This window comes from Sciurus vulgaris (assembly GCF_902686455.1).
Source record: "Sciurus vulgaris genome assembly, chromosome: 2".
NCBI classification, from domain to species: Eukaryota; Metazoa; Chordata; class Mammalia; order Rodentia; family Sciuridae; genus Sciurus; species Sciurus vulgaris.
The window spans coordinates 22,871,430-22,943,518 of record NC_136462.1 but is presented as its reverse complement, the minus strand read 5'-3'; positions in this window follow the sequence as shown (position 1 = coordinate 22,943,518).

Sequence of the window (72,089 nt, the reverse complement as noted above, 5' to 3'; positions counted from 1 at the left end):
GCTTCTTTATAAAGAACTTCTGAGAGTTCTAGGTTTTAAATTAGAAAATGTCTAATTAGAATAATAGCATAGTATTCAGAAGTATGGTGCAGATGGCCAGTTTTTTGTGAGATATTTTAAATATTTGTTATTTTTTTTCTTACTTCTGGTTTATTTTTTCAACACTCACATTTATTCTTTTTATTCAAAATTATATATGTATGATGTGTACATATGTATACAAACATATACAGAGATTTTATTTTTATTTAAATGAATAATAGTCATATCAAACAAACTCTTCTTTCTTTTTTCTTGCTGCTTCTTTCATTTTTCTTTCCTCCTTCATTCATTCAAACCCTTATCCCCTTACCTCTTACTTTCAGGAACAGTAATTACCTTTCTTATTCTCGTACTTATGTAGTGCTAAAAATATCAAAAAGTCTAAATAGCTATTGTATACATATACATCTCCATAAAAGCATCTTTGAAATTGTGATAAAATAGGACCCTGTTACATACACTTTAATACATGTTGTGTTTAGCTACCAGAACATTTTACATAGGTGTATTTCCTTTGATTTTGTAGTGAAGAAAGTCTTATTGATTTTGGTCATTTTCTGATTTCTTGCTAGTTGCCCATACTCTCCTCCACATGCTCATCCTAATTTTCTCCACATGTCCCATTCCAATTAGGATAGAGGCAAAAAGGACATTGCATATTGTAAGTACACAATTAAACCTCAAAATGACGGCAGGACTCAAGTTTTAGGTGAGACTGAGACACAGTATCTCTGGGATACGGGGAGTAGCTTGGGAATGGCATTTGTAAAGATCTGTGATTCAGTTTGGGTCCATATTCCCAAGCAAAGGATGTTGAAGCCTAAAGACCTGAAACAGATCTACACCAGTGTTTCTCATACTTTGTAAAAACAAGATTCACTTGAGAAATTCATCAAGAAAAATAACGCCCTTGGAGTCTGGTTGAGTGAATTGGGTGTGACTGAGGAATGTGCATTTTTAAGAAGCAGCCCAGGTAGGGGCTGTTTATAGGTGATCCTCAACCAGATCTTGAAAGGATTCTCCTTTGACAGACGAGGAAAGAGAGGTCCCGGGACTCTTGAACTTGCCCAAGGTCAAACAACCAAACTTAGAGACAAAAATGGGACTAGAAACTATTTTTCCTCCTTGAGATGGATTAGTGATGCTTAATGTATCTCTACGTGTCTTATTTTCATAATCCTTTGGTAAAGCCTTTCAAAAATGTTCTGCCTGACTTCTTTCCTGCAAATCTTCATTTGTAAAGAACATTCCATCAAATGAGAGATAAGACTTTTAAAGTTAGAATGGTTCTTGGGAGATTGAGACTGAATCTTATTAAATAAGTGATCTCAAAGTGAGGTCACTTTTCAGGTAATCAAGAAAAAGATTTCAGAAAGTGACTTGCCTGTACATCAGAATATTTTGGTCAAAAGAATGTTAAGTCTTATCCCACTTGCTGCTTGGTTATTTTCACTTAGAATTTCAGGAAAATAACTGTTGATATCTGTGAAATTGAGTTTCAATCTTCTCATTTGAACGTGGCTTCGTGCAGGTAGAAGAAATTTATTTGGAGAAATGGCATGTGGGTTAGAATTATTAAATTTTTGGAATCATGTTATGTATTCATGGCTCATTATGAAATATTTTAATATTCCCTTGTGCTTAAAGGATGAATAATATCACCCATACAAGTTAACAAAGCTTAATGTTTAACATAAAATACTTTAAGACCTCATGGGGAATCTAGTTTACAATTAAAACGTCCTGGGCAGTGAGTCCCTCATTAAAAACACAAAGTAAAACTTAACTCACACCATTAAAGTATCTTCATTCATTACTACAAACACGCACCATCTGGGGTTGTTTCGTGCCTCCAAATTTCTTATTAGCAGGGGAGAGATAGGGATTGACTTCCTCCAGAAATCAGTATGTCTTACATAATGCAAATGCACACTGCTGATTGCAAGCAGTCCTTAATTACTAATGGGAGCCTCTGACCAAGTGCTACTGCTGGAACATGTCCTTCAGTGGTGCTTTAAAAATGACTCAAATCACAAATTCCTACTGAGGTTTACTTTCCTTAATGATGTTGCATTTTATGATTAGAAAAGATAAAGTTTAATTATTAACATTTAAAAATAAATCCCCATTTTCCTCAAATCACAATAATAGTGCCACCTTCCTGGGTGCCAACTTTTATGTACTGGAAACTACCTAGCATGATCTCTTCCTATTCTCCACAGCTTTTGTAGTTAGGTACTCATATTTTAGATAGATTGATGGCTTAGAGAGGTGAATACCTTGCAAATGCAAAATGCATAGTATATCATGGGTGTGGCATGCTTCTCAGGGAGACATTACACAGTAAAGATTTTATGAGGTTGCTTTTTTAGGGTCATAACCACTTGTTATAGAAAGGATGTATACAGTGATTTCAACTGCACTAAAATACTTTGATCTCTTAAAGCAGAGACTGTGGTCTACCTATGTAGTTTCCAGTCAATCTAGTGTGGTACATGAACCAGCAGCATCTACATCACTTGAGTACTTGTTTAAATATAAAATCTCAGGGACCCTCCAAGAGTTATTGCATCTGAAACTGAATCTTAACTAGATTTTCATGTGACCTATATAAGATTTGAGCGTCAGTGGTGGGCATGATCCTTAATGCCTTTTACTAGTAGTACTGTGGCCCATGTGAAAGAGGAAGACTTAGTATCCCCTATGCACTATATATCTGAGAACAGCAGCCTTGTCTTACAAATTATGTGGCTCTCAGAGCAATTAGCATTATATCTTTTCCCTAGTAATTGCTTACCATGCTCTTTAAAAAAGTGATTTTACTTTTGAATATTTTAAAGACCATTTCTACATTTTTTGTCAATGGACAAATATAAATTGTAAGTACACAATTATATTATGTCTGTACATTTGAATAAATAGGGATTTAACTAGGCTTTGCAGTTTTCTTTGTTTGGGAAAACCCTTTACCAGTCAGCCTATCCAGAGATTCTGGGCCAGACCTCAGACATGGTCCAAGGGCAGGGTTGCCGATGGAGTCCTTGGGTAGGTTGACCTGGTGCCTAGATCTAACAGTTTGTACTTGAATCCTGAATCCATTAGGGTTGGCTCAGTTGAGTGAGTCTGTGGTGATTGGTCTGGAGCATGGATCAATGGGATGAGTCTGGAGCTTGAGTCCATTGGGGCTGGCTTAGAGCCTGGGTCTATAGGGGTATTCTTAGAGCTTCAGTCCCCACAGTACAACCTGGCATTGAGTCTATTGGGGTGGGCTTGGAGCTAGAGTCATAGGTGTTGGCCTGGTCTATGGAGACACTAGGGATGGACAGGAATCTGGGGCTATGAAGATGGACACGGGGCCTGTGTCTGCTAGTGCTGGCCCAGAGGATGAATGTGCACATATTGAACTAGAGGGTAGGTCTATGAGGGCTAGGCTGGCTCTGAGGTTCTCAAGGGTCAGCCTGGGACCTAGGTACCTAGATTTGGTGGGTGTCAAGTCCAACTCTGGAGACTATCAACACATACCCAGACCCTGAATATTCTGGTGTAGGCTGTACCCTAGATCTGCCAGAGCATAGGACTGCTGGCATTGGGCAGGCCTAGAGGCTGTATACACAGGTTCTTACCTGGTGTTCGAGGTCAGTGTATAAACTTGAATCTGGAGCAGAATGGAAGCTACGACTGTAGGGGCTGGTTTGGTGCTAGGTTGTCCTGAATCTTGTGTCCATAGGGACAGACGTGATGACTAGGGATGCAGAAACTAGCTTGGTGCTGAGGCAGGGCTGAAGTTTCAGTCTGTATGCACATTGCTGACACTGAGTTGAGTACAAAGTCCAGGACCTCTGGGGCTGATCTGGCACTGGGACCTGGGACCATAAGCCTAGACCTGCAAACTGCTAAGTGGGGCAAGCTTGGAGGCTGAGTACAATGGGAAGGTTTAGAGCTTGCGGCTTTAGGATCCTGCCTGGAGCTGGGGGGCTTGGAGACTCACTTTGCTGGTGTTAGGTTGGGGCCTGGGGCTATTGGCCTAAAGTTTATATCCATAGGGACTGTCCTAGAGGCAGGTGCTGGATTGAGAGCTAGGGCTGTGCACTTGGTTCTGAGGTTGGCCTGTAGCCTATGGCTGAGGGGTCCAGCCTGGTGCTTGGGGTAGTCCACAGCTTGAGGCCTCTGAACTGTTCTGGCATTGGGGCAGGTCTGGATTATCAGCCTGAGTACTAGCCTGGAGTCTATGGTCATATGGGCTGGATTTACTGGGTCATGCTCAGTTTAAGGGCACAAAGCAGAGTATAACGTTGTGTGTCAACCTCATTACCCTGCCTTTTGAATAATTTCTAACAACTATAAGAAAAGCGTTTGGGTTTTCTATCTAATTCCTCACCCACACATTTACTGTAGAAGGGAACAGTTTACAAAGTTGACATGGATAGAATTGACAGAATTCTCCATTTGGTCATGTACTGCATCCCAGAAGAGTACTGAGATTTTCAATAAAAATAAACAAAATTATCTTTTAAAGTCATGAGAAATATAGTACCCCAATATCCAGCCAAATGAATAGGTCTGGAAAATTCTCTTGCAAACATCTGACTGACATTTGTACCCTGAGAGTATTCCAGTGGTGCACTATAGAAAGACAGCAAGCAAGACTAGTGGGAGTGAGGTGTCCTGGAAAAGGCCAATGCCTGGGCTTCTGTGAACATGGAGTGGGCACTGGGTGGCAGGCGTGTTCAGATGTAGCAATCAACCTCTAGATACGTACTTATATTCCTGAGGCTCAAAACTCCTACGACTTGGAGTTGGCAACTAAGGAAGTTAGAAGAGAAGAGGTAAATGGGAATGTGGGAGAGGGAAGGAACAGGATGACTAAACCTAATCTGATGCTTTAAAACTGCATTGCCATAGAGTTAGGATTCTTAAAATTGATATGCTAATTTATGTATAGAAGATATAAATTCTTGTTTGGTGTTAATGAGTACTATTTTTAATAGGCCTGAAAGGCAAAGTGCACAAAAAGTAGAGGAGACATCAGAGATACATATTTTTCACTTCTCAGTTACTTAAGAGATAGGTTGGGAAGAATGAGGGGTGTATTTAATGTTTTTAGCAGTTTTGGAGCCTACATTTTATACTTTGGAAATCAACTTTCCTCAATTTGAACTTTTCTCTCTTATTTCTTCCTACTTATTCTAAAACTGAGAAAGGAGATATAGAAATGTTTGGAATGCACCTTTTATCAAAACACATAAAGAAAATCAAATCATTCTGATTCTTGTTTTGACTTCCCCTGTGTTTTAAAGATCATCAAAAGTAAGAGCATGGCAACTCAAATTCCAGAAACTGAGTTGGATAATCTTTTGAACTTACCTGGCCTCGAATTCTCCCTTAATAATTCTCTAAATAATGTCCTGACCAGCAGAATAGTTGTGGCAAAGAGGGTAGACTTTGCAAGCAGATAAAATCATATTTAATCTCTGCACTTCCCAGGTGTGAATCTTAGGAAAGTGTCAAACCTCTACAGGTTCATTTTCTCAAACACACAGGAGTATTGGTAGCACCTATCTTTTTGAGCTAGCAATCTGATTAAATAAAAACACTTACCACAGTGTTTTACACACAGCACATGAACAACCCTTATTATGATATCCATGTCACCCACCACTCAGATACATTCCTAGAACCAAGGACATTCGAACAAAGAGACCTTTAGGAATTAACTATTGTTTCAGGGTACCTAAAAAAAAACAGCACAATTTTATATACACAAAAATTCTGAAAACAGAAGGGCAAATAATTGGATTGATGGGAAAGAAGACCGATATCTCATTTAAGTCTTACCCTGCTCCTGATTTATAAGGGAAAATTCAAGGTGATTCAATGATTATTGCTTTTTGGCTCAACTCATGCAGGATCAATATGGACCACACTGACAAAATTTCTTCTTTGGCTATTTTTTATACAGAGCTCCGAATGAGCTATCCCTGAGACATAGTTTTCAAGAATGATTATATGTGAGTTTTAGATATGGGGCCTTGTTTGTATGATGTGTTGTTAGCCACACCATAAGTGGTTACTTAATGTGCAATAAACAACTATGGCTTATATACTATTCGGATTTTTTTAAAAATCTGTGAGCTTTACATAAATGGGAAGATGATGTTTGCTCCATTCACTAATCATCAGTGGCTACAGGATTTAGCAGACCTGGAAGTTAGAATTACACAGGTATAAATTATCCGTGGAAATTACCCTGCATCTAGTTCTCAGCTATTAAAATTTAATAGAATTATGTTGGAATAATTGATAAATCTGTTGGCAAGTATCCTAGAAAGGGAGTGAATTTTCAGAATCTGATTTACATATTTGTATTCTGCAAATATGTACATACTACATGACAGGGGACTTTTAAATCTGTATATCCTTCCCTTTTCAATCATCCCAAGGATCTTAAGAGATATTATTATGTAGATTAAAAGAAAACCGAGACTCAGAATTATTCAGTGAGCAAGTGACACAATTAGGATTGGAATTTGGTTTATCTTTAAATCCTCCACTTTTCCTTGTTGCTTTATGTTCCCCAAGCATTCGGATATGGGAAATTGGCTTTGAATAATTGGGGGCAGTTTCTTCCTACGTGATGGCACCGTATTTATTGAGTTGCTAAGTCTTCTACCTTGTTGATTTGTTGGAAAAAGCTGTGTTGGGTTAAGGACTCAGAAGTTAATTTCAGGCTGGGTAAAGTTACCCTGAGACAACATCAAATGACATGTTTCTTGTGAATTTGTTTGTAATTAGAGGAATAATTTTCTAGAAGTCACTTAACATATAGTGAGTTCCTACTATGTGCTCTGGATTGTTCTGAACAGAGGAAAGAGTAATCAATAAAATTTGTAACATTCCCTGCTTTTGGAATGATTTTCCTGTGTTTTTTAAAATCACCAAACACTTCTTAGACTACAGTTTGAAAGCCATTTTCCCTGGCTGTAGATTCTTGATGCTTTTAGTGCTTGCTATAAGGAAACTTTTATTAGGCAACTTTAAATCTAGCTTGTTTACCACTCACTAATTACTGAATCAGGAAGTACCACAGTAAGAGCTTCAGGCATTAAAGCAAGAGTAAACAGAATTTTATCTTGTTAGATTGTTAAGAGAAATACATCTTTTCTTCCTCTTCATTTTTAAAACATATGCCATTATTAAATGAGCATCTCAAATTTTATCTGCTAACATTTCCTGAGATTGCTTGCTTTTGTGGTTCAATTTGTTACAGCAGCCACTTTGCCAGCTTTTCCTCCTTTCCCCATTCTTCAGTTTATTTTTCAGATGATTTTTTTATATGAGCTAAAATAACTATCACCCTAAGAGTCCCTTAACATGATCCAGTAATCAGAGTAGAGACCCAGAGTTTCGTCCTAAATTCACTATTTACTACATCTATAACATAGGATGAGCTATGTAAATTTTCTGGGGTCAAGGTCCTAATATTGTTAGTGTTTTCTTTGAAAATTAAAGAGAAAATAATTAAGGAGAGTTTTTTTTCATACTCTAAAACCTGGCATGTTAAAATTAGTTTAATTATATATTATGATTTACACAGAAAGTGTCCCCAAAAGTCTTATATGTGAGATAAGGCAAAAATATTCAGAGATGAAATGATTATATTATGAGAGTTAAAACCTAATCTGTGGATTAACCTACCGATACATATTATCTGGTTGGTAATTAGAGGCTGGGGTAGGGTTTGACTGGAGAAGGTAGGTCCCTGGGGGCATGCCTTTGGGGTTTATATTTTGTCCCTGGTGAAGAGAGGTTTCTTTACTTCTGATGCCATGCCCACTATCACATTCTTCTGCCATCATGTTCTGCCTCACCTTGTGCCCAGAGCTAGGGTGTGGCCAACCATGGACCAAATCTCTGAAAACATGAGCAAAAATAAACTTTCCCTCCTCCATGTTGTTCTTGTCAAGTCTTTTGGTCACAGAAATGCAAAGCTGATTAAACAGAAATTGGTCTGAGAAACAGGGCTGTTGCTGTGACTAACTTGACTATGTAGTTCAGAAGTATTTGAAACTGGTTTGGGGAGAGGAGTAATTCTAAAAAGTTTAGAAATTCTGCAATGTGGAAAAGCTTTAGAACGTTCTAAGTGGATCTTAATGGGTGAATTTTGGTAGAACTCAAAAGACCAGAATGCTGATAGGACTGTGGACCATAAAGACTGGGCTTATGAGGTTCCAGAAGAGGAGGACCCTCTTGGAGAAATTGGCCTGGAAGTCAATCATGTTGTAGTCTTGAAAAGAAGTTGTCCACATTTTGCCCATGTCCTGAGTCTTTGAGTAAGACTGAATTTAAAGGTTATGTACATATTAATCTGATGGAGGACATTTTAAGATTGCACAGCACTCAGATGGTGGCATGGATACTGCTGGTTCCTTAAAATCAAGTTTACTGTAATAATCAGGAGCAGAAAGATTTGAAAAGTTGCAGTTTGGACCGAAAAGAATGAATAAATCTGGGGCTAAGAAATTTGTGGCTGTTAAGAAGATTACAGAAACTCAAGATATGCTAAGTATGTCAGGTGAAGTGGTACACATCTGTAATCCCAGTGGCTTGGGAGGCTGAGGCAGGAGGATCACAAGTGCAAAGCCAGCTTCTGGAAAAGTGAGGTGCTAAGCAACTCAGTGAGACTTTGTCTCTAAATAAAATACAAAATAAGGCTGTGGCTCTGGCTCAGTGGTCAAGTGCCCCAGAATTCAATATCCATACAAAAAAAAAAAAAAAAAAGAAAAAAGAAGAAGAAAGAAAGAAAAAGAAAAGAAAAGAAATGTTAAGTACTCTACCCAGAAACAATAGGAAAGATGACTTGAGAGTATCTTGGGAATTAACAAGACCACACATCTCAGGCTCAAGGGTGCAAATATAAAAATTCCTTCGAGGCAAGATCATTGGTGTGTCTTACTTGCCCATTGGTTAAGGAAGTTGTTTCACCATGCTCAGTTATCCAGGCACTCAGAGGCTATTGCAGTCATGGTTCCAAGAGGTTTGGCTGTTGCTTCAGATAGTGGCAGACCTTGGTGTCATCCATGTGGTGCTGGTTCCATAGGAATGTAGAATGTTGGAGCTAGGGGTATTGGAGGCTTCCTTTGAGATTTCAAAGAAAGGACATGGAGAACAGCAAAAATGTAGCAGGTCAGAATCATTGCAGGCTTCCCTAAAAAGGTGATGCATAAGGATGTGAAAAGAAAGCCAAAGCTGCATTGGAGATCCCTGAGATTGAAGTATATCAGTACTGTGGAACATCTGATGAGGAAAGCTATAGAAATTGAAAAGAGACAAACCAATGGACTATAACCATCAAAACCAGAATAATGGAGCTACGGAAGCACTTTGGAAGGTCATCAAAATGCCATGTGCTCCAGATACTGAACATAGAGCTAGAGGACTTAATTGCCAGGTTGGATTTTGGTTTTTGCTTTGGTCCATCCTTTCTTTCTATGCTGCTCTTTCTCGGTTTTGGAATGAAAATGTTCACTCTATGCCATTAGATATTGGATATATGTAACTTGGTTTTGATTTTAACAGGAGCTCATGCAGAGAGTTTGTCTTGAGTTTTAGAGGAGACTTTGGACATGAACTTTTGGGTAATGCTGCAGTTGCTAAAAATGGACTACATATATTTTTTCACTGTGAAATGGCATGAACTTTTTGGAGCGAGGGTAGAATGTTATGATTTAGATATGAGGTGCCTCACTAAAACTCACATGTTAGACAATGCAATAAGGTTCACAGTGAAATTATTTGATTATGAGAATGATGAACCAATCAGAGGATTCACTGATGTGAATTACGGTAACTGTAGGCTGTGATAGGGTGTGGCTGGAGGAGGTAGGTCATTGGGGGTGTGACTTTGGGGTTTATATTTTATTCCTGATGAATAGAGCTCTCTCTGCTTCTTGGTGCCATTCCTGAGCTGCTTTCCTCTGCCATACTCTTCTGCCATGATATTCTGTTCTCCACAGGCCCAGAGATATGGAGTTGGCCAACTATGGAATGAGACTCTGAAAATATGAGCAAAAATAAACTTTTCCTGCTCTATTGTGTTGTTCTTGTCAGGTCTATTATGTAACAGTGACACTAAACTAACTAAAACATTATTTATTTAGTATTTATTCAGAAGTATGTATTTTGTCTTCTCAACCATTATCAAATCATTGATGTAACAAATATTGTAACATAACCTTTTAAATCCCCTGCAGTATTAATATGCTGGGCAGTATTGAGTAACTTAGAAGTGAGTGAAGATAATGTAAGGAATTAATTCAAATACTTTAGCTATTTGCACCCATTGATATACATGGTACATTATTCTATCTGGAAGAAGAAGAACAGATGTTAGGATGGGAGAAAGTTATGAGGAGTAAAAAGAAAAATAGCTCTTGTTTGGACCTTGACTAATTTCTGGCTTCTGTGGAGAGAAGGGAGGGAAGGCTGGTCTTTAGGAATAAGTGGAATAGTGTTCGAGTCCAAATGTTAAGTAAGGGCATTGTTAGGGGAGAAGATATTATCTTCACCTTTGTTGGGAATTTAACAACATTTGGTAGTTCTGAAATATCTGGAGATTACATCCCAATAGTAGACACTGGTATTTTCATGACAAGTCGTAGGAATGATGAAGATTGTGTGAGTGGATTTGAGGGGCAATGAACAAACACATATGTGAAGGTATAGATTTGGAAAAATTTGAGAAGCTGAGAGAGCTCCAAGCAGGATAAACCCAAAGAAATCCAAACCAAGAAGACACATCAAGCAAACTTATGAAAAGTGAGGACAAGTGAAACATCTTTAAAAGCAAAAATAAAGCTGGGCGTGGTGGCGTAGGCATGTAATTCCAGCATCTTGGGAGACTGAGACAGGAGAATCATGAGTTCAAACCCAGCCTCAGCAAAAGCGAGGTGCCAAGCAACTAAGTGAGACCCTGTCTCTAAATAAAATACAAAAAAGGTCCTGGGATGTGGTTCAGTGGTTGAGTGCCCCTGGGTTCAATCCCCAGTACAAAAAACAAAACAAAACAAAACCAAACAAAAAAACCAAAAACACAGAAATAAAGAAGTATCTTACCTATAGGAGGAAAAACCAATATGGAAGACAGCAGATTTTTCATCAGAAATCAGATCAGTGTAAAGAAGGAAATAAAAGTAAGAGTAGAAATCAATGAAATTGAAAATAGAAAAATAATAGAGACTATCTGAAAGACCTGCTTCTTCAAAAAGACCAAAAAATAATATTCCATTGTGTATATATACCACAGTTTCTTTATCCATTTATCTGTTGAAGGACATCTAGGTTGGTTCCATAATCTAGCTATTGTGAATTAAACTGCTATAAACATTGATGTGGCTGTTACTGTAATATGCTGATTTTAAGTCCTTTGGGTATAAACTGAGGAATGGGATAACTGGGCCAAATGGTGGGTCCATTCCAAGTTTTCTGAGGATTCTCCACACTTTACAGAGTGGCTGCACCAATTTGCAACTTCACCAGCAATGTAAAAGTGTGCTTTTCCCCCTACATTCATGCCGACATCAATGGAATATTATTCAGCCATAAAGAAGAATAATAGTATGGCATTTGCAGATAAATGGATGGAATTGGAGAGTATCATTCTAAGTGAAATTTGTCAATCTTGAAAAATCAAAGGCCAAATGTTTTCCCTGATAAGTGGATGATGATATATAATGGGGCGGGGGCGGTGGAAAGAAGAATGGGGGAACTTTAGATTATGTAGAAGGAAATGAGAGGGAGGGGGTATTGAAAAATGGTGGAGTGAGACAGACATCATCACCCTATGTACAAGTATGATTACATGAATGGTATGAATCTACATCGGGCAGAGCCATAGAAACAAAAAGTTGTACCCCATTTGTGTACAATGAATCAAAATGCAGTTTGTAAAAATAAAAAAATAAAATGAAATAAATAAAATAACATGCCAGCAAAGTCAACAACAACAAAAAAGACCAATAAAATGGACAAACTTCTAGCAAGACTGACAATGTTAGGGGAAAAATCACAAAGGTTTCAGTAAGTCTTTTTTTTTTTTTTTTTTTTTTTTGCTGTTATGACTAAAAGGTATGATGAGAACAATTTTAGAGAAGGAAAAGTTTATTTGGAGCTCATGATTTCAGAGATCTCAGTCTATAGATGGCAGATTCATTCCTTGGGGCTCAGTGTGAAGCAGCACATGGCAGAAGGGAGTAGTGGAGAAAAGTGGCTCAGGACAAGATGATCAGGAAGCAGAGAAAGCTCTGCTCAGCAAGGTCAAAATATAAACCCCAAAGACACATCCCCAGTGACCCACCTGTACCAGCTATACCCTATCTGCTTACAGTTACCATCCAGTCAACCCCTATCAGGAGATTGATGCATTGATTAGGTTGACTATCAATCATTTTACCTCTAAACTTCCTTGCATTGTCTCACATTTGAGCTTTTGGGGGACACACCATATCTAAGTCATAACAAAAAGTTACTAATATTGGAACAAAACTGGAACATCACTACAGACTTTTCAGACAACAAAAAAATTATTAAAGAAAACTATAAACAACCCTACACTTAAAACATGATGATATGGATTAAATACACCATTCATCAAAAAACACAAACTACAACAGTTTATCCGATATGAATTAGGCAATGTGAGTAGTTCTAGAACTATCAAAGAAATTGAATTTATATTTTGAAAACTTCATAAAGAGAAATCTCTAGGCCCAGAGGGTCTCTCGGAAGAATTTTACAGAAAATTTTAAAAAATATTAATACAATTTATATAATCTTTTCCAGAAAATAGAAGGGGAGAAAAATTTCCCAATTTATTTTATGAAGCTACTCTAATACCAAAAACAAACAATAACCAAAAATCAGACCAATACTCCTCCTGAATACCCATGCAAAAACTTCTTACAAAATATCAGCAAATAAAATTTAGCAACTGATGAGAAGGTATCTATCTACCTATTTATGTTTATCATTTGTATATATCATAACCTATTGTGCTTTATTTCTAGAATTTAAGACTGGTTTAATACTAGAAAATCAATAAACATAATCTATCATGTAAGTAGGCTAGGGAAAAATATATGATTATATGAATTGATGCAGAAAAAAGCATTTCATGTTTGATGTTCATTTATGATAAAATTAGAGGGGAACTTAATCTCAAAATAAAACTAAACAAAACAACAACAACCTATTACTAACATTGTACTTAGTGGTGAAAATATTATTGCTTTCTTCCCCCTAAGATTGGCAAAAAGTCAAAGATATGTACTCTCATCACCAAAGAGGACTGGAAGTTGTGGCAAGTGCAAAAGACATGATAATGAAATAGAAAGCATATCAGCGGTCATCAAGATAAAATTGTCTCTATTTGCAGATGACAGAATTGACTAAATAGGACATCCCAAGGAATCTATTGAAAGATCTGCAGAAGTTTTAAGTGAATTTGGCTAGGTCAAAGAATGCTAGTTTAACATAAAATTATATTACTCTATTTTATATATTCTACATATTCTAGCAATGAATTCATGGACCCCCAAAATAAAAATGCCATGCCAAATCCAATCACTGAAACAAAATTACTTAGATACACTTCTAACAACAACAAAAAATGCACAGGACTTGTTGGATGAAAGCTATACAACTCTGGTAATGTAAATCGAAGAAGTTCTAAACAAATGGAAAGACCAGCCATGTTAATGAAGAAGAAGATTCAACGCCATAAAGATGGCAATTCTCCCCACCTTGATATATAGGTTTAATGCAATTCTTACAGAATCCCATTTTTTTGTATATATAGATAAGATTATTCTCAAACATTTATACCAGTGGCATGACATTGGAATTGCCGAAACAATGTAGAAAGAGAGGAGTAACAGAGGGAATCAGTTCATCCAATTTCCAACCTTATTGCATAATTACAGTAACCAAGACTGTGCTGCATTGGTGGAGAGATAGACATATAGTAATGGAACAATACCCAGAACACAGAACTAGACCATATAAATATGAACAACTGATTTTAATATAGTTGCAAAACAATTTGGTCCATAAGCAACCACCACCACGACAATTTCCTTGACATAGACATCACATCTTACACAAAAATGAACTCAAAATGTGTCACAAACTTAAATGTAAAATGTAAAACCCTGAAATTTTATACAGAAAAACAGCACAAAATCTCAGACTTCAATCAAATGCATGATACACAGAAGGAAAAAATGATAAAGCATTAAACTGGATTTCATCAAAATTGAAAACTGTTGCTCCACCAAAGACCATGTTGAGACATTGAAACGACAAGTTACAGACTGGGAGAAAATATTTGCAAACCACATATCCCACAGAGAACTTGTATAGAGATATGGAATATCCCACCTACATCCCACAGTTAAAAACAAAGAAAAAGACCTATTCAATCAGAAAATGGGAGAAGACTAAAGATGACATACAGAAAGCAAATAAGCAGCTGGAAAGGTATTCAACATCATTAGACATTAAGGAAATTAAAACTAAAGTTACATGAGCTATAACTGCATATCTATCAGTAGTGACCTTAGTGAGATGTTGGGTCACTGACACAGTACTTGTGGGAAAATAGAATAGTACAACCATTAAGAAAAACAGTTTAGTGGTTTCTTTAAAAAAATGTGAATTGACTATTCAATCCAGTTATTGTATTCCAGAGCATTTAATTCATGGAAATGAAAACTTTTATTCCAATAAAATTTGAATGTAAATGTTTAAAGTAGCATTATTCATAATAGTACTGAATGCAAACAACTCAGATGCCCTACAATGATTAAACGATGAGTGAAGGATTTAACAAACTATACTAACACACTATTCAGCAATGAACTATTGATACCTTGCAGCAACCTGGATAAATCACTGGAGAATTACGCCAATGGAAAAAAAAAATCCAATCCTAAAAGGATACATACTGCATGATTCCATTTATTTGATATTCTTGCATTGATGAAATTACAAATATGGAGAAGAGGTTTATGGGAATTAAGGAAGAGGTTCAGTAGCAGAAAATGAGTGTGTTGACAAAAGTACAACAGCAGATGTAGAAATGTAAGTACCCTGGTTGTGGTACTATGCTGCAGTTTTGAAAGGTGTTCTCTTTAGGGCAAACTGATAAAGGGTAAGGGGCATACTATGTATCATATCTCATATCTGCGTGAGCGTCTATAATTATCTGAAAATAAAAAAGGTAAATAGAAACAAATAAAACAATTGTGGCTTAATTTTATAGCTCAAGGTGAAAGTCCAAAATGTTTGGCCACAAGACTATGGGTCAGGATATCTGGATTCTATATTCAGAAGTGTAGACCGAATGACTTTGTACGAAAAACTTCCTTCATGCATTTGATTAATACATGTTTCCTGTGTTTCTTCTGTGAACCAGGTTCTACGGAAGTACTGGGGATTGCTCACTTTGCCAGCCTCGATTTCTTTACTTTTAAAGAGTATTGTACTCTAAGTTCTCTTCTAATTTTATGTCAAAAATTCAAATGTCTTCAAGATGAGGCAGACGCCAAGAGTCATTATCAAGCTTTGATGTTAGTTTCTATTTGTATTCCTACTTGCTTCATAAAACCTTTAATTCAGAGATTGCCTCTATAACTCTGTATTTACCCAATGCCTAGCAAAATAGATTTTCACATAATAGATGCTCGGTTAATTCTTTATTGATGATATAAGTTTTATTGATGATCACTTCATCACAGGGTCAATAATTTAAAACAAGTGTTTCCCAAAGCAATTACCATGCTCAAATGCATACAAAACTTAAATGCTAGCTTTAAAAAATCTCCTCCTATGCTATGTAAACTGCCAGATGTTTTAATTCAATCATGCAATGTTTAAATGTTCTGTACCAGAAGCTCATATGATTCAGCTCAACTGTATTTTAAAATTACACCCATTTATAATTAATCTTATCATAGTTACACAATTATAAAACAAATATCATAAACATTCATATTATAGAAGATAGGACCTTAGAGAGATTATCAAGCTGCAGATGATTGTTTGTTGGTCTGAAAATCAAATATGAGATGCTTAAAGAGGCCTGGAAATGCTTAAGAGCTGTAATTCTCTCAATAAATTTTCTCTACTTTTCAAAGTACAAAGTTTTTCATAGTCCTAGATAGTTATATAAACATATGCTATTGATTTTTTTCTAAAATGACATAATGAGTATTTTAGTGGCCCTCAGACACTAGAATAATTTATAGAACTAATGTGTATTAAGAAGGCAAATACAAGATGGCTTAGTTTGGTCTAGTCTCTATCTGCCCTTTTCATTTAACTCTGAATTTGTTGTTTAACACAATTGTGTTGAACAGTTTAAAAGAGATCTCACATGTCATGTGGGTTAATGTCTGGTTGAGAAAGAACTCTCTAGCCCTCATTCCATGTCAATGAACTCATTCTAGATAATATTTTACAGCTTATTTTTATTTGACATATAATAATTGTACATATTTATGAGGTACAGCGAGATAATTTCATGTGTGTACAATGGTTAAAGATCAAATAAGTGTAATTAGCATTTCTAGCTCCTCAAATATCTATTCATTTGTACTGGAAATCTTTAAACTCCTCTCTTCTAGTTTTTTATAAAATAGGTAAGTGGTTAGGAACTATAGTTTAACTGTGTGATGTCAGTTTTAGGGTTCATTGGAAGTCAGAGGCAGAAAACACTAAAAGAGATGACTAATAGCAGCAAGAAAGATCTGGAAAAATTTTTGAGTAGTGTGGGTAAAAAACACAAGAAATTTGCATGCACTCCCTTAGCCTCTCTCCAGCCTTACTCATTGGTGGATCTTGGCCATGGTATTTATATCAGTTTTTCTTCAGTTTGTTGGATCAATAGTTCCTTTTGTGAAATGGAGAACATCAGCTGTCCCACTTTTACTTTACTACAGTGTGTGGAGGACATATAGGAGTGGAAATGGGAGGCCAGCCACATCTGAAATCAATTATCTGGATCTTTTTGTGGATCTCTGCTCCAGATTCTTCCCTCAACACTACTCTCTGCCAAGGTTGCTCTTCTGGCCTCTATTGATGCTGCAGCCGCGATCTGCTGAGCTGCTTAACCACTATCAGACAATCTTTCTATGTGTTGGCTTCTGATCATGTTGCAACCTACAATTTTCTTGAGTTATGACATTCTTCAAGTCAAGAGATTTGACCAAATCCACTGTATTGTGGAGATTCTCAGGACTGCTGAAAAGAAGTCACAGAATTTTATTCTTGTGGTTGATTGCAACCAGGCCTCACTTAAAATATAGTCCTTAAGCTTTTCCAAACAAAAATATCTACATACCCCATGAAAACAGGAGGACCAAAAATGTAATAGGATATCAATTCCTGAGGACAATATGTAAGCCATAGATTTGATCTAGCTAGAAACATTGAACGCAGCAGAGTAAAGGGTAAAAATCCCCCAAATTTCAGAAGCCTGAGACCTTTTAATGGAGATGGAATTGGTCCTGTCCATTTCAAATTTTCTTTTAGGTATCACGATACTGTCATGTGAATATCACAGTGATAATGAAAATATCAAAACATATTTAAACCATAGTCGTTATTTCTATTTGCAACTTCATGGTAGCATATATTTTTTCTGGAATAAATTAAAATAAAATGGTTCAGACAAAAATGGTTTGAACTTAAGAGCATAAGCTTCTAGTATATGGAAATTTACATGCATTTCCCTCATTCCCTGATACTGATGCACAAGTAAGGTGTCATTGAAAGTAGTGTTATTAAAAGAGACGTAAGTGCTTGAAATGACAATAATTTATAATATTCACTGACAGCATATGTGTCAGGATAAGTGCTAGATTTGTTGCATGTATTAGTCCAAATAAAACAAGCTATAGTATGATGAATTAACTGATTTAGAATGGTGGAATGATTTACAATGGTAACACTGAAGACATAAAATCCAACCTTCTGGCTTCAGAAAAGCCTTATTATCTGCTCCTTACCACACTGCAATACAGTCATGTATCATATACTATTTCAGTTAGCAATGAATTGCTTATATGATGGCGGTCTCATAAGATTATAATTGAGCTGAAAAATCTTGTCATCTAGTGACATCATTACCTTCATAATGCCATAGCACACTGAATTACTCACCTTTGTGCGTGTGTTGATGCTGGTGTAAACAAACCTACTGCACAGCCAGTATTATCAAAGTGTAGTAATATTATTAGGTACAGTTCATAATACTTGATAACAAAGGACTCTGTTACTGGTTTGTGTATTTACTTTTTTGTTTGTTTGTTTTGGAGACTAGGGGTTGAACCCAGGGGTGCTTTAACCATTGAGCCACATCCCCAGCCCTTTATATTTATTTATTTTTTATTTTGAGACAGGTCTCACTAAGTTGCTTAGGGCCTCACCAAGTTGTTAAGGCTGGGGCTGGGGGGATAGCTCAGTCAGTAAGTGCTTGTTTTGCAAGCACAAGGCCCTGGGTTTGATCCCCAGCACTGCCAAAAAAAAAAAAAAAAAAAAAAAAAAAAAAAAAAAAAAAAAAAGAAAAAAAGTTGCTGAGGCTGGCTTTGAACTTGTGATCGATCCTCCTGTCTCAGCCTCCTTAGCCACTAGGATTAGAGGCGTGCACCAACATGTCAGCTAGTATACTTTTAAACATTATTTAGAGTGTATGCCTATTTATTAAAATAGAACATTTACCTTGAAAGAATATACCATGTTATGCTGACAGCTATCTTATATATCTTATATAACTCTTGACTACATAGAATCCAGGCCAATTGCCTGATACCAGCTAGTTTTTTGTAAGTACACTATGATATTCACACATCAATAAAATTGCCCAATGACACACTTCTCAGAATATATCCCTGTTACTAAGCTACACATGACTTGTACTGGTTTACTTGTGCTTCACCTAACTGATGAAATCTGAGACCTACAATAGGTGATTAGAATTACTATGACTATATTCCTTCATCATTTCCTACCAGGGGGAGAAGCAAATATGACAAGCAGGTGAGGAAACGATGGTGATGTAGTTGCTCATCAAAGGCCTGGACACTGACAGCTGTATTTCTGTGGAACTTCATTTCCTGTCCTAGAATGGAGTTTCCTGTTGCTACCTAATTTTCTTCAAAATGTGTCATTGTGTTATGCTATTGCCAGGTCATTGACAAGATAGACCATAAACAAAGCAAACACCTTAAAATATTTGATTGATATTGTTGTGGTAGTCAGATTTTTTGTTGCTGTGAAAAATACCTGAGAAAATAAAATGAGAAGAGGAAGGATTTATTTTAGTTTGCAGTTTCAGAGTTAACCTCCTGATTGACCAGTTATTTCTTTATGAATCTTTATGATTTAGACACACTGTATGTTATTTTACTAGGCAAGACTTTATTCTGTATCTTGGCAAATATTATTTCCCCAAATATAAAAGAATAAGAAGTTAATCTGCACTTACTACTTAACAAAGTTTTAATGAATGAATTAATATCACACTAAACATTAGAATATTGTTCTTGTCCTAATGGAATTTAGTTTTATAAAAAAATCATTTAATTAAAATGAGAAATAGGTGTATATGAGTATTATTATTATTACTACTACAACATATATTTTAGGTTTCTCTAGACCTTGGATTTAATCAACCAGAAAAGGGATTGACTTATTCACCAACCAGATAGAAACCGAATAAAGAGAATTTCGGTCTTTCATTCTAGGGAAATTCTTTCTCCTCCCAATGTAATAGATATATTGACAGTGTCCACTCAAACTTATGATGATCCAGCTGCTTATTGTGTGGTGGTTATTGTTACCATATCCTGGGTTCTGATACAAGAATAATGATTACTATTGATGGAATGCCTACATTTACTTATACATATGTATTGTCTGAGTTAGCTGTCACAATAAGTGTTGTAAATCCTATTATTATGCCTATTTTATACTTAAATAGGTTGAGGTTTCATCTGGTGGAAGGAAAATCACAAAATGAAGTGGTTAGCACCTGCCAGTAAAATCTACCTTTTAAAATGTTGAGAAATATCTCCATATTGACAGAAGAATTTTCTCTCTGAATCCTGTATAATTTATCAACTTAATTTAGTACAATTAGTGCAAATTATCCCTTATGGATGGACGTTGGTTCATGAATTATTTGGTTTGTAATGAGCTTTCTTCAAATGATCAAAGAGACTGATGTTGCTTTGTGTGAGATTGCGTCTTTGCCATTAATACAGCAAATGGCCCCATCATTCACTATAGCCTCATGCAACTTCCAAGTCACCAGGGAAAAGAAAAAGAAAGAACACACATTGTCAGAGTAGAAAAGTACATCAGGGAGTAGGCTTTTCAAGGTTTTGATTTTGAAAGATACCTTTTCATAAAGATTGGAGTCAAGTAAGAATGTGTATGATTAAGCCCAACTTTCCTCTCCCTTCATTCTCAAATTAGGCTAATTTGAAATTTAACTAAAATGAAATAATAAAATAAGTTTTATCTGAAAAAAATAAAATAAAGAACTTCATCAGGGATCTCGGGGTGATGTTGTTATTATTTTTCTTCCCTAAGTTAATTGGGTTTCCTCCGTGGATGGAATTTATCCCCTGGTAGCCGTCCTAGCACTTTGGAAAACCAGAGGTGCCTACCCAAAGTAACAGACAGCAGTTGAACCCGAATAATCCTACCAGTCAAGAAAACACATCAATGATAAAGTTGTCTATGTTGGGCCACTTCTGGATTTTGCATCAGGCAGGACATTTTGGCGTTTAATAGATAACATTAATATCACATAGATATATCTGCTAGGTTTGGACTTAGTACTTTGATTGATTGATCGACTCAATCTATGAGATAGCTATGACTGTAATTAGCCCCAATGCAGAGATAAAGAAATTACTCTTCACTGGTATTAAATAATTCCCCTGAAGCATCCACCCCAAAGTTGCAGAGCTGAAATTTTCACACACTACCCAATTTACCTGTAACTGATTATACTTGAAAGAAGATATAGTAGAGATACAGTCAGAAGAGAGAAAAATGAAAGGCAAGATAATATCTGTACCATGATTGACTTGAGTTGCTGTTAATAACAGAGTAATAGCTTTGTTCAAAATCAATTAACTTCTTCAAGGAAACAAAAAAAATGTGCAAACTTTTCTTTATAACTTCTAAGCTCTCGAGCACTTGATCCTCAAGATCTTTTGAGAATTAAGTTTCAAAAAATTCCCACATGGATTTCCATGTCGGCTCAATTGCAATGAAGTACTTATTGTTATTTTATCATTTATGACTTCCCTTGTACTTATGTTCATAGTCTACTTATGTAGATTCTTCTCACCCTTAAATGCTCACATGATGTGTTCTCTGTGAGACTTCCTGGAAATTCAGTCAAAATTTAAAAACTCTCATTTGGATGCTTTCACCAAGTGATGTGTACTATTAAGTCACCCTCTTGTATTTGAGTTAGTGAATGTTACTGTATACTCCCTGAAGACCAGTCTTTTGTCTCATTCAACTATAACTTTCCAAACAGTTTTACTACCTTTAAACAAGACAGAAAGACAAGGGCAAAATGTGAATTAACTGTTTAGAATAGAGAGACCTGAATTTTTTCACTTAGGCATCAAAGGGAAAAAGAACTTTGTAGAAGTGAACAGAGGTAGCACCCTTTCCTTCATTTATATTATGCCTGAAAATAAAGATTTCCTCTTCTGCATTTGCTTTGTGAAAATAAATGTTAAGGAGCTTTTTTCTTTGTGAATGAAATTTAATTACGTGCTAGTAATTTCTTGGAAGAGGCAAAAGTTTACTGGGTCTCCTGATACTGATTAGTGTTTAGATCCCATGTGCAATCATGCTCATGACCCCAAGTGAACACCATTGTGCTCCTAGATAATTGGATCTGTGTTCAGAGTTTGATATACTTGCCCAGAGAGGATTGGCTTAAAGTAAGAGACAAAGTTTAAAATGGTAAAAGTAGAAGAAGTAAATTAGGAGGATAGGGTTTTTTTTTTTTAGTTGTTAATTGAATCATTAAAAATGCCATTTTGAAACAGGGCAGGTAGTGTGTATTAATTGCGAGCATTAAAAAGAGCAATAAATGTTACAACACCTCTTTTAGCCATGAGTGTTGAGAGCTGTTAATGGAATTTCTCAAATGGATGAATCACCCAAATATTCCCTGAGTGTTTGCATGCTTGCCTTGTACCTGGCAATGTCTTGGGAATAAAGAAATCTTACTCTAAAAAAGGTTGAGATCTGCTTTGGGAGGCAGACCTTAAAAAAATGGAGGGGAAGGTACAGACCTCTGGAAGTACAGAGAAGGGAACAAATAACTCTCCCTAAAGAAATCTTTGAAGGCTTCATGAGGGAGGTGATATTTAAGCTTTGTTTTGAAAAAAAAAAAATGGGAGAGAGCATGGATATGATGTAGGTATGTAAAATGATAAACAAATATGACCCCAGGAAACTCATTATTCTTTAAAATGCACTAATGCAATTTTTGAAAAGTTCTAATGAACATAAACTTGTTAAAAAATATGTGTTTGTTTGCGTGGCAATCAAAATAGAGCAGAGCAATTTCTGATTTTATACCTCTTTGGAGGTCCCAAGGGGCATGCCTGTGTTAGCAAGAGTGAATATTGCGGTGTGGCAAGATGGAGTGTTGGCAGTGAAATTTCCTGAGAGTGAGGTTGGAAATGTAAGTTAAGCTGATGGTGAAGAGTCTTCTGTGCTGTGAACAGAGGTTTGAGCATTATTACAGCCAGTAGAGACTTTAAGCGGAACTTAGTGCAGGGAGGGGTCTTGAAGCATATGCCATCGCACTTTATAGGTATTGTTCATTATTTTGTCACCTAGGACCAAACTCACAAGCCTGAAAACAATACTCCAAATCAAAAGGAAGTGCCAATGCATTAAGACTGGAATCAGCATCAACCAAGTAGCTGGCAGAATTGCTTGGAGTGAATTACTCAAGCCCAGTCCCTGAGCGAGTTTGCCATTCTTGTCCATTTTTCCCCCAGAGTACAGATTGTAAGCTTTCAAGAAAATTATCTGTGCAATTAAAATGCAAGAGTCAGTTGGTGTTAAATTATTTAAACCTGAATAATTGCCTAATGACTAGTAATTGTGGACTTAGGGAACTTTTACAGAGTTAAACTTAAGGACTCTAAAAGGTCGTGCAGATTCTTTCAAAGTTTTTTTCTTATTTTCAACTCTTTTGGGTTTTTACAACTGGAAATCCTAAGTGGGAGAAGAGCAATGAGTGCGTTTGGAAGCTGATTACAATGACCAAATCCATCTAAGATGTAATCACGAAACCGTGTGAAGCTCTAAATGTCTCCTTTTCCTCTGGGAAACGGGCCGCGTCCCTCCCCCCCATGGATGGATGAACACCCAGCTCAATTAGCTACTCCTGCCTCTGGTGGGAGATCAGTGACTTTTCAACGAATCTTTGTTCAGTGTCTTTCCTCCCCATCCCAGCCCTTAAGCGAAACAGATGTATTAAAAATTCATTTTCCCTTTCCCTCTGTACCTTTCTTCAAGGATTTTGTCTTCTTGGGCTCACAGCATGGGCCATTTATCTTGTGATTCTATTAGGAAGAACGGGAGGATTCTAGCAGGGCGAGAAGTTGTCCCTCCTGACTTCTCCATTCCAGCTTCACTTAGGGACTCCTAGAGGTAGGTGCAGATTGGAGGAGCAGGATTAAGAGTTTGAAACATGGACATCGGCAGTACTTTCTCTGATCCCCTTTCCTGCCTTTAAGGAGATGAGAAAGTGTGAATTTTGAGACTCTTTCCAGCCTAATCCTTTACCCAATTGGTACAGAAATAAAATTAGATTTAAAAAAACTAATGACAAAATTCTATCAATATTTATTGAGCATAAGATATTTAATAGATAAAAAATAAACCCATCAAATGGAAAATTATTGGCAGAATCATTCATAAACAAACTACAGGGGTGTACAAGAGAAGTAATTAGTCCCAAGCCTTTTTTTTTTTTTTTAACCTTGATAAGTGCTAAAATAAGGAGGAAAAGTTTAAGCTTTTCTCTGTATAAGTCTCTTCTTTTGCAGAAGCCACGAGAATCTTCCTGCCTTCTCTATAGACTGAATTAAAGTGGGAAAACTGAGGAAGAGAGGTAATAGCTTGGCTCTGGTCCTGGATTCTTCAATTTTCCATAATGTGGGTGGAGTGGGGTGGAGTGGGGTTGTACTGTTAGTATTTTATTTTTCTCCTCCACTTCTTGCTTAGTGTACATGGTTAACAGGGCTTAAGCTCTTCTTGAATGGTATTAATTAAACATCAAATACTTTTTGGGGGGTGATTATATCTTTTAGATGCATTCAAAAAGTGTCTGAAAATAATTATCATGTAACTCATTTTACCGCCACAATTAAATTTATAATGAACATGCTAATCCATTTAATTCAACAAGCATTTATTGAATACTCCTTTTTACCAGTATTTGGATTAGACCAATGAATAAGAAAAAGGTCCTGCCTGCAAGGAGTCATAGTCTGAGAAGAGTAAGGAAAAATTGTCCAAAAATATAACTACATACTGTTAACACTCTAAGTGTTTGGGGAATGTGAAACTGAAAAGGCATTTTGGCGTCTTTTGAGGTTGCTAATGAACATTTTGGGGGGACATGCCCAACCATCAGGTGGCATGCACTATGTGACAACTACAAGCTAATGCTACATTCAATTAATAGTGTGTTTAAAAGAAAACCGCAAATGTTGAATATAGAAATTGGGGTTATCCAGGTGTGTTAGGAAGAAATAATTTTCTTTTGCTGTTGTCTTTGTTGGTGATTGAGTATAGGATTCTTCTCAGGGAGAGGTTTGATTTTATTTTGAGATGCAAAGCAGTGGGTGTGTTTGGTTTTGAAGATTAGTTTCTTCAAGCATTACCTAAACTCACTACGAGTTGGGGAAATTGCTCTCCACCAGAATTAATGAGATTTGCGAGTGTTTAGAATAAATGAACCACAGAAGGGTACTTGGGATTTCAGCAGAGAGGAGCTGAAGGGCTGATAATATGGTGGAAGTTGAGGTTCAAAAGGAGGAGATGATCAGGAAAATGATTCTGGAAGCATGAATAGCTGAGAGATGTTGAGAGTGATGTCTACCATTGATGTCCACTATTTGGACTAAAATTGTTTGCCAAGTTGTGTTTGTGAAGAAGTGACAGAAATTCCCCACCCCATCTTTCCAAGTTGACCTAAGCCTTCAGGATTATCTACTATACAAAACATTTATTAGTAGATTATTCAATATGCATATTCTGAGATATTAAGAGAACACGAGGGGAAGGGAGAAAGAGAGAGTTTAATCTTTCAGTACAGGGAGAAAGAGGGAGGAGTTTAATTTTTAGTAACATTCTTAATTTGGCAGTATGAAAATTTAATAAGAAGCCTTTGTATTTAGCTTACATGTTAATTGTGACATTTCCAAAATAAATTTTATTTTGATTTTTTAAAAAAAATTAAAAGATTATGGGCACTGTAATAAAATGACTTAGTCAGTGCTGTTAGAGAGTGACAGACTTGAGGCTATGACCATCCCATCATAAGGAGAGAAGGGAGAACGCACCAGAAGGTAAGATGAGACCACATGTGATCACATATTAGAACTTGGAACGTGGGCTGCTGAGGACAAAAACAAGTCTTTTAAGAATCCCAAGGGCTGGTGCTGGGATGGAAATGTAAGCCAATTTTTAGCTTCCATCTTAGAGGACCTGGAAATTCAGCAGGCTGAATGACTTGAGAAAATCCAAAGCTGACAGCCAGGTTAAATATGACACCGATGTGCGATGCATGCACAGTCAGAATGATTTCCCTAAGAAGTCCTCGAGTGGAAGGGTGATATTTGCAAATGGGATTCTGAAAATAGTCTTGGAGATCTTTATTAATTTGTTTTCTTTTTTATTTATCTTTTAATTTTTTACAGACTGCATTTAGATTCATTGTACACAAATGGGGTATATCACTTCATTTCTATGGTTGTACACGATGTAGATTCATACTATTCATGTAATCATACATGTACATAGGGTAATGATGTCTGTCTCATTCCACCATTTTTCATACCCCCTCCCTCTCATTTATGAAGATAGCTCTAGCTGCTGAGTGGTGGATGGATTGTATGTCATGAGAGTGAAATCAGAGACCTGTTAGGAGTCTATTATAGGTTCACAGAAAACCTGTCTTGCGTAGCATACCTGAAAATACTGGATAAGAAAAAAAAAGAAAGAGAGAGAGAGGGAGAGAGAACTCATTGTCTTTAGTGTATGGCTAGCTTGAGGAAAAAATAATGGTGTTTTTCCAGAGTCAGAAAGTAAATATGAATCCACAGCGTTAAGAAGGCTCCAGAGAGAGCTGGCTCAGGCATTTTGTGTTATCCACCATCCTTGACAGCAGTAGTTTAGGTTTTAGTGGGGTAAAGTATGGGAGGATATCATATCTGCAAGTTGTACACAAAGCTGAGAGCTGCAAGAGAGAATGGCATTGTGGGGTAAACTAAGAAAGTTCTGCCCCCCTTTATAGTAAGGCTGAAGGGACACTTATCTCTGTTGACCTTGGCTATGAATGCAGCAGAAAATACAAACTGCTGACCATTGCCCACACAAGCACAATTCAGTTCAGTCTCTGAATTCACAATGTTTAGGTAGTCCTGAGACTCTGAATTCTAAAATTTCATGTTAATTAGAATTCCAAGATCTTGAAAAATGAATATGCAAACCTCCCTGGGGATTCTACAACATTCTACCATGAGTTTACAATTCTAAAGATAGGAGAAATGTGCAGAAACAAGAAAGTACAGAATCAGACTACCCAGACTACAGATACTGTACTAATCAAATACTGATCATAAAATAAATATTTTAATGTAATCTTACTGAAACAGGAAAGAAGGAAGAAACTATCCACCTTGACCTGGTAGATTTTAAAAAAGAACCAATTGAAATTTTTTAAAACAAAGTTGATAATTCACATTTCAATCAATGAACAGTGTGAATAGATCAGATGCCACTCAGAGGAAGATTAGTGAACTGAAAGGTGGAGCTAAAGGAATTGTATGACAAGCAGTACAGAGTTGGACAATATGGAAGAGGTTTTAAGAGACATAAAGGAGACTGAGAAGACCCAACACAAATCCATTCAGAGTTGGGGAGATCATAGAGAAAATAGCATGAAGCATGAGTTGAAAATTTGGTTGGAATTTGGGTGAAGAAATGGTTGGGGTTTTCCAGAAATGGTGATAGGCTCTAGTCCAGAATGCCAATGAGTAGCAAAATTAATAAGTGAAAAGAACTCCACGTGTCGACATGGGGAAAGATGGAGAATCCCAAAGGCAAAACAAGGTTGCCGTAGAACCAACTGAGGCAGGTTGCAGGAGTGATAGAGGTGAAGAGACGAGGGCAGGTTCAGGCAATGTTTTTGTGCTTACACTTGTGCCATTTCCAGATGGGGTGGGTTCTGGGTGTGAGAAGTGGGGCTCAAGGATGCCTGCTGCAGGCAGCTGGGTTGGTGATTGGTGGTGTAATAACTAGGAAAGATGGATTTTGTACCTTTTTGTGCGGGAACTTGGCATGGTACCCCTGCTGGATATATGGAAAGGAGAAAAAGACAAGTGGCCTTCCACTTTGCTGTTCCTTGGGCCCAGCTTACCCACTTCTGCCCATAGAGCTCTTGTCCCAGTGGGTCACATGAAATGCAGTGCAGAGGGCAGGGAACGCAGACTCTAGAACGTTGTGGAGCTATGGGGATTAAGGAGGACACGCAGGTTTCTGTCAGGGAGTTCAGTCAATGTGACTTAGAGAGCCTGAAGCCAATGCCTTGAATGAAAAGGTGACATTACTGCCTAGGCCTTTTCTGAGGCAGCAGGTAATTTTTGTCAGATTCCCACCTGGCTTTTCCTGTCACTTTCTTCTCAGGCACAGTCTTAATCTTGCATTGTTCAAGTCAGTCAGTCACTGTCATTCTCCTTGTTTCAGCAAGACATTTTTGCAGCACTTTCTGGTTTTCCTTAAAATCTTTTCAAGGACAATGTGCTATTGTAAGCATGGTGAAAGAAAGAAATGCTCTGTTCACAGGCTCTGTCTGTCCTGGGCTTCAAAATGGGAAATATAGTTCTTTGGATACTTGGATCACTCCCTGCCAGACCCTTGGTTTGCACCTGCATTACCTCATTTTGTGCTGGACATTTTATTTATTTATTTATTTTATTTTTATTTTTTTTGTGGTACTGGGAATTGAACCCAGGGCCTTGTGCTTGGGAGGCAAGCACTCTACCAACTGAGCTATATCTCCAGCAGGACCCTTGGAATAAAAGAAGAGCCAATCATTTTGCAAAACCATGCAAATGTGTTTTCTGCTTTCTAGTGACTGTGCCTTCCCAGTTTCTTCTTCACCTCTGAATAAATCCTCTGTCTCTTTCAAAGGGCCTGGGGATTGCTTTCTACAACCACTCCAGGCCCTGGCTCCTATTTTCTTCTCTAAAATTTATTTGCCCCTCTTCAAATTCACCCTTTTGAATTTAACCTGATTTTTTTAAAACTAAACTTTTAAATTTTAGAATAGTGTTAGATTTACACTATGTGCAAAAGTTGCCAAGGAAATAAAGATAATTTGTTTACCTATCTCATAATTTCTTCTACATTTATATTTTACATTCCAATAGTTTTTCATAATTAAGAAACAAACACTGTTATAAGTATTATGAACAAAATTCTTCACTTTATTTGGATTTCACTAGTTTTTCCAGTGATGTTCATTATCTATTACATATAGTCGTCTCCTTTGGTTTTTCCTTGCTTTTCCACTTTCTTTACTCTGTCTTTCCCTCCCTCCCTCCCTCCCTCCCTCCCTCCCTCCCTCCCTCCCTCCCTCCCTTCCTTCCTTCCTTCCTTCCTTCCTTCCTTCCTTCCTTCCTTCCTTCCTTCTTTCTTTCGTCTTAAAGTTGGAGGGGTATTGGTTATGTATTTTCTAGATTGTTCCTTAATATGAGTTTTTCTGATGTTTTCTCAAGGGGAGACTGGGGTTCTAGGTCTTCGGGAGATCACAGAGGTAGAGTACCATTTTTATTAGATTGTATCAAGGGCACAAACTATCAGATGATGTCACGATTGATGTCACCCTTGACTGCCTGGTAGAGATGGTTAGTCAGCCCTGCCCACTGTAACATTACTCTTATTTCCCTCTTTCTATATTCTATTCTTTAGACGTAAGTCACTAGCTGCATCCACATTTAGGGAGGTAGTGAGAGATTAAGATCCACCCCTGGAGGAGAAGAATTTCTAATTCTTCTGTAAGGAAAAATGACACACCACACATTTCTGTATTTATTCCATTTTTATCTTGTGGATCTGATTTTCATCCTGTGCCCAGTCTCCTCTGCTAGGTTGAACATTTTGTTCAGTCTCCATCTTAATACATAACCCTGCTTTCCTTTGGATACTGTCTTTTATTGATTTTTTATTTTACTCTAGACCTTACTTATCTTGTTTTGAGGAAGGAGGGTAATGGTCAGAGGAGGTACAAAAAAGAAAGGTAAGTGTCACACTGTGGGGGAGAAAAGATGTAGAGATATAGCTGGTCTTAAGTAAGGTGGTGGGAAATGAAGCAGATACAGGTCAACGGAGCAAGAGGGGACCAAGAGCACGTGTTTCCAGAGAACTTGCAAAAAATGAGAGTACTGCGATTTCTGCACCTTAAGGTAAAAGGTGATTCTGGGAGGATTCTGTGGGTATTGGGGTGGCAGACATCCAGGCTACATTTAAAGGTAAGGAAATAGGATCATTGAGGCCTTAGAGAGCAACACATCAAGTTCCAAAGATAAAGAATCTGTGGACTTGAAAATTTTTGTGAATTGCCGAAGGTCAGAGTTGTTCCCAACAGAGCCTGAATTAGAAGTGAGGCTTCCCGATTCCCCCTTTAATTCCTTTCCAGGATGCGGCAGCTGTTTCTGTGTAAGCCGATCCTGATACTAATAGACTGAGGTTTTCCATCCCCCTGGGAAGTTTGAAGCTATAACTAGAAATATCCTCAATGGGATAGAAATGACTCAGAGGTCCAATTCCCTTCGAGGTGATTTAAATGTTAATATGTTGGCACTGCTCCAGGCAAGTGAGAGATTAGAAGGCAGCTGAGGAGCTATGCCTATTCTAGGAAACCCCAGTCCCTGCTGTTGGTTAAGTGACTCTTTGCAGTCCTTGAAGACAGGATTAGAGGCTTATAAGAGATTCGTAATGGAACCCAACCATCTTTCATCTTGTGTCAGTGACAATATTTCTCCTCTTCTCTATAACCCAGTAGAGACATCCAGTAAGCTACTAAACCAGAAATGCTTATATGAAAAATCTGGACCTGTCTTTGGAAGCAATTAGTTGCTTTAGCACAGATGGAGTTCAGACAGGTGCTTGCTAAGCTCCTTTCTACGTGTTTCTCTGCCAGAGCTTCCTGCTCCACTTTCTCAGAAATCTTAGCTACCCTTGTTGTTTCCATACCTAGATGCTTTAAATCCAAAAATCCAAGTGGAAAACAAAACTAAGCAGTTAAAGACTTGGCGATTTACTTTACAACAAACATCTGGGAATTGGGAACATCTGGGTTAGTTGATTTGAATCTTTCAGTCTTCATCTACTTTGGTGTTACTCACTAATTATGCCTTATTTATTTTGGGGGCATTTGCCAAGTCCTGGTCCAGGTTCAGGCTGTGACTGAAAGGAAACTGTCAATCAACCAAATGTGGCAATGACCTTGGGTTTAGCAGCTTGTAAACTTTTGCAAAAGAAAATTTGAATAGCACACACACAAAAATTAGAGAAGTGAAAATTACCTATTTTTCTATTACTAAATTTAGTCACTATTTTCATATTTTATTAAGATTTTGATCTTGTCCCTTTGTTATATGTAGTCTTATAGAACATAATTCTTAAAAACACATTATTCATTTCTTATCCACTTTTTCTTATGTAATAAATCAGCATTTTCCATGCTACTAAAATATTAACTATTTTAATTGCTGAACTAATTATATGGTCATGCCATAATTTACTTATTAGATTTTTTTCTCACTAATATTTAGATGATTTTCAGTATTTGACTATATAAATAACTTTTACCATCAGCTTTTTCTGAATTCAGAACTTTTTATACAATTTGGATAACTAGAATTGGAATTAAAGGCTATTATTTTTTTAAAGGTTTGGGTTGACCAAGTGTTAGAGATTCACATCTTCTGGATTTTTTCCCACAAGGTCAAAATCAATTGAGATGATTCCTAACTTTCGATGTTTTGAGTGGTTTTTTTTTTTTTTTTTTTTTTTTGACTTTATGATGGTATGAAAGAAAAAGACATTCAGTAGAGACCATATTTCATTCACATTTTGAATTTTGATCTTTTTCTCAGTTAGCAACTCCTAGCATGATGCTCTCTGATGGTGCTGGGCAGCTCCCAATCAGCCATTTGACCATCAGGGAAGCCACTGATTCTTTATAGTACTGTGTTGCCAAGCTGTAGTGTTTATAGGTTAGATGTTATGAATGTATTTTTGACTTACAATATTTTCAATTTGTGATAGGTTGATAGCAACATGATCTCATTCTCAGTCATGGAGTCTCTGTACCTGGATTATGATGTGATTCTCAAACATTTTGTTAGGATCTTACAAAATAACCGTACACTTCATCTTTTAAATTACTTTTGTGTGCTCTAAGAAAATCATGTAACACATGATTCTATTTCCATTTGTTTGCCATCGAAGGCATAGGTAATGGAGTACATCCTCATCTCCTATCTTCTCACACATGACTAAGACGGGGCAGTTGATTGAGTCAGGGTTCATGTCCCTCAGCTTACACTGTATATTTTCATGGATCCCTGTTGAATAGGGATCCAAATGTCATGGAGATGAGAACAGGGAGTGGGAGTTAAATTCTTTAGGGTGAATACAAGCTTAAGGTAGGGAAACTAGGTATGTTGTTAAGTCCAAAGGTCAGGAGGGAAATGGTGGTTCCAGACTATCTATTTAGAAGATGATTGAACCAGAAGAATATTTTGTATTTCAATTTTAATCAAGTTCAGAGACAGGGAAGTTTCAGGATGATACAATGGATCTGTGATGTCATTCAGAATGGAGGTTATTTCTAACTTCTTTCTTTCTCACATCCAGCGTACTGGCTTTCTCTTTGTATTTGTCCACTCATAGTCACAAGATGGTGTCGCTCTCTTGTCCAAAGGAGTCCAACAGTCTCAAAACATCCAAAGACATTCAAAGGCAGAAGGAAGAAAAAGGGTTCTTATCAGGTATCTGTCTTCCCTTTTATCATGGAGAAAAATATTTTCTTGAAATCCCTAGCCCGCTTTGCTCTCAGATGTCACGAATGGAATTGATCTTGCAATACATCTGAGTCAATCTGAGCATGGTATTCTTAGGCCAATCAGGGATCAATCCTAGGGGAGGATCAGTAGCCCATCTTTTCTAAGCACTTTGTTGCCCCATACCTAAAGAAAAGATGAAGTGGGGGTTTTCTCAGATTTTATGAACAGCATCTGCTGAAGCCAGAATCCTGATTTGAGGAGACCAGGTGATTTTTTTAATGGTATTTTAAAAATAACAAACACACTTCCATTTAAATTTTCACATTTTTCTTTCTTAGAGTAACTTGTATCTGCATGGTGGTGGTGGGGTGTTTAAAATTATGGGCAGCTACAGTTTGCAAAGACACTCCACAGCTTTTCCAAAGAACGTTGAGGAGCCCAACACTAAGCATAGTTTAAATGGAGCAAGAGAAGAACTACTTAAAGCCAGATAAAGAGGTTTGGGGTTATTTCTGTGAAGAATAATGTGGATTTTAGGACTTGTTGGTGTGTTATCTTCTGATGTATTCTCAGTCAGATTGGTATAAAAGTTCAGAGTTCAGAGAGGCCAGTAAACCACAAATAAGAATGAGGAATAGTAGTTCTGTTTCCACGAAGTTGTTTGAATTATTGGAACTAGATACTCCCAGAATCCTAGTACCTGGTAAATTTATTAATATAACATGTTTTTATAGTTCATATAGGAGCACAATTTTTCCAAGTATGGAGTCAGATGGTTAAAAAATATGAATATGTTTTGATAGATTTGTGTCTTATGTATCAATCAACTCAGGGTACTTAGGTGTGCACCGTTAAGATGTAAAACTTTGATCTGTCAATAAAAAAGATAAAATATTAGAGAAAAATGATATGAATATTGCTGGTGCTACAGATTTGATTTTTGTTATAGATATGATAATATTTGAAGGTACTATAGCTACGCACAGTACCTTTAAATATTAAACAATCATCTTGGAAGGACCACTAGCAAAGGAGTCAGAACTGGGTTCTCTTACTTGGATTGGATCATTCATTCCTCCTTCTCAGGAAGATCAAGATAATGCTAAAGGTCTTATCTGTCTTACTTGTAGCAATGATATGAAATGAAGTGATTGTCCCAGAAGACTCTGAAGTCTGTGAAGGTTATGAAATTGTCAAGTATTACAGCATTAATCACAAGAGACACAGAGTAGGTAGAAGGAAATTATCTATTCCTTATAAAGAGAAAAAGAAGCAAACAACAGATCAGTTTAATCACATCCATGTATAAGAACAGCACTTACATTTTTATAAGAAAAAAAAAAAACTCACTGAATAAATGTGGCATATTTGCCATCTTGTCTTGTCTTCTCCATTATTTCCATTGTGACTTGATGACAGAAGATGTGAAGTTAAGTAGTTGCCTAGGAAGAAAAGAATCAAAGTTTGCTACACATTCAAGAAGAAATGAGGAAAAATAAAACCTAGAGATAACAAGAGAAAGTGGAAGATGGGACAGAAATCTATTTTCTGTTAAATAGTGCACATAATCTCTTTGAAATGTGTGTGTCTGGGAGGTGGGAGGAGGAAAGGAGACAAAGAAAGTAGAAATAAGAGCACATTGGCTTTTGATCGCTAGGGATAAAGTGAAGCTATTTAATCTCCAGATTGCCCTCATACTGTGTACAGCTATTGTGCTGTGGTTGAACTCTGAGAGGCAGTTCTGTTGTGCCTGTTAATTTCAGCACAGTGTGAATTTCCCCCTTACTTAAAGGGAATAGTTAGTTCAATTGATGCACATTTCACTGAATCCACAAATCAATAAACCACTTGGAAAGAAGTAAAGTGTGAATCTTCCTGCATGGTCTCCTGATAGGAGAGACAAAGAATGGCAATAAGATCTGAAATCCCCAACTGGGAGTTAAGCCTGCTTTCTGCTTTCACTTGTGTCTGGTTTAGCAGATGACGTCAATTGGCAGTGGCTTATGAATGTTATCTCTATAACCCCCTTTTTTGTGAGCCTCTCACTCTTCCAGCTGGGCGTCTAAGGCTGGGCTTGCAATTTCATGTCATTTCTTGAGAATTAGTGGAGCATGGTTTTGTACTTACGGGGGAAATGGGCAGTGGGATGGAAGCCGGTGGAACCAACACAGCTGTAGGTTCTGAAATATGAAGCAGTCTGCTGGGTGAGCACAGGAGCACAGAGTATGGTAGTCTTTGGGCATACTCCAAACCACAGACAAAACATAGTCTGTATCTGGTCACTGGCACAGAACTGGACTGGGATTAAGAGGCACTGCTCCAGGAAGGGGATCCAAGGCAGTAGTCTATTTTATCAGCCAGGGCTCTTGATTGAAAGTGGCCGAAACCTATGCTGAATATTAGAAGCAAAAAGAAGATTTGTTATAAGGTGATAGGGGACTTGCAGAATTGATTGAAGGCTGAAAAATCTGGCTTGGAAAAAAAAAGGCAGAACACGAACACATATACAAAGTCTCGGTGGATTGAAGATCTAAATGTAGAAAGAAAAACTATACAGCTTTTAGGAGATAGAGCAGGAAAATATCTTCATAAAGTCCAAGTTGGGAAGGATTTTCTTATAAGACACAAAAAATGCTAATTTATAAAGGGGAAAACTGTTTTCTTTTTTAAAAACCATATTAAAATTAAGAACTTCATATATTCAAAGAATCCTTAAAAACAAAATGACACAGGAGATGATATTTGTGACACTTAACAACCAAAGGTCTAGTTCCAAAATATGTAAAGAGCTCCTACAAATACAAAATACAAAAAGTTCTATAAGTCCATGGAAATTCATATGCAGGATCCGAGCAGGCATTTAACCGAAGAGGAAATTGAAGTGAATAATAAATACATGAAAAGACAACTCAACCCCGCTGACAACAAGGAAAATAAAATCACAGTGAATTATCAATACACTTTCACCAAAGTGACAAACATTAATACATCAGACAATACCAAGTGCAGGTGAGGGTGTGAAATTAAAGGACTTTCACCAACTACTGTGAAGCATAAATTTTTGCACCACCATGGAAAGCTCTTAGCCATCATCTCCTCAAAACTGAAAACAAGTACATCATATTGAAGCCAGAATTGAGGACAGGCAGTTAGTGTAGAATAGGAAATTGGGTCAAATTGAGAAAATGGAGGCTATCTGAGTCTGGAAAGTTGGAGACTGTCCCTAGGAGAATGGAATGTAAGATCTCCGGAGCCCAACGACTACCAAATTTACCTGACTTTACCATCCTTTTTCAAAAGACTACAGGCAAGGAGTTGCTAATTAATGCCCCCTGGGCTCCTACCTGCCTACATCACTCCATTTGGCTCTTCCCCCCTGCCCATCTGCTTCTCACCTTTTTGTCATCTCACCTGCATCTCCTGGGCCTAGTCATGTAAGCAGGAAGGAAACAGATAAAGGGGAAGGAACAGGAAAACCAAACTAAACCTATAACAAGGGCAAGATATGCTCATCCCAGGATTCCAGAACATCACATGGCCCCCTTCTCCCTCTCAGGAGAAATCTGTGTTACTACCTTTAAATAAAATCTGCTTCATATGCTTGCCTTGGCCTGCAATGGTGTTATATTTCAACATTTGATGAAACAGAATTTGTCACAGGAATTTCTAGACGTTCATCAATAGAATGGTTCTGTGATATTAGCTTTATTATGTCACGGTGGCATAAGAATTTTTGAGCTGAAGGCCTTTGAGTTTCTACAATCTATTTGCCAAAAAGCAGAGCATCCCAAAAGAATTCAAAGGAACTTAAATTGCCACAATTCCTTCTATTATGGTTTGGATATGCTATGTCTCCCAAAAGCTCCTGTGTTAATGACAGAGGTGAAATGATCAGATTATGAGAGCTGTAACTTTATTAGTCCATCCAGTTTTTGATGGATTTAGTAGGTGGTTAACTGCAGGCAGGTGGGGTGCGGCAGGAGGTGGACTTGGGGGTGTGTCCTGGAAGACTGCTCTTCCCTGCAGCCCTTCCCTCTGTCTCTGCTTCCCTGCCACCATGAGCTGAGTAGCTTTCCTCCACTGTGTCTTTTGCCTATGATGTCCTGCCTCACCTTGGGCCCAGAACAATGGAGTTAGCTGACCATGGACGAAATGTCTGAAACTGTGAGCCAAAATAAACTTTTCCTCCTTTAAGTTGTTCTGGTTGGGTATTCTGGTCACAGCAATGAAAATCTGACTAACACACCTTCCCAGGGAGTGAGAAAAGAGTGACTCATCACTGGAGACAAGTCTCCACACCACACCTAAACAGACATGGTCACAAGACTATTATTCTCTCATCTATTCCTCATTTATCTTCTCTAAAAATCATTTATTTTCTCATGAGAGCCTTCTTTCCTTCCCCTATTAAGATGATATATATGTTCCAAATTCTGTCTTCTTTCAGTCACATCTTTCTGTGAATGCTCATAGGTACATGATTAAATCTGTCTTTTCTTGCTAATTTGTCTTTATAAAATTCAGTTTAATTTGCAATTTTCTAAACACCAAACTTCAAGGGTAGAGGATAAGTTTTTTTCCCCCCAGATATCACCTATAGATAACATTATAGCAACAACAAAGAATGAACTACAGTCATACACAATAGAGACAAATCTTATATACTACGTACAGTAGTAAAATAAGAAACTAAACTGAATGGTTTAGTAATAAATCTCTAGGTGACAGAATTACAAGAAAAGTAAGAAAATTTTCACAAAAGTTAGGATTGTGATTTTTCCCTGGGGGAGAGAGAGGATTATGATGGGAAGGGTACTATGCGGCAGGTGTGGGTATGCTGGTAAACATCATGCAAATGAGGCGTGGCACTTTAGAACCCTGGGGTATCATTGATTTGGGGCAACTCTTGCAGATGGTATTAGTGACACACTACAGGTCCCTGGGCAGCATGAAGTTATCTACCAGAGTGACACATAGGTCTCTGGGATTGGGTTTGCCAACCTTGGGCGTTAGGATTTTTAAGTGCAGTATGTCAGGACAGAATCTTGGTTTCAAGCTTTATTTACTCCACTAGTTATTCTTTGTGCTTGGAGGCAGCACCATGATTTCAAATCCCACTTGTAAAGTCTGGCAGTTGGAGTTCTGTGACATTGCAAGCAAGTGGTAGAACCTGCTAAATTGACATTTATACTCTCATGAGATATTCAAAAGACTGTGATCCAAGACATTTGACCAAGATCAGTTGCCTGAAATGCCAGACTGTGGCTCATTTCAGTGGAGCATGCAAGAAAATGGTTTATTTTATTTTTTTCCAAAGGAGGCCAAGTGATGGGGGGATCAGTCTTGTGCAAGTTTAACTCTTACATCTGATTTTAATGTTCTGCTTGTTGATGAGGTTATATCATTTTTTGTATTATAATTATTTAGCAAATGTTATCATAGTTCATATACTTTTTCTTATATATGTAATCTTTCACAATCATAAAGAGGAAGAAAAATCTTGAAATTGGGGGGTGGTGTTCTCGAGGCTGTAGTTCCTGGAGCTCAACCAAGACTTCAACAGAAGCACAACCTGGTCCTCAGGCTTCTAAGACCGCACGACTCAAAGTTACAGGACAGAGGAGAATTAACTTGTGTCAGCGAAAACCTCTAAGGCAGGCTATTTTAGAGGTCATAGAGCAGAAAAATTCATACATGAAATAATGGTGCTCCAGTGACATGATTTATCAAATCAAATTAAAACACACAGTGAGAAGCAAAGGAAAAGGAGGGGTAAGTTAGCTCAATTAGGGCAAGGGCACATGACATGGAAGGACCAAATGATCTGAACCTTAGTGTGTGCGTCGCTCATATGTCCTCTCTCTCTCTGCCTTGCCAGTCTGCTGAAACTGTGGTTCCAAGGACCAGAATGGAGGTTTAAGCAAAGAAACCCCCAGATGCATGACATGTTGGGCCAATGGTATCACAATTGCTCCATTGGAGACATGTTAGGAGGAGCTGAAGTTGGCCAATTAATCTGACAGGCAGCCATGGGTTTTGTGTCTCTTGGACAAAGGACACACGGAACCAGAATGGGTGGCATTAATGGCTGCTGAAGTAAAGCTTCCTATATAAAACCCTTGTATATAGTGTATCCTGAAAGCTTAGTGACTCTTATAGATTTGGTCTCAAGTGTTCAGTATCCATGTGCCTCATGAAGAGTGTACATCTGTTGGTCCTTTCATTCCTCTGTTTGACACACATGTTCCACTTATTAGATTCTCATCTTAAGCTTACCATACCCTGTAAGTTCTGCCTATATTTAACAAACTTTTTGCTTAGTACCTACTTACCCATACTTAAAAATACTGTAAGTTTTTTGCTTATAGTTTATAAACTACACACTTATTCATCTAGTAGAACTGAATATTCTCCAAAGCAAATGCAAATTACACATCTGATTGTCTGAGACAATCATGTACCCACTTCACCAGGCTTGCCAGCACAGGAGGGAGAAAAAACCACAACCTCTTAGGTTGAAGTGAGCACTGCTTCCCACCAAGAGTTCTTCTAAAGAAGAATTTCCCTATACAGGAGATCAGGGTGCAAATGCAAAGGAGAAGATTGAGTACTAGGTAGCCTGTAATAAATAAGTGCCCACTGTAGAGACATAAATGGATATTTGTAAGTGAGTCAGTCTTGGGAATAAAGTTAGGTCACACTTAGTGGAAAAGAGACCTTGTACCTGTGTTGATAATCAGCAGGGAAGACTCCAGTCTGCATCAAGGCATAATGGACTGGAATATTTAAGACCCAATTTCTTTTTAGGAGAGAATAACAGCATGACTTAATATTCTGAAGGGAGGGCTGAGCTTCCAGATATAAGTGTCTTCAAGTATGGAGAGTAGAAGGAATGCAGAAGCCAAGATTAGCTTGGGCTTGACAATGGCTCTCAGATTTCCTGGAGTCCTACCCAGCCAGGAAATTTTGCATTTCTCCTAGTAATTTTTACAGAAACTTGTCAATGAAAAGTCCAACCATTTTCACACATTAATCCTCCAGTATGTTACTTAGATAATGGAGTAAAAGAGGATCTCTCTCTCTCTCTCTCTCTCTCTCTCTCTCTCTCTCTCTCTCACACACACACACACACACACCTACATTCACTCATACATTCCTTCAAAAGGAAGCTCTACTACAATAATAATCAATAATAATAAACTAAAAAACAGTTGAGTATATGGTGCCAGTAGCTTACCTTAGATGATGCTGGAGGCTCTTGACAATTTCAATAGCCTAGAGGACTTCTCAGGTCTCTTAGTAGCCTAATTTCTCAGAGTCTTTATTCTTTATTGCCATCTCAGGAAGTTTCTCAGAGCACTCCACCACCAAGATTGCATGCCACCCAAGATCAGAAAAACCTTTGAGGAAGTTGTTCACAGCCCCTTGCTATTGTGGGTGACTGAGATATCTCCCTCCTTAAACCTCATTTAGAGCACATATGCACTCTACAGAGTGTCCTTTCTCCTTATCTTCCTCCCCACCCAATTACAAAACTGAACTCAGTAGTTGCGGACACTGCCTTTGCTGTCAGTAGTGACAGAAGAATCCACAAACATCCTCCTTCCAGTCTTCCCCTCACCCAGCACAATGCCATCAGGGCGGTGGGAACAGATATAAAGGTGGTTGATAAATATTGCTAAGAGATCATTTTCAGAAAAAGATAAAACAGTGACGATTATACAGGTTGAAAAGTGAACATATGGTATACATTTTATCCTACTCATATAAGAAATTAAGGGGCTCACTCTAGCTACTCCCACTTCGGTTAAAGACTATTTTGACCTAAGGCAATTGAGAATCAACAGATGCAGGAGGAATTCTTTGTCCTCCCTTTCTCTACTTAAAAGTAGGGCTTGAAGTGATGACACAAGGAGCAATTTGCATAAACAGACCTTACTAAGACAATGCCTACCTTTCATTAGGTCCTCCCTATTTTTCTTAGTCACTTTTCCCATGATTTACCATCCCTTGAAGCCTTAGTACCCTTTTCCTTGTTAAGATGGGATATAAGCCCCAGAGTCTAACTACTTCTTTAAGACTCACTTCTGTGAACTCTCAGGCACATAAATATTAATAAAAATTGTGTGTCACTTTCCCCGTTAATCTGTGTTTTGTTAGTTTAATTTGCTGGCTCCCAGGAGGAACACTAAGAAGGTGGAGAAAAAGTTTTTCCTTTCTGTCAGAGGGAACCAGGCAGATATTATAACTTGTTCAAAGGAAATGTCAAAAAGGCACAGATTTATCTGGCAAGTAAAGGAATGTTGGAATGAATTGCCAAGGGAGGCAAAAATCTCTTTTTTCTCTGGAGGGAAGGGGAGTCAATTAAGTATCTACCAGACCAGACAGAATTTACCTATCAGTTACCTACAGCTCAGGAGTTTTAAAAAATAGCTCAAAACCAAAAAACTTATAGAATCCAATAATTTAGAAGGATGTGCTGCATGGAGAATGTGGTTTTCCACAGAAACACAAATATTTTTAACAATATGCAAAATAGATAATACTGGTTTTTGTTGACTTCTCGGCTGTTGGTATTTTTTGACATAAGCCTTTAATGTGTTCATAATACATCAGAGTTTTATTCTAGAAAGACATTTAATATTCTGAAGGTCATTGTGCTGATGGTTTGAGGATTTTTGGAAGGGCACTTTGAGAAGCCCTTAGGGTTGCTTGAGATTGGATTTTAGGTGGTAGCTTTTGAGAACTAGGCAATCAATTACTATGCCAGCTTCCTGGATGTCAAAAGTGGCTACCGTTTTGCACAATGCCTGCCAGCTAATGAAGCAGTCAACATCTTCCCCATTCAATAATGTTTTATACCAACTGTCCAACTTGACATTTCCTTAAAGAAATCACTGTATTTGATACCTATGCCTGAGGTCTTTAGAATTAAGAAATGTTTATCTTACATATTCTAGCAATGGCAATCTGTTTATGATATCCCCAAGGCGTTACTGCTTATGTTATTTCTGGGAGGAAGTAATTCAGTCAATCCTTATTATTTTCAGATTTCATATTTGCAAGTACTCCTATGTTTAATTTTGTTTGTGCTTTTATAACAAAAAACCATGGACCGGGTAATTTATAAATAGCAGAAATATGTTTCTCAATAGGTCTGGAGACTGGGAAGTCTATGGTCAAGGTTTTGACAGATTCAGAGTCTGGGCAGGGCTGCTCTTCGACTTCAAGATGGAGGCTTGCTAATCCATCCCCTGAAGAGGACAAATTGTGTGTCTTCACATTGTATAAGGGCGGGAGGGAGTGAACCCATTCCCTCAAGCCCCTATAACACATGGAGTAAGGCCCCTAATCCCATCCAGGAAGGCTCTGCCCTTTTGTCTAAATCAACTTCTGAAAGTTCCACCTCTTAGTACTAGTATGTTGACCATTAAGTTCCAACACATGAATTTCGAGGAGGACATTAAGTCCTCCACAGCATTCTGCCCTTGCTCCCTGAGTGTCTCCTCCCACGCAAAACACATTCGGCTTATGCCACTAACACCAAAATTCTTAACTTGTCCCAGCACCAACTCAAAAGTCTGAAGTCCAGAGTTTCATCTATATCAGATATGGGTGAGACTCAAGGTACAGTTCATTCTGAAGAAAATTCCCCATGGGTATAAACCTATGGGTTCAAATCAGTTATGGACTTACCCAGCACAGTGACGGGACGGAGTAGGATAAGCATCCTCATTTTAAAAGGAAGCAGTAGGAAACAAAAAAGGTCAAGTCCAAAATCCAACAGGGCAAACCACATTCAATCTTGAGGTTTGAGAATAATCTTTGACTCTAAATCCTGCCTTTGGACGTGCTGGGGCTAGCATGGGTCCCCAAGACCCTTGGTGGAGGGGTCCCGCTTTCTTGACCTTCCTGGGTGCAGCCCACATAGCAGTTCAGGGGGTGGAGAGGAGTGTCTGCAGCTCTTGAAGGCTGGCATTCTATGCAGGAGGTTCTGCTCTGACTCCACAGATATTTCCCTAGGGGAATTTCTCTTCAGCAATCCTGATCCGAGATTTTGCTGGGCATTGCCCTTTGGGAACCACCTGTGCCTGTGGTGGTTCTCTGAGTTCTGGGGCTCTGCGCCATCCTTTGCAATCTAGCTAGAGGTAGCAATATCCCCACAGCTCTTGCATTCTGCATATCTGCAGAATCAGTATAATGCTCTTGCCACCAAGGCTCGCCACCTTTACCCTCTGGATCAACAGTCTGAGCAGCACCTGGGCTTGTTTAAGCCGAAGTTTGCAGTGGTTAAGTTTTCCCAGAAACATAAGGTGGCTCTGGGAAGGGAGCTACCAGGTCCCATGGGTTCCTGGGGCCCTCACTTGAAACTGTTCTGTTCTCAAGACCTTGGCATTCCAGAACTGTGTTGAGAATGGCAGCCCAAAAGATCTTTAAAATGTGGGGGCAAGGAGATCCAAGATGGTGGACTAGAGGGAGGCTGCTTTCCTTGTCGCTCTGTAACTCTGGTTTCAAGCAGAGGATATCTGTTTCTTGGTGAAGCAGTTTTTGTTGCTTATCGATCCCCTGCTGTTTACCCTATTTGTCTACTGTGATCACCTGCAGTCAGCCAGCATATCGACACCTTTTTAAGTGCAGATTGCTCACTGTCAGGTGCCTATCATCCGCCATTTGCCTGCCTCTTGCCTGTCCATTGCCTGCCTTACACCTACCCATCACCACCGCCGGAGGTTCACCTCCCGATCGTCTGAAAACAGTCAGCAAACTGATCACCGACCGCCAGTGGCGTGCCAGCTGCCTGCTGTTGCCTGGAAGTTCACTGTCACAGTACCTGCAGGTTTGGTTACACGTGGCAGCTGCCATTTTGAGACAACAGCCAGGCCCCGTAGGACCCTTGGCCAAGCTGACTGAGCCCCATCTCCAGGATCCCTCAGCCTGACCAATCACTTCCTGCCTCTGGGGCCCTCACATCGACTGACTGCTCCCTGCTGCCAGGACCCCCAGACCAACTGACTGCACCCTATCACTGGAATCCCAGACTGATTGCACCTCGCCTCCAGGATCCCGCAACCACACCAAACATGCCCCATCTCCAGAACCCCTGCCTGACCAACCACACTCCACCTCCAGGACCTCCAGCTGACCATGCCCACACCGCGAGCTGCAGCTCCCCATTTGCTCCCACATTTGGAAGCCAGAGCGGCCATCTTGGATAATCCTGGAAGCCACAACTCCAATCTTTAGGTGGGGCAAATCCCATCCTGAGATGCCTGATGGAGTCTAGAAGCTCATTGTCAGATACCTCTCATGCATCAGGCTACTGAAGACTGGGAGGTTTGAATACTATATGATTGTTATAGTGTAGATTTTCTTTTCTCTCCTTATTGAACAATCTTAAGTCTTTATTTCTTTACTTTTCTTGCTCTCTTTTCCTTTTGTTTACCTGTTCCCTCAGAGTCTCTTTCTCCCTTTTTGCATGCTAACAACCAATTTCTTTTGATTATACTCTCACCCTTTCTATTATCTAGAACTTCTATATATTCTTTTCTTATCCCATTAACAGCTACATCCTACATCCCTCTGCATCCTCTTTGTCCTCCATTAGAAACTGCAGACGTTATTGCAAATCTGTTTGTTATACTGAAGATAATAATTGAAGTCATTCTGTTTATTATGACAATATTGTTAATGTGCTCATAGGAGCTATTTGGTCTATGATTGCATATTGTCTGCTAATATCAATCTCCCGCTTAAAGAAAAGGTTTAGGAAACCTATAGGGTCACTATGAGCCTATAGGGAGGAATCTGTAATACCCCAGATCTGCACTGCTAGAGGGGAAGATACATGAACAACATGAAAAAACAAGGGAAGAAAATGATCCAAACAGATCTAGATTCTATATTAATAGAATCCAATGACAGTATGTTAGAAGATGTGTCAGAAAAGGACTTCAGATTATACATGATTAAGATGATTCGCGAAGCAAAGGATGAGATAAAAGAGGAAATGAAAGCAATGAATGATAATACTAATAAGCAGTTGAAAGAGCAAGTGCAGGAAGCAAAAGATCATTTCAACAAAGAGATAGAGATTCTCAAAAAAAAAAAAAAAAATCAAACGGAAATCCTTGAAATGAAGGAAACAATAAACCAAATAAAAAACTTAATGGAAAGCATCACCAAAAGACTAGACCACTTGGAAGACAGAACCTCAGACAATGAAGACAAAATACTTAATCTTGAAAATAAAGTGGCCCAAACAGAGAAGATGGTAAGAAATCATGAACAGAATCTCCAAGAACTATGGGACATCATGAAAAGACCAAATTTAAGAATTATTGGGATTGAGGAAGGCACAGAGATACAAACCAAAGGAATGAACAACATATTCAAAGAAATAATATCAGAAAATTTCCCAAGCCTGAAGAATGAAATGGAAAATCAATTACAAGAGACTTACAGAACACCAAATGCACAAAATCACAACAGATTCACACCAAGGCACATTATAATGAAAATGACTAACATTCAAAATAAAGATAGGATTTTGAAGGCTGCATGAGAAAAGCATCAGATTACAAATAGGGGGAAACCAATACGGATAGCAGCAGACTTCTCAACCCAGACTCTAAAACCTAGAAGGGCCTGGAATGACATATTTCAATCTCTGAAAGAACATGGTTGCCAACCAAGAATCCTATACCCAGCAAAACTAACCTTCAGATTTGAAGATAAAATATAATCCTTACATGATAAACAAAAGTTAAAAGAATTTACCAATAAAAAGCCTACGCTACAGAATGTTCTCAACAAAATATTCCATGAGGAGGAAATGAAAAACAACAATGTAGGTCAGCAAAGGGAGGAACTACCTTAGAGAAGAATCCAGTCAAAGGAGAAACCAAGCCAAGTTAAAAACCAAAAATAAGCCCAAGTGACTGGGAATACAAATCATATCTCAATAATAACCCTGAACATTAATGGCCTAAAACTTATCAATCAAAAGACATAGACTGGCAGAATGGATTAAAAAGAAAGACTCAACAATATGCTGCCTGCAAGAGACTCATCTCATAGAAAAAGACATTCACAGACTAAAGGTGAAAGGATGGGGAAAAACCTACCATGCACATGGGCTCAGTAAAAAAGCACATTTCATACTGCTTAAGGGAAACATAAATCAGGAAAACATAATGATCGTAAATATTTATGCTCCAAACAATGGTGCATCCCTGTACATCAAACAAATCCTTCTCAATTTCAGGAATGAAATAGACCACAACACAATAATCCTGGGTGACTTTAACACACCGCTGCAACCCCTGGATAGATCTTCCAAACAAAAACCAAACAAAGAAACCATAGAACTCAATAACACAATCAATAACCTAGACTTAATAGACATATATAGAACATTCCATCCATCAACAAGTGAATTCACTTTCTTCTCAGCAGCACATGGAATCTTCTCAAAAATAGACCATATGTTATGCCACAAAGCAGCCCTTAGGAAACATAAAAAAATAGAGATACTGCCTTGTGTTCTATCAGATCATAATGGACTGAGAGTAGATATCAATGACAAATTAAAAAACAGAAATTACTTCAACACCTGGAGACTAAATAATATGGTATTGAATGAAACATGGATAACAGAAAACATCATGGAGGAGATAAAAAAAAAATTCTTAGAGGTCAATGAGAATGACGATACAACATATCAAAATCTCTGGGACACTATGAAAGTGGTACTAAGGGGAAAATTCATTGCATGGAGCGCATTCAAGAAAAGAATGAAAAGTAAACAACTAAATGACCTAACATTACAGCTCAAAGCCCTAGAAAAAGAACAGAATAACAGCAAAAGTAGTAGAAGACAGGAAATAATTAAAATCAGAGCTGAAATCAATGAAATTGAAACAAAAGTTCAAAAAATTGACAAAACAAAAAGTTGGTTCTTTGAAAAAATAAACAAAATAGATAAACCCTTAGCTACACTAACAAAGAGAAAAAGAGAGAGAACTCAAATTACTAAAATTTGTGATGAAAAAGAAAATATCGGGACAGACACCACTGAGATACAGAATATAATTAGAAGCTACTTTGAAAATCTGTATTCCAACAAAATAGAAACTACCGAAGACATTGACAAATTTCTAGAGACATGCTCCTCGCAAACTGAACCAGGAGGACATACACAATTTAAACAGATCAATATCAAGCAATGAAATAGAAGAAGCCATTAAAAACCTACCATCCAAGAAAAGCCCAGGACCAGATGGATTCTCAGTCAAGTTCTACAAGACCTTCAAAGAAGAACTCATTCCAATATTTCTGAAACTATTCCAGGAAATAGAAAAGGAGGGTAAGGATACCCAAACTCATTCTATGAAGCTAATATCATCCTCATACCCAAACCAGGCAAAGACACATCAAGGAAAGAAAATTTTAGACCAATATCCTTGATAAATATAGATGCAAATATCCTTAACAAAATACTGGCAAACCATATCCAAAAACATATTAAGAAAATTGTGCACCACGATCAAGTGGGGTTCATCCCTGGAATGCAAGGATGGTTTAGCATTCGTAAGTCAATAAACATAATCCATCATGTCAATAGACTTAAGGATAAGAATCATATGGTTATTTCAAATGACACAGAAAAAGCGTTCGACAAAATACAACACCGCTTCATGCTCAAAACACTAGAAAAAATAGGGACAGTAGGAAAAGACCTGAACATTGTAAAGCCTATTCAAGCCAAACCCATGGCCAACATCATTCTTAATTGAGAAAAACTGAAAGCATTCCCTTTAAAAATAGGAACAAGACAGGGATGTCCTCTTTCACCACTTCTATTCAACATTGTCCTTGAAACTCTAGCCACAGCAATTAGACAGACTAAAGAAATTAAAGGGCTACGAATAGGAAAAGAGGAACTTAAGTTGTCACTATTTTCTAATGACATGATTCTATATTTAGAGGATCCAAAAAACTCCAAAAAACTTCTAGACCTCATCAATGAATTCAGCAAAATAGCAGGCTATAAAATCAACATGCATGTATCTAAAGCATTTTTATATACAAGCGATGAAACATCTGAAAGGAAAATGAGGAAAACAACTCCATTTGCAATAGCTTAAAAAAAAATACTTGGAAATCAATCTAACCAAAGGGGTAAAAAATCTGTACAACAAAAACTGCAAACATCGAAGGAAGAAATTGAAGAAGACCTTAGAAGATGGAAAGATCTCCCATGTTCTTGGATAGACAGAATTAATATTGTCAAAATGGCCATACTACCAAAAGTGCTATACAGATTCAATGCAAATCCAATTAAAATCCCAATGATGTATCTTACAGAAATAGAGTAAGCAACCATGAAATTCATCTGGGAGAATAAGAAACCCAGAATAGCTAACGCAATCCTTAGCAGGAAGAGTGAAGCAGGGGGTATCGCAATACCAGAACTTCAATAGTAACAAAAACGGCATGGTACTGGCACCAAAATAGACAGGTAGATCAGTGGTACAGAATAGAGGACATGGACACAAACCCAAATAAATAAAATTTTCTCATACTAGACAAAGGTGCCAAAAATATGCAATGGAGAAAAGATAGCTTCTTCAACAAATGGTGCTGGGAAAACTGGAAATCCATATGCAACAGAATGAAACTAAACCCCTTTCTCTCACCCTGCACAAAAATCAACTCACAAGGATCAAAAACCTTGAAATCAGACCAGAGACCCTGCATCTTATAGAAGAAAAAGTAGGTCCAAATCTCCAAAATGTCAGCTTAGGATCAGACTTCCTTAACAGGACTCCCATAGCACAAGAAATAAAAGCAAGAATCAATACTGGGATAGATTCAAACTTAAAAGCTTTCTCTCAGCAAAGGAAACTATCAGTAATGTGAAAAGGAACCTACAGAGTGGGAGAAAATCTTTGCCACTCACACTTCAGATAGAGCACTAATTTCCAGAATATATAAAGAACTCAAAAAACTCTACACCAAGAATACAAATAATCCAATCAACAAATGGGCTAAGGAAATGAACAGACACTTCACAGAAGAAGAAATACAAGCAATCAACAGAAATATGAAAAAATGTTCAATATCTCTAGTAATAAGAGAAATGCAAATCAAACTATACTAAGATTCCATCTCACCCCAATTAGAGTGGCGATTATCAAGAATATAAGCAACAATAGGTGTTGGAGAGGATGTGGGGAAAAAGGAACACTCATACATTGCTGGTGGGGTTGCAAATTAGTGCAGCCACTCTGGAAAGCAGAGTGGAGATTCCTCAGAAAGCTTGGAATGGAACCACCATTTGACCCAGCTATCCCACTCCTTGGCCTATACCCAAAGGACTTAAAATCAGCATACTACAGAGATGCAGCCACATCAATGTTCATAGCTGAACTATGAATTCACAATAGCCAGATTGTGGAACCAACCTGGATGTCCTTCAATTGATGAATGGATAAAGAAACTGTGGTATATATATACAATGGAATATTACTGAGTCATAAAGAATAATAAAATTATGGCATTTGCAGGCAAATGGATGAAATTGGAGAATATCATGCTAAGTGAGATAAGCCAATCTCACAAAACTAAAGGACAAATGATCTTGCCGATAAGTGGATGATGACACATAAAGGGGGGTAGGAGGGGGGCAAGAATTGAGGAAGGAGGGACTGTATAGAGGGAAAAGAGGGGTGGGAGGGGTGGGGGGAAGGAAAAAATAACAGAATGAATCAAACACCATTACCCTATGTAAATGTATGATTACACAAATGGTATGCCTTTACTTCATGTACAAACAGAAACAAATGTATCCCATTTGTTTACAATAACATAATTTTAAAAAATGTGGGGTCAGTGTTCTATTGGCTTTATGAGTAGCACCTGGCTTTCTTATAGCCACGCTAATGGCCTTATCAAACATTCATTTGGTAGCATCTTGGGAATTCTCTCATTTTGTTCTTTCAGACCCAGACTCAATATTTTCCAAATCTTTAAGTTTTGTTTGCATTTTGATTATAAATTCCATCCTTAATTCTTTTCTCTTTCCTTGCATTTTCTTATAAGCCATCAAGAGAAATCACGCAGTACCCTGAACATGTTGCTTAAGTATTTCTTCTGGTAAATATCCATTTATCACTCTTACATTCTACCTTCCATAGAGTACATAGATAATTTCTCTGCTATTCTTTAGCAAGGATGACATTTCCTCCTGTTTCTAAAAAGATATTCCTAATTTCCAACTAGACCTCATCAGAATGGCCTTCACTGTCTATGTTTCTTACATTCTGATCATGACCACTTAGTAATATCTAAGAGTAGGATATGTCCACAGCTCTTCTCTGGCAAGCCCTCACCACAATCCACCTTGACATTCTGTTTCAATCTGGAATTTTTCTAGCACACTCTTTCAAACTCTTTCAGCTTCTGTCTGTTATGCACTACCATGACTGCTTCAACATTCAGTATTTGTAGTTTTGCTTTTTCTACAGTTTCAGTCACTTATATTCAACTGCGGTTTGCAAATATTAAATGGAAAATTCTAGAGATAAACAATTCATAAATTTTAAATTGTATGTTCTTCTGAGTAGCGTGATGGAACCTTATGCCATTTGACTTATGCCTTATGCCATTTGACTCCATCCTGGGTCAGATCCTTTTGTCCAGAGTATCCACAAAGTACATGCTAGCTGCCGTTAGTCCCTTAGTAGCTGTCAGTTGTCATAGTATCATAGAACTTTTAATCCAGTGATGCATATTTTAGTAAATAATGGCCCCCAAACACAAGAATAGTGGTGCTGGAAACTCCAAAATGCCAAAGAGAAGCTGTAAAGGGCTTATTTATTTATTTATTTTAAAGGTGAATGTTCTCAATTTAATGAGAAAAGGTGAAATTGTGTATTAAGTTTACTAGAATGTATGGTAAGATCAAATTTTCTATCCATAAAATAGTAAAGAAGGAAAAAGAAATTTATGTTGTCATGCATCCAACTGCCAATTACATAGCCACAGTACATTATAAGTGCTTAATTAAGGTAGACTAGGCATTAAATTTGTGCTTGTATGTATATGAAAGCCATAGTATATATAAGATTTGTTATAACGCACAGTTTCAGGCATCATTTGGGGTTACTGGAACATACCCCTGGCAGATCAGGGATGACTCTTGTTTATGGTACTTTTTTTTTTTTACAGCAGCACCCCATTTTTCTTGAACCAATCTGTTCAAACATAATATAGCAGATTGAGTAATATATAAAAATAAAATTTATTTCTCACATTCAGGAAGTGGAAAGTACAAGACCAAAGTGCTGGTCAGGTCTGATGTATGGGGAGGGCTGCTCTTTGCCTCCAGGATGGAGCCCTGTTGCTGCATCCTCTGGAGGGAGACAGGCACTGTGTCCTTGCATGGTGGGACGTGTGACAGGGAGCGAGCAAACTCCCACAAGCCTTAGCCCATCGTGGATAAGCAGCTCTTACTTCATGATTAATCACCTTCTAAAAAACCCACTTTCCATACTATCCTCATTGGCTATGAAGTTGCAACTTATAAATTTTGGGCAATACATTTAGACCGTAGTGGTCTATTTACGAAAATTCTAACCCCAGAATCTATACTTGAGATGCTTTCACAGTCATTCTTTGCAACAGTGCCAAGGCAGAATGGAAAAAAAAAAAAAAAAAAAAAAACAAAAAAGAGAGTTGCCTGACAACATGTTCCAGCCAGGTCAGACAAGGAATGTGCTACCCTTCTTGTATCAGCTTTCTACTGTGAACAAGTTTTCTTCTCCTGGTTAATTAGTACCACTCTTTAAAAACTTTAATGGTGTGGTGTGCATGTGTGCATGTATATGTGACTTTTGCTCATGATTTGAGAGATTTTAGTCCACGGTTGTTTGGCCTTGCTGTTTGAGTCTGCAGTGAGGCAAAACATCACAGCATGGCATGTGTGATGGAGCAAAGCTGTGCACCTTCCGATGGCCAGAAAACAGAGAGAAGGGACCAGGATTCCAATAACCTCTTTAAGGCATTCTCTTAAAGAGCGAACTTGCTTCCACATGGCCCCGCCTCCTAAAATTTCCACCACTTCCTGATAGCATCATTAGCTGGGGACCAATCCGTCAACACATAAGCATTTGGGGGACATTTATGATCCAAAGCATAACATACATATAAATGAAATTATTCAGTATTTGTCTTTCTATGTATGATTTATTTCACCTAATGTAGTGTCTCCCAGGCTCATTCTCCTTGTAAATGGCAGAGTTTTTCTTTTTTATGGCTGAATAGTGTTTCTCTATGTAGATCCTTTTTTAAATCTTTCTTCTTCCCCCACCCAATGTGTGTGTGTGTGTGTGTGTGTGTGTGTATCCTTATCCACTCACATCACATGTCAGTGGAATACTTGGGTTGATTCTATATCTGGACTAATGTGAATAATACTTCAGTAAACATAGAGGGACAGATATATTTTTTCCCAATATAATCCTTTAATGGAGTGAATTTTATTTGAAGCACTATTTTGATATGCTATTCTATTATTATTTCATTCAAAGTGTTTCCTAATACTTTTGACAATTTCTCTTTTGTATTGATGTGTTATTCATAAGTTTTTTATTCACTTTATTAAGTGATTAGAGATTTTTCTGTTTTGTTACTGTAACTTTTATATATTTTTATTTGTTCTAATTAGTTATGCACGACAGTAGAATGCACTTTGACACATCATACGTAAATGGAGTATAACTTCTCATTCTGGTTGTACATGATGTAGAATCACACAGGTCATGTAATCATATATGCACATAGGGTAATAATATCTGAGTCATTCTACTATCCTTCTTACCCCCATACCCACTCCCCTCTCTACACTGCCCCCCCTACTTAATATAAAGTAACTCTATTCTTCTGTAACCACCCCCCCCTTATTGTGAATTAGCATCCACATATCAGAGAAAAGCGTGTGTGATTTTGCTGTTTATGGTTCCCACATGAATACTGAAGTACTGTCTGTTATTCTAAGTGTGAGAAAGCTGTGATGTGCCTCATGGAAAAAATAAGTGTTGGATAAACTTTGCTCAATCATGAGTTATAATGCTGTTGGCCACAAGTTCAATGATAATGAATCAACAACATGTATTAAATAAAGTGTCCTTTCACAGAACTACACATAAAACTAGGTTTTGTATTGATCACTTGACAAATGCTTGCAGGAACCTACCCCTGTATTTCCCCAAGGAGTGATGGTTCCGTATTTGCTAATTCAGTGTTTGTGGTGACTTTATAGATCCTGCATACTGTGAATAATGGGAATTGACTATATCTATCTCAGAGAGTGTTGGCATGTGGAAGGTGAGAAGTTTTATTCCTGGTCACCTTGCAGAAAGTTAACAATAACTTTTTTTCTGGGGCTGGGATTTACATTATTTGGTTTGCTCAAAGGTAATTGCCTGTATCCTCAAAGCTCAATTGAGGCAAGAAGAGGGTGATGCTCTTTATTAGAATTTTTGTCTTCTCTTTTCGGAAAAAATAATAGCCCTCTCATTTTAGGTCATGCTGAATATTAGTGCATTAATTGCCCAGACACTCACCTTTACCTGTTTGCAGAATTTCAAGTGAAATCCATTTACATGGTTTTCATTGCCCTTCTGAATTCTGATTAGCCTTGTTCATTGACACCTTGACCCTTTCATTTCTTCATGGGTTTCTAGAAAATGATAATTAATACGTATGTGTTGGGATATCCTTATTTACTTACCATTATGGGCCATTTTTTCTTTGAATGGAAAACATATTTCTCCACATACAAACTAATTGGGGTTATAGGGGATCAGGGAGCAAGAGATGGGGGCAGAGGTCAGGATGACAATATTCCAGAAGGAGACTTGTTAACCAGACAGGGAACAGCTTCCACCACAACCATTTGCAGCCAGGCCCTCAGAAGCCCACGTGGCTGAAAAGAGTTTCTTATAACAGTCTCCTCTCACTTTTGACGACAAAATACCAAGCAGATGGGAAGGGAGAGTGAACCACAGAGGTGTGCGGGGTTAGGTACCTGACCCACGGCCTCTAGGCAACCACTGTTTTGTGTTCTGAAACCTCACTTTTTTTTTTTTATCTCTCAGAACAAATAGACACCTTGGCCTCTTGCTCTACTCAGGGTATGGGGCCGGTTCCCAATCACGACCCCCTTCACACACACTTCAATTTATTTTTCTTTTCACCCTAAGCCTTATCTTTCATGGCAGCTCAGAAAAATTACTCATCCTTCAAGAAATTCCAAGTATGTAAAGGTGTAAATGGAGGCAGGAGGGGCTGCTTTGCACAGAAATTGAAATCTTGTCATGTAGGAGCAAATCTGTTTTGGGACAAGTGAAACCCACAACCCTTGACCTTTGAGGAAATGGGATGAAGGTGAAGAGTCCAGACTCTATTATTCACTAACAGGGTGAATTTGGGTAATTTTTATAACCTTTCAGAGTCTGTTTTCTCATCTGTTCAGAAGTCAGCAAACCATTTCTTTAAAGGGACAGATGATGAATATTTCAGGTTTTGGGGCCTTGTGTGTAACAGTCTTGGTTGCAGATCTCCTGTTGTGGGGCAAAAGCAGCCATCACCAGTCACCATGGAGCAAACTGACAGGTGTTATGTGTCAATAAAACATGGCAGACGACAGACTGCAGTCATAGTTTGACCCGCTGGGCTCTTATTTATTGATCTATAAAGTGGGAATAACAATCGTATCCCACTCTGGTTATAGGGAAGATGATACGAGATACTACATTTAAAAGATTTAGTATAATGTTTGGTTCATAGTAAGCACTATTGTTATAAGACAACAAAAAAGATAAAAATCATGATTTTCACATAGTTATAAGATGCACACGTTAAAGATTTTACTCACCTATTACTAATGGGAGAATTAGTTGACTCAAGGATATGTCATTAAAAAACACCCCAAACCTCAGAGATTAATAGATCAGAAATAATGAAATTTATTCGCAAATTGACACAAAACTGGCTCAGGGAGGGAGACTGTCTCCTCCATCAGACAATTTGTTTGTGTGTTCATAGTCAAGTCTTCTTCATTGTACTGTAATTTTCTACGACTTAAAGAGTTGAAAAAATAGCTCAAAAATGAAGTAAAACTAGAATCAGATGACTCATAGTGATGTGCTCTAAGCAATGCAAAAATTTTTTTATCAGAGTAATCCAGTAATCCTATGTGGTTATTGCAAGTTTCTTTGCATGCTCAAATCCTAGCTATTATCATTGGTTAGATTGTCAACAAAGATAAACCTGTCCTCCTGAAAAGGAGCTATCAGATGTAAGGAATTCAGGAGATAGTTCAAATTTTCTTCAAATTAGAATTATTGAAAGTTCTTGATTTTTTTGAGTTCAGTGTGGATTTTCTCACCAAATTCACATGAATGATGTCTATTTTGGGGGACCATCTTATCCAACGTGAGATGCCTTTCTGATTCATGCCTGAGGTAATACTAACCTTAAGCTCTATGAATGAATGGAGGAACATTTGCATCCCAATGATGCAAAATTATGTCAAAATTATGACAGCTCCCCTGGGCTTCTCTGTCATTGGAAATTTCTTCCTGGCTGACTCTCTTAGTCCATTCAGGCATTTGTAGGAGAATACTAGAGACTTGGTGATTTATAAGCAAAGGAAATTTATTTATCACAGCTCTGGAGGCTGAAGTTCAGGATCAAAGTGCCAGTATATTTGGTGGATGGTAAAAAACTTCCCCGGGGTTACAAATGGCCACTTTTTCACTGTGGCAGAGGGGCAAGGGCATCATCTGGAATTTCTTTTATAAGGACACTAAACTCAGACCTAATCAACTCCTAAAGACGTCCAAATACCATCTTATTGGTGATTAAATTTCAATATTCAAATTTTGAGAGGAAAAAAAAATTATTCTGTAGCATTGACATTTCTCTATAAACTCCAGCAGACTTGTTTTATTTTTAGCTGTTTCTCTGCTTTTTCCCTATCCACCTTCCCTTCTTTCAGTCTTAAATTCTTATTCATTTATTATGTTAAATAATTTAACCGTCTCCTTGTTTTACTGTCTCTTTAGAAAACTATGATTTGCTAGTCTGCCTTTAATACCCAAGTGACCCATCAAGTTATCAAGATAAAAGGAAGACCCAAGTGTTCATAGAGTACTAGTTCATAATTCCTATGCAGAATTTTCTATCCAGAATTTCCACAAGTAGAACCCTACCATGTTCAGTTATCAGATGTAGATTTAAATGAAAATTATTTCTTTTATCCTCACTATCATCATCATCGTCATCATCTTGGGAGGAAGAGATACAATCAATTGCACGAAGCGTACAGATGAGGTTTTTGTGGCTCAGAATTACCTCATTGACTTTTATTTGGTTTTCCAGGTTTTTTTATTCAGTTACCATTTCTCTACTTTTCTTTTCATCTTTTTTTAAAAACTTCTTCTTCCAACACATATTAGATATATTTTTAATTTGTGAAATAAAGTCATCTCTCTTTGACAGGGAAATTGCAAGCTATACAGTGGCAATATTAATTCTCAGCAAGGGAACGCAAATGTGTTCACCTCCAAGAATTTCCAGGCACTCTGAATACCAGAGGTCATGTAGGCTTGGCCAAGATGACTCGGACGTGTGAACACTTATGCTGAGAAACAAGCTGGAGATGGTAAACATCTCCCTTTTCTGTTAGTAATTTCACAATTTTTGTTAGTGTGAGGAGTTTCAAGACTTGGGCTTAAAAGTCAGGAGATAGACAAGAAGACTCACCAGGTTTTCGTGTCTCAACTTGCAACTAGTAGTGGTAGTTGACTATTAGTTAAGGTTTAGTATAAGGAAAAATTGTGAATGACTTTTGATTTTAGTTAGTGTCACAACTAAGTTGTCCCTTGAATTTACCTCTGCCTTTGTCTTTGACAGGCTATTTTGCAATAATATAAATTGAGAAAACTGCAAGTAGTACAAATAATTTCTGTTCATAGAAATGTAAATTATGTTCAGTGTGTGTTCAGATCGCATTATAAAGCACACAGATGTAAAAGAAAAAATATTTTGACACTTTGAGTGGTGAAGAAGACTTTATTCAAGACTACTAAAATACGGGTGTTATAATAGAGGGGGAAGATTGGGCTTAACCTCAAATACATCAAAGACAGCTGGGGATTTATAGCCAATGAGTTGAGTAAGGGGATCAGTGCATGGAGTGCTACTAAGAGGAGACATCAATAGATGGAGAATTACTACTAGACTAACTTCATAGGATTATTGAAAGGTAGGCCACAGACTGAGATATCAAAGGTGAGGGATGACAAACTTAATCAGATATCTAGAATGATCAAATATCATGAGTGAGGGGCTCTGGCTAAATTATTTAGCAAAATTCATGCTAAAACTAGGCTAGAAAGGCCAGAGAAAGGATGATGGTCAAATATGAGGCCTAACTGAGAAGATGCCTCAGAGAAACTTGACTAAGCTTGGTCAGAAGAGAGTCCTTGTCACTAGCAGAGTAGTTATGTTTTGAGAAAGTAAGATTTGAGCAAAGTTTTAATGAATACAAGAGTCTTGGGCCTGCAGACATCTGGGGAAGAACATTCCTAAGGAGGATAAACAGCAAAGAACTGAAGTCAGACATTTGCTTGACAGAGTGAAGGAATATCAAGAGGCTAGCATGGTGGCCAATACAGTAAAAGGATCCCACATGCCATCTTATATATGTGGTATTGGCACTTGTAATACGGAGCAATGACTCTATATCCCTTTCCTCTTGGACCTCAGTGGTTCACAGAGTAGTGTGATAAGATGCTTTCAATTTCTGAGTTTAGGTCATAAACATGTCATGCACTTGAACCTTGTTCTTTTGAAACACTCACTCTTGGTGGTTAGCTGCCATGTTGTTAGCAATCCTGTTAAGTGGATACCTCATTTAGTGTTCCACAAATAGCCAGCATCAATGACCAGAAATGTGAATGAGTGAGACTTCAGATGATTCTGGGTCCTTACTATCAGGTCATTTCCCTCCAGCCCCTGCCCCACCATTGTGGATTTCTCAGCTCAGGCTTTAGACGCTGTGGAGTAAAAGGGGGATGGAATAAGCATTCCTACTGTGCTCCTTCTGTGTCTGACCACAGATTCTGTGATCAGATTACTATACATGGAAGTTATTTTATATCACTAAGATTTGGGATGATTTATTCTGCAATAATAGTAAGTGGAACATCTGGAATACCTAAAATTGAGTGGATAAGGGAGGGAGGAGGTGAAGGTAAGTTTAAAATGGTATTGCAAAGGGACAAAAAACACATAGCTTTGTAGAGCAAGGTAAGGACTGATTTTACTAGAAACAAAAAGAACAAATGAATACATGAAAGAAAATTATCTAATTATTTGGCAGGATGAACTATTAGAAGAGAAATTAGTGTGATCATAATCAAGAGACCTATCTAGTAAAGTGAATACACCATGGAATTGAATCCCAAATATTATTACATATGATTTGGGTCATAGAAAATATTTTAAAAAATTTGGACCTTATTTTCTTAATATGAAAAATAAAATTATGCTATGATGACTAATATTAAAATACTATAGTAGTGTATCCACGTTTATTAATTTTCTTTGTTTCTAGTCACTCTTTGAATATCTTTGGATGCCAATTTACACTACAAGGTATTGAATTTAAGCTGTCTCTCCATTCAAAAGAACTAGGTCAGAATCAATCTAACCAAAGAGGTAAAAGATCTCTACAATGAAACTACGAACATTGAAGAAAGAAATTGAGGAAGACCCTAGAAGATGGCAAGATCTCCCATGTTCTTGGATAGGCAGAAATTAATATTGTCAAAACGGCCATACTACCCAAAAGTGCTATACAGATTCAATGCAATTCCAAGTAAAATCCCAATGATGTACCTTACAGAAATAGAGTAAGCAATCATGAAATTCATCTGGGAGAATAAGAAACCCAGAATAGCTAAAGCATCCTTAAGCAGAGAGAATGACAGGGGTATCGCATACCAGAACTTCAATAGTAACAAAAACGGCATGGTACTGGCACCAAAATAGACAGGTAGATCAATGGTACAGAATAGAGGACATGGACACAAACCCAAATAAATACAATTTCTCATACTAGACAAAGGTGCCAAAAATATGCAATGGAGAAAAGATAGCCTCTTCAACAAATGGTGCTGGGAAAACTGGAAATCACATGCAACAGAATGAAACTAAACCCCTTTCTCTCACCCTGCACAAAAGTTCAACTCACAAGGATCAGGACCTTAAATCAGACCAGAGACCCTGCATCTTATAGAAGAAAAAATAGGTCCAAATCTTGAACTTGTTGGCTTAGGAGATCAGACTCCTTAACAGGATTCCCATAGCACAAGAATAAAAGCAAGAATCAATAACTGGGATAGATTCAAACTAAATAGTTTTCTCTCAGCAAAGGAAACTATCAGCAATGCGAAGAGAGAGCCTACAGAGTGGGAGAAAATCTTTGCCACTCATACTTCAGATAGAGCACTAATTTCCAGAATACCTAAAGAACTCAAAAACTCTACACCACAGAATACAAATAATCCAATCAACAATGGGCTAAGAAAATGAACAGACACTTCACAGAAGATCTACAAGCAATCAACAGAAATATGAAAAAATATTCAACATCTCTAGTAATAAGAGAAATGCAATCAAAACTACACTAAGATTACATCTCACCCCAATTAGAATGGTGATTATCAAGAATATAAGCAACAATAGGTGTTGGCGAGGATGTGGGGAAAAAGGAACACTCATGCATTGCTGGTGGGGCTACAAATTAGTGCAGCCACTCTGGAAAGCAGTGTGGAGATTCCTCAGAAAGCTTGGAATGGAACCACCATTTGACCCAGCTATCCCACTCCTTGGCCTATACCCAAAGGACTTAAAATCAGCATACTACAGAGATGCAGCCACATCAATGTTCATAGATGCTCAATTCACAATAGCCAGATTGTGGAACCAACCTAGATGTCCTTCAATTGATGAATGGATAAAGAAACTGTGGTATATATATACAATGGAGTATTACTCAGCTATAGAGAATAATAAAATTATGGCATTTGCAGGCAAATGGATAAAATTAGAGAATATCATGCTAAGTGAGATAAGCCAATCTCAAAAAAACAAAGGAGGAATGATTTCTCTGATAAGTGGATGATGACACCTAAAGGGGGGTGGGAGGGGGTCAAGAATGGAGGAAGGAGGAACTGTATAGAGAGAAAAGAGGGGTGGAAGGGGTGGGGGGAAGGAAAAAAAAACAGAATGAATCAAACATCATTACCCTACGTAAATGTATGATTACGCAAACGGTATGCTGTTACTCCATGTAGAAACAGAAACAACGTGTATCCCATTTGTTTACAATAAAAAAAATAAAAAAAAGAACTAGGTCCAATAAACTGAAGAGATAAACTGGCTTATTTAGTTCAGTACAAGGATAGATAGCAAAATGATTATTTGATATAGTTACCTGAGACTGAATCTAAATACAAATATTTTATTAGACTGGATCTAAATATAAATCTAAATTTACTAGCTCTATGATCTTGAACAAGTTACTTAAATTTCTAAATCTCATTTTCTTAGTACAAATGATATTAATTTGAAGGCCCACCTTATAAGTTTCTGTTAGAATTAAATATGGTAATCTATGTAAAGTATGATGCTCAATATTTATCAACAATTAACCAACAGTTGGAATAAGAAATGTCTTATGAAGATTAATTTATCTTACTGGAAATGCTAAAAGAAGAAATTTCTTTATTAAACAATTCTGATTTTAAATGCTGTATTTCTGCATGCTTATCATGAGACTTTGGGTTCCTTTGATCTGAAACTACATCAACTAAGTTTTAAATTTTCATCTTGTGCAGTTGGTCCTAGATCTATGAGATTCAGTCAGTTGACATGGGCTGAATTTTGTAGTGATAACAAACAATTTCAAATCTTAGAAGCTTAAGCCAACATAAGTTTATTTTCATTCATATTTCATTTTCATTGTGGGTTCACCAAGGGCTGTGGGCAGGGTGTGTGTGTTTGTGATAAACTTCCATTCATTAGTCATTATTGGATCCAAATCAGTAAAGTGACTGACAGCCTGAACTTTGTCATTGGTAGTGCTGACATGAAATAGAATCTTTATAACAATACTTGCCCTATTATCTGTGTTGAGCACCACTTTTTATTTATTTTATTTGTAATCTGTCATTTTTAAATTGTGCAAAATACAATAAAAATAAGTTACGGATCACAGTTTGGATGTCTTAGTTAAATTACTCTAAAAGTTTCTAAAAGCTTACTTTCATTTCTTTACCTATCTTGTGAGCTGGGAAAAAATAAGTGTGTGGACTGGCTTCAGTTGCTGCTTATACTTGGAGTAGTACGGATCTGGAGGGTCTCATTCTGGTAATTTAATTCTCTGGAAATATGTACCATTTCCTCTCAAAGTTCATTGGTCAAAAAAAGTCATGTGTTTCCTACCTCAACCATGAGGGAGCCAGATAATCCTGTTGAATGCCTCCAAGGGTGGGGGTAGAGAAAATGCTGACAGTTCCAATGACTACTCCACTGATCACAGGAACCTATTTATTAAATATGGAATTCTAGGTATAAGTTTGCGAGAGTTGAAACAGTAGGTTTGCAAAGGGTAATTATACTTAGTCCTTTTGTTGTTTTTAAATGTCCTAGTTGATTCAATTTTAATGTAAATTATTATCTTAGGTGAAAAGCATAAAGTCAACTCATAGGTCACAAAAGAAACTTTAGACCATATTTTATTGGTATAGGTCCTTTGAGACGCAGATGTGAAGACAGGATTAAACATGAAAGAATGTTTTTACGGAGATGCCTGAGTGAAGTCAAAAGAGTTTGGGAGCTCTTAACTACCACAATCTAAATCCAATTCCAACAGAGGAAGAGAAGGAAAAAAGATTGCATTGAATCATTGAAGAGTGCTGTGTGGTCTAGGAACCGTGCAGCACAGCTACTGGAGAGACCCTGAGCCGATGTTGGGAAATGATGGAGTTTGATGCCTTCAGAAATGAGGCGCCTTTGCCCTACGGTACTCGGTCCTTTTCTAGGCACAACCGGCAATGAACTTCAAAGCACAGGAGTTGAGGTCCTTGTTTCAAGTTCACTCCCCATGTGAGGTACGTGCTCACGGCTGCCATGTGCCTGGTCTAATCTCTTGCCTTTGGCAACTTAAAATATGAATTCCTGTTTTATGAATTAGTTACTGAGGTCAAGGGAGCTTAATGGATTAGGTACTGGCACAAGATCCCAGAGCTATTAAATTTGGAAACAGAGACCAGCTCCACTTCTACTTTGCTGTCTCTAGTGATACATTCATGGCTCTTCTAATTGAAAATATTTTAGTAGATACTAAATTATTTTTAATCTTTGATCTGCCACGCACTTCTACTTTCTGCTGGAAGCAGTACTTTCTTTTTTTTTTTTTTTTTCAACCATGAAAAAATACAGCTTTCCCTCTTCTAAATTCAACTGAGTGGTCTTGGAAGGAGAGCACCTAGTCAAGCTGGGCCAATTATGTTCTTCCCTGGGATTTTCAAAGCCTGACCACCTTCTGAGTGCTTAGGGTACAAAGTAGGAGAGTTGTTGGCAATCATGCCCCTCACTGTGGTATAAGTTGTTCTCAAAGAATGAAATAAAAATGCACAAAGAAGTAGAGATGAAAGATTATAAGACCAGTATCAGTTGTCCTTGAGATTCTGCAGTATTTCCTTTCCTGCTAACTCTTAAATAAGATACCTCAATATCTTTCCAATAATTTCCCTGCTGTGCCTAAACCACAAGCAAATTTCTGTCATTTGCAACCAAGAAACCTTCACTAATACCGTTTCTCAGAAATGCAGACTCCGAGATTTGTTATGGCAGTGCTAATATAATATGGTGATCACTCTTTTTCTATTTCCTGCTTTCTTTCTTTTTAAAAGTTGCCCTTGATCAGCTGTCAAGGACCAGCTCTTAAGCCCTAGATAAGAAGCAGGGAGTTCAACCTAGCCTGAAGCAAGGAGGTATGGTATACCAAGGAACCATTAGGAACTCATTAATGCTATAATAAAGGGATTGATCACTTTCTTAAAACTCCCATTTGGCTTCACAATTAACCCATTGTGATTAAATACAATTAAATGCTGATAACATTGAGCATTCACTGACAAATCCAAGTGGTGTTTCTGAAGGGAAAAAGAAAAAGAAATAGACAAGGTAAGCATAACAAATGAATTTAAGTTTCAAACATTATATAACCAATTAATCATTGTGAATAATCATTGAGCTAATATTTTGAATTGCTGTGTCACTTTATATGCTTCTGAAGAGTCTGTCCTTGAATAAATAAAACTTAAAGATAGATCCTTTTAGTATCACAACCTCAGGTAAATGGGTTACACTTTAGAGATGAGAATAACTAGGGTCAGGAGTACAGATAGGTGCCCAGCTTGACCTTGAACACGGACTAGTGTGATTCTTCGCCTAACAGGTTCTTTAGGTCTCAGTTTTCCTTATCTTTGAAGTGGGGCTCATAGAATAACTTATCTCTATGATTCCCTATAATCCTATTATTCTCTTGTTTAAAAGAGAGTTCTATTTTTGAGGAGAGGAATATTCCTATCTGTCATCTCTTGGCCCCACACATAGGAAAGGTAGGCCCAAGTAAGCAGATCATCTATGTGTGAGGTGGAATATTTTGTTTTCATTGGAAAGATGAATGTGGCTCCTTCCAGGATGGTAATATGGCTGGGTTTTCCTATTTAGACTCTATTTTTATTTATCTATGTTTAAATAGGTATACATTTTCCTTATACCTCTCTGAGATTCCTCATGCCACTCTCTAATCTACTCGTATTTCCATCACAGAACTTGATGCAATGACAGGAAAAGGAAAGTTCACAGTGACAACTCTGGAGATGGTAATAATATTCCTACTAGAAATAATGTAATAAATGACAGCACAGTTCTACGTATATATGCTTTGTAATATCTTAGTATAACATTTAAATTTTTAAAAAGCTTTCATGATTGATTTCCATTTACTTTTAATAAGTTTTATAATATTTATAATTGGGGAAAGTTTTCATACTCTAAAAAGTTGCCTGTATCTGCATTGATTATCCAGGGAAGAAATCCAAAATGAATCTTTCTTTGATAGAGAGTTTTTTTTTTTTTTAGCTGCCTGAACAAATCTAACCTTATGAAGTTGAAGTGTCATCTCCACCCTAGAATATTTCCTATTTGGTACCAATTTAGACAAACAAAACTAAACAAAAACAAAAAAACAATTGCTAAAACCAGTTTACATAATAAAGTGTAAAGAATTTTGCACTGTCAATGGTTTAAGAAAGGGTTTAGAAACCTTAAAGAGAAGATGGGAGGAAGGTTCTAGAAATGAAGCCCCTAGCATGGAGGAAGCTTGGAGCCTAAGGATGTAGATGGCCTTAGGAGATATTTCCTGGGCCAGACTTGTTTAATGAATTTTGAGGCATGGTAATACCTTTTGTGTAATATTTGGTCTAGCACTGTGCTGTAATCTTCCTCCATTATCAAAATATTTATTAAAAACCTTTTGTATAAAGCATGCTTTTGTGGCTGTTGCTTTTGGAGGGGCTAGCCAAGTGGGAGGAGAGGTAAGTAACTCCAGCTGTGGGAAGTGGGATGGAAAGTGGGACAAGGGAGAACTCTGTAGCAGCAATGTGGGCGAGAGGGGAGCATGGGGTCCAGGAGGGCTGTCTGGGAAGTCTCGGGAAGTGGGGTGCTGATGGGTCTTGAGCCATTTTGTGTAGACATTTAACTGGATTGTCCCAGGAGTCAAGTCATTTCCAGTGTGAGACACAGAGAAATCATCTGGATTTTTTTTGGTTAGGAGATGGCTATGGACAAGGATACAGCCAGGTGGTAGTTTTTCTAGCCCTTTGCTGGATGCTGAGTACGCAATAGATGCCAATCTTGGGGAACCTGCATGAGCACTTGTGTGTCTGGCCAGGTAGCAGCTGCTATGCTACCTGTACATGTGCTGTTCTTTCTAACACAGACTCTCTCTTCATGTTCCATCCTGTCTAGTGCCTGTTTATGTATAAAGTTAGACAGCATTTAATCTCAGAATTTTCATTACAACACATGAAGCAAGCTGCAGAGAAACTCAGCTTTTGTGGTCCCTGAAGCTTATATAATTTGAGTGGAATATTCTTTAAGGCAAGAAATTTCATGAATATACAGTGTGATCCAACAGTGAATATTTATCTGTAAAAAGAAATTACAAGAATTACACATTTTTTTTACAAAGGCGACAAATCCACAAACAAAAAAATCCAGAAAATAATGATTTTTATATTACTTAGCTGCTTGCCACTTATCTATAATATATCCTTTCTGCATACTATTTTGATGACTTCTTCACATAATAGCATGTTTAATATTATTTTTTATTGAGTGAATATAAAGATAATTCAGTCTTTCCTCTAGAGGGGTTGATTGATACTTTTTATATTTTTGATAATAAAAGTACAGATGTACTCTCTGTTTGTGGGACAGCTGCAGATTTGTACCCTTAAACCACAGTGATTCTATTCAATTTTATTTTGCATATTCTCATCAAAAAAGAGAAGACATATACAGTATTATTGTATCTTGTGCATTATTGAGTCTATTCCTTATGGGATTTGACTGTTTTTATTATGCATTTTTGAGAACTGAATCTACTTATAATTTTACATGACTGATGTATAAAATTATTTGCATTATTGCACATACTAGCTTCTGGCTCCAGACCTTTTAAACCTTATTTCTTCTCTAATTCCCTGCTATCAGTCTTGGGTATTATGTTCACATCATGACAGGTCTGTGACCCATCACCTCTGTGTCTTGTGAGTTGGCGAAGTGGGTGGCAAAAATATTCCTGGGGGCTATAACAATAATATGCAGAAGGAACTAAGAACCATATGCATAGAGCATGTAAATCAACACTCAATGTATTCCTAACTGAACTTTTGCTGAGCCAAAATATAAAAACGCCCATAGCTCTACGAACTGTTATGATTTGAATGTGAGGTGTTCCCCAAAAGCTCACATGCAAGACAATGCAAGGAGAAATGATTGGAGGAGAAATGATTGGGTTATTGCCTTAACCTAATCAGTGAATTAATCCCTGAGTGGTAAGTGGAGGCAGGTGAAAGGCTGGAAGAAGTGTTCACTGGGGGTGTGACTATGGGGTATGTATTTTGAATCTGAAGAGTGGAGTCTCTCTGCTTGCTGATCATCATGTGAGCTGTTTGCCTACACTGTCCTCTTCCACCATGATGTTCAGTCTTGCCTCTAGCCCCAAGGAATGGAGCTAGCCTTCTATGGCCTAAGACCACTAAAACCATGAACCTCATATAAATTTTTCCTCCTCGACAATTGTGCTGGTCGGGTTTTTTTTTTTTTTTTAGTTGTGGCAGTGAAAAAAGCTGACTAAACACAAACCTTACTTAACACAGGGGGAGTCTATTGGTGGGAAGTCTACTGGTCTGAGCGGAAAGGCCTAACAGTCTCAGCAAACTGTGATTAAAATTCTTATTTTGGCAAATTTTACAAGTACTTATTGACCATGTAGATGTATTGCCAGGCTCCTGTTAGAGCTTTGGAGGGTATTTTTGCAAATGAGGGACCCCGAAGCTTTGGCTTCATTAATTTGGTAAATCCAGCTTAGTAAACTAGTCAAGCAATTGCAAATCAGGTTAGTTTCACTTGGGCCAATTTTGGGCGGGGGGCAGTGTATGTTCCAAAAATATACTCTTGGTTACATGGGTTTTTTTCTCTCTACGAGAATTCCGACTTTAGCAAGTAGTGGTGCATAATGAAGACTTCCTGACTTTTCTCCCTGGTGAGACTGTTATGATTAGATGTGATAAACCTAATCATAATTTTAATAAGAAAATGTGTTCAACTTATTATTTGCTCAAGCTTATGTGTGTGTGGATTTTATTGGCTGTAACCTGTGTTTACTAATTCCTCCAGCTCATGAACAAAGAAGCTCAGGGAAAGAGTACTGGCCAAGTGGTTTCTGGGCAGATCAACTATTGCACATTCGAATACTCCAAAGAATCAAAACAGGGTGTTCACTGAAGCACAGAATCGAGAGGAGCTTCCCTGGAAAAATGAAGAAAATTGCTGCTTTATCCAAGTCAGTCTAAATGTGCCCTGAGAAGTTAGAGTAGTATTGTAGATCTCTATTTTGTGAGGAGGCTTAAAAATAAAATAAATTGCCAATGTCTTAAGAGTTGTGGAGTATTGAAAACAGTTCTGTAAAGGGATTTTGGGCGTGGGCATGTGCAAGATTGAGGAAAACAGCATAGGATGGTCCTGTCCCCCCACTATTAACAAAACAAGTTATCCCAGCAATGAACTTGAAAAGACAAGTAGAGGGAGGCCTTACTGACACCTGGAGAAAAAGCCACACCTGTAGAAGAACATCTGGCAGAAGTGGAGACCTCTAGAAGATCACCAGCCTACCACATGGCATGATTAAATGACAGAAATAAAAAACCTGGCTTTTTTGTCTTTTGGTCTTCTGTAGGTCCTTCTCATTGGCTGAATCCAATAGTAAATGAAGGGCAAGAAAGTCTATTGGTGTAGTCAATAAAGGCCAACTTTCCTGGGCACAGGTAAAGGTGTTGAAGGCAAGAATAGATTTAGAGAAGCAAAGAGGGCAGAGAGGGCTATTTAAATTGAAGTCCTTCCTTTACCAGACTGGCCCAAAAGGAAAATATTTGCACATCCCTGCCTTACCTAAATATATGCTCATCCCTTGCATTTCTGGGTAACATCTCATCTTCTCTTTTGACAGGAAGGACTGGTTGCTGAGTTGGAGGCGGTGTCATCTGCAGATTGTCCTTACAGTGTCAGGCCCATCAAGAATGGTCTCAGCCATCAAGAGCCATTCTACCTGCTGTCTGGTCATCCTGGGTAGACTTAAGTTGAATACAAATAGATTGTTAAAATTTTTCTTTTCTTTTATCGATTACATGGTATCCTCCATTGTTTGTGATGGAAGAAGCATGTTTTATTCTAGAGAAAACCATGGGGAGCCTAAACGTGGTAACAGGCAAATTGGATTCTTTAATCCAGCTTACCGGCAACCAAAGATATTCTGAAATTTCATCTACTTACATTAACTACATTAACTGGTTTTTGATTGGTTACATATAGTGCATAAGGGGTATAATTGTCCAGCCTTAGTCCCAACATACAGGTTCCCGAATGAGCACATTGGTGAAGACATCATTTGCTTGTAGTTCTTCCCTATGTCGGGGGTCATTTTGCATATTGATTCATGCATATTCCTGCAAACAGAGTAGTAAAAAGTAGAGAGGTCACACTGAGAAGTAGACACTGAGTTCAATCATGAATTGACTCACTTTTGCAAGCCTCTCCAAGCTTTATTCACATTAGGGAATTAGGAAAAGATCACCACAAAGTCAAAAACCTTCTGAAGTTGTTTGTGAATATTTGGTCAACAAAACCACTGCATCCCCAGATGCTAAGGTTCAACTGCATGCATGTGGTAGTGTGTGAGACAGAACAGGGCAGAAATAACATGAGCATTGTAATCCCCTTAACCTGCTAATTGAAATTTAGAGGAATTCATACTGGCACATGAGGCTTACTCTTTTTGCCAGAGGGCCTCCTTTCTCTTCAGAGTTTTTCTTTTTCAAGAACCACAGACATTTATTTTATTGCCACTCTATTCTGCTGCACAGTTTTTCCCTGGGCTAAGAATGGAATTACTAACACTGCTTGTTCCATATTCTGAAAATCACTGTCAGGTGTGAATTTAGTGTTTTATTTGAAGACTTGAGCTCCTTCCTATCAGTCACAAAGGGAATTTTTTAATGGAATAATAGTCACCGGTCCTAATATAACTCTTTTCATCTTGGGTTCTCTAAGTGCTCTGTAGTAGTTCTCTCCCTGCTATCTACATTTCAATGACTCTTAACACCCTGCATCTTGGATCATGGCTAGAAGCTTTATGTGAACTCCCTCAACTCTTCCAGGCCTGTTTTCAGTTGACTATTAAGTGGAAAACATTTAAAAAATTCTTTTTGGATTCCTAGAAGAAGGAATAAGACAATTGTGATAAACTTATGACAGATTGTGAATTCAGAATTTATGAGAAATGCCAATGGTAAAATACATCTCCTTGAGCTGAGAGATTAAAAACAAGCAAGTAACCAAACTAACCATTCCTCCCATCCCTTCACACATACTGAAACCCATCACAGCTTCTTATTTTTTTCAGCCTTAAAGAGATTGAAAATTGGGACTTTATTCCACATTCCCATTTGGCTGTTCCAATTTTAAATATGTTCTAATTACAAGTACTTAAAGTCATAACATGTTTGAATTGGAAGGGGTGGTAAACACCATTAATAATCATTAGTAATCTAGCCCAGTCATCTTGTAGTCAAAGCTACAAGGATCAGAGAGACGGACTGACTCATTCAAGATCATGCACAAAGCTAATTAGTGCAAATCTGGGATTTCTCACTGTTCTTTCCCACTGCTTTATAATAACTTCAATTCTACTCTTTTCCCTTCCCTTCCTTTTCTCCTCTTCCTCCTCCTTAATGTTATAGCTAGTCTTTAATCATACGGAAAAAAAAGTTGTTTTCAAGGGTAACTATACTAATTCAAACGAAACTAATAAGCGGATGAAAAGCAGACCAGACTCTCTTCCTTGTCATCAAAGAGGCTTTGAGATGTACATTTCACGTCCTCACAACCTTACATTAGGTTGTAGGGTTTCAACTAATTAAGCATTTTGCAAAACAGGTTGCAATGTGAGGTCCGAGGCTACAGTATGACACAGTTTGTAAAAAGAAATTTCAAATGATATCAAATGACCACAGAGAACACATTCTTCAATGCATGACCATCCTTATCTTTTATTCACCAGCAACTTTTACCTTCAAGACAGCAGTTAGAGTTTGGATCATTCAAAAAACACTTTAATCTTATCTAATTTTAAAATCCTGTGAAAGAAGTAGTAGAAGGTGTTGAATGTGAAAAACACAATAAGCCAGGGTTGGGGGACAATTGTTGGCTAATGTTTAGAAGGGGACCTGAGATATGCACACACCCAAATGACTCTCCTTAGTGGTCTAGTGTTCCTTCTTCATCTTGTGTGATTTATATAACCCTCAATTACTGGGTGGCACCTGTACAACTGAGTCAAACAATGTCAGTGGTGGCAAGGGACTAAGAGAACCAAAAGCCTTCATTTAATTCATGAGATTCAGAAGATGAAATGACATCTCCAAGGTCACCTTCTAATTCTTCTCTTCCATTGAATTACCTTAGTTATTAAGGTGGGTTGTTCTTTGTTGCCTGGAAGGATATAATTTTAATGCTAGAAAGATCTTTATAGCAATTTGGCCCTGGGGAATTTAAATGGAGCAAGATATTCTTATTTTTTTAAAAATATTTTTAGTTGTCAGTTGACCTTCATTTTATTTATATGTAGTTCTGAGGATCGAACTCAGTGCCTCACACATGCTAGGCAAGTGCTCTTCCACTGAGCCACAACCCCAGCCCACTGGAGCAGGATATTCTGAATTATGACTTCTACAACAGTTTTCACTTGACCTCAGCATGATCATTAAGAAGAGTCTTTGGGATTCCTATGCTAGTGTGTTTTCTTTTTTAATTTTTTAAAAAAAATTGAATTGAATATTAGGTTGCGTGCAAGCTTGACAAATGCATTCATCAGAGAAACAACTTTTCTGCCAATCAAACACATTGCCTTAGGAGAAAATCAGGATGGGCAAAGGAACCCTAGTGACAGGTGTGCTTCAACCAAAGACCCTTTCTGGATGTGGGATACGCAGGGCTAAGGCCAGGCGGAGCACCACTCAGCTGTTTTACCAAGCTCATTAAATTCTCTCTTTACTGTCACAGTCACCAATTGGTTAGGAGGATAAATCTGTAGTACTTACTCCTGGGCATCAGAGGTGTAGGAGTTTTTCCTTCTCCCCAGAGTGACAGTCCAATCTGTCTTGTTGCAGTTTGAGTTTCTATTGATGTCTGTGTAGCACTTCTCAGAGACAATTGTAAATAATTATAGAAGTCTGATAGAGAATTAGAGTCTAAAAAGCCTTGATCAAATCTTTTTTAATACAGTTAAAATATCACTATATCTTGCAACAAAAGAAACCTTAGGTAGAGTTTTCATTCTCAATCTTTTCCTAAACTCATACGTGAGTTCCTTTTATGATCATTTCAATTTGTGCAAGTAGAAACAGAAGTCAGGAGGTGTTAGGAACGATGGCCAAGATCAAGAGTGGCTGAAGAAAAAAATCTGCAGAAGTCTAAAACCTACCATTTGGGCCAGAACTTAAAAATAAAATTAAAATTTTGAAGTGTGAAGGAATCCAGATTTATGAATTCCCAATTGCTACTTTTTTCGTTGCAGCATGATTACTAGCTCATAGGCTTTCTCCTTCCAGTCTCTTACCTCCTCTACTCTCAGATGACCCCTCTGGGTTGATTCTGGCTGACCTCATTCAAGTTGGGACAGGTGAGTCCTCATCATCAGCAATCTTGAGGTCTGTATCCGTGTACATGGCTTGAACAGGCACTTCAATCAGCATGCTAATTTGGGAATGCTGAGAGTACAACTCCCTATCTACTTGTTTCTTTTAACATGGGCATTTTTAATCAAGTGCCTAATTTGGTCCTGGGGGACTTCACTCTTCTTTAATAATACATGTGACAAAATTTACCTCTTTGCTTTGAAAGTTGTTAATTATGGAGTGCATTTCAAATGAGCTATTGTGGCCAAGAAATCATCCCTTTTGGATGCTTATATATTTTAGTGCTGGGAAGAAGTAATAGGTAATGAATGGAATCTTCTGAAAAGCTTCTCCATATGGACAGTGGTGCTTTGGGAGAACCAAACAGGGTAATCAGGAAGACTTCTTGGTGATGAGCTTGTATCCAGTCGTTTTCTGGTTATGCTACAGTCTATATAACCCAGAGGGCTTAACCTGTTTTCAAAGCAGATGGAAGAAGAGAAGATTTAGCAGGGAGGCCTTCAGACAGATGGGTGGGCTAGGACGTTAATCTCTTTAAGGAAGTAGAATTTGTTGCATCTAGGGAAGACAGAATTTTTATGCCTTCCACAGTGAGGAGAGTTAATTGTAGGTTGCTCTAGGCTTCCGATGAACTTTCTGGTACAGTCTCACACTCACATGTGTGGTGAATTCTTATGGCCACTAAAGTTATTACTTCTTACTTAATAAATTAGTGGTAGTTTTCCAAGAAATTTGTAATAGCGCCTCTGGTCTTCAGATATACAATTACGGTTTAAATACTGATGCAGTTAAAAAGATTTAAGCAAGCATTTAAATTACTATGCCTTAAAAGCAGCAGATTCCAGCCAACCCCATTTGTACATGTTTGCCTCAAAAGATGGCTTTTAGTGGCTTAGTTCCAGAGCTTCTTCCATTATTTTCTCATTCCCTGAAACGATTACTGCAAAAG